Genomic DNA, 59160 nt, shown 5'->3' with positions numbered 1-59160 from the left:
CCCCCCATTTGCAGAGTTGATTCCGGTTCGTTATTCGACACTCTTTTGCAGCAGTGCGATACAGAATATATTCTCCACGTCGTTGTCGTCGCAAAGTTGCGAAAAGTAACAAGTGCGAATCTTGTGTAAATCATCATCAACACAACAGAAGGGTACTTCAGCGGTAATAGTCAGTTTAATTAGCAACACGAGTGTTATTTAGAGTGTTTTGGATCTGAAAGTTTGGAACAGAGGGTGAAGGGGTTGAAAATGGTCAAATTGTACGTGACGTGATTTATGGATAACCTCTGACAGATTTTTTCAACGTCATACACAATGAGAATTCTTGTATGCGGCTTGAAACTTTTAAGGTTGATTTAAATTTACAAGGCAAATGGAATCATATGGCAAGGTTTTAAAATCTCGATCAAGCAATATTAAAAGATGGGAAACTATATCTACTTAAATACTTTTATGAAAAGTCGTTTATTACGTTTTAAACTCGAAATACGACCTTCTTGTTCCCTGAAAGGTACGTCCCTGTGGTCTACAAATGCAAAGTCAGGCTTGAATATTGTTTTTGTTGATATGATTTAACATTGTGGTCAGGGTCTTCCGTGTAAAGGAAATCTCCTTGAACTTTTCCTTGCAACTGAAAGGATACTACGTACCTGAGCACACGACATACAATGGAATTTTTTATTGTAACTCAATCTTATACCAGGTGATTCCTTTCCTGTGACCATTCCCTCCCAACATTTCATTAAAGATTCTCAGACTATCCTCCAGGAATTTTGCCCAGTGTTTTTTAGGACATGCTTAGAAGGGATTTTCTTAAGAAATTGCTTTTAAAGAAAATCCTAACGTCACTACCTTCAGTAATTGCCCACAGGAAACTGCTCTGAAAAATTTCCAAGAAACTTTTCTGTGTTTCCTAGAGATATTTCTACCGATTTCTCTAGATTCCCACAACGAGTTGGTAAAAAAATCTAAATAAATTTATTGTAAATTTAACGTAAACTCATTTAGGATTTTTTTTTTCCAAGGAACCCTACTAGAATCTCTCCTGGAGTTCCTGTGTCAATTTTTTTGCCTGTCATAGCCTTCCAAATTGTTTGCAAACAATCCTCCAGATTTATTTCATAGTAATCTATTAGGAAACTTTTCCAAGAACTCCTTTATGAATTTAACCAGCAGGTTGCTTATACTTAAGTTTGCTTCCATAAATTTTCTCTCCATAAATTCTTCAGAATTTGCTCAGAGAAATCCAACGGCCAAGTGCATTCGTGATTCTGCAGTGAAATATTCTAGGAAATTTTCCCAAACCATGTTCCGGGGGTTTCCCCTACAGGGATTTTACCACCGATTTCTTCATAGATTCCTACAAAGTTTTTCTAACAGAAAGAAAGAAATACACTCATAGTTTATTTCAAAAGTTTGAAAAAAAAATTACACTAGGGATTTTTCCAGTAACCTTAACCAAGAATTCCCTTTTTTTTGAGTAAATACAACCGATTTGTGCAGCTATCCTCCTGAAATTACACGCGAACTTCTTACCAAGGACGCACTCCAGAAAAAACTCCAGAACTATTTCAGGAAAAATTCCTAAAAAATCGATCAGGGATATTCATAAAATTCAAAATAAAGATAAGAGATAAGAGATAATATTAGGATCAAGGGTTGTTAACGTTAATCAACGATTAACGCCGGTTCGTTAATCCGTTGAACGTTAACCTGTAAACGGATAACGAAAGCTTGGCGTTGATCGCGTTTGAAAAACAATTTAACGATAACGTTAACGTACTGCGTTGATTTAACGTCAAACGACTTTCGTTATTTCTAACGTTAACGATTTGAAGAATTCTCTCATTATCTAAAAAATATATTACTGGTTGTCATATTCGAATGGATATAAATAAGTAAATGCAGAAACCCGAAAATGATCAGTTTACAAACATAATAAAATAATGAGTGAACATTTTATCACTAACATTAGTAAACGAACCAATGGCAGGCACAGGTTTTTATGGGGCGGTTCACTCAGAAAACATTTGGTTGTTGGATGGGTAAACCAGGACGTCGTGTGCTGGCTGGAGGCAAAGAAGCCCGCTCTCTGGTAAACGGTTTCAGCTCATTGTTGGGGGTTGCTGGAACAGCAAATGTCATAGGACGGATACAATATTGCTAGGAACATCCTTACAATTTGTAAGAGGTCTCCCAAGCAATCAACAAAACTGACGTTCAAAGAAAGCTGACTGTTTTGAGTGTCTGCACTGTGAACTTAGATTTTTTTCAATCAATTTTCCATGGATACGGGGAATATCAGCATAGAAACGTGTTTGTTTTTTGATGATTCGAAACATTCCTCGGAGAACCTTTTTCGAAACATAAAATCAACGCTTGGGTTAGCGGTGATCGTTGACGTTGATTCAACGCAAACACGTTAACGTTGACGCTAAACAATATGAAAATTAACGCAACGACGTTAACGTTGATCACCAGAGCACAATCAAACGTTAAACGGCGTTTAATCGTTGATTAACGTTAACAACCCTGATTAGGATTTCTTTTTGAAAATAACTACTGTATTTTTAAAATCATTCTTCCAATAATATTTAGAAATATAATTATAAATTTCTTGGGATAATTTTTTTTGAGAACTTTCTTTACAAAATTCTCGAAGAATTTTTGGAGGACTTTTGTTTAAGAAAAAATAGTTTATAATCTTTGGAAGTAATTCCTGTAGGTATAATCTTAAAGAAAATATCATTACGACATTTTTCAAGGGAATCAGTGAATTAATCTCTGGAGTGCAATTTACTGCCTGAATTCATAAAGATGTTGTAACCTAAATATAGAACGAATTAATAGCGAGTTCGATTGAAGAATCTAAATAATCGACTGAAGGACTTGGAATTTTCTCAAACAAACGTTTGAAGAATCTTTATAATCTTTGTAGGGTTATTTTATTGAAAGGTATGTTGAAACAATCCTTGAAGGAATTCCTTTAAGGTTCGTAAGAGGAATCATTAAAAAACCCATGAAAAATATCTTCGTAGCCTAATACCTGGAAAAAAATAACTTCAGCCAAAAACCGCTTTTTTTCTAATCATTCATAGGTCCCTGCTCAAAACAGCCAATGAGGCGAAATGTCTTTGCATCAAGAAGCCTACAAAACGAAAAATTTTGGCATACTCATTGGGCCTTAGTGGTGAAAGGAAAATGACTCTCTGTTTTCATTCGAAGTAAAGGTGGTCCTTGTAACAAATTAAATCACGCTCCGAGGGGGGGAGGGATTCCAAAAGCCAAGCGGCTGACAAGTCTTACAAAAAATTCGGAGGGCTTCATACAAAAAAACGTGACAAAGGGGAGAGGGGGTCAAAAAAGGTTGAAATTTAGCGTGACATGATTTGGGTGCCCATCCCTAAATAGAAAGGGTCTAGCCTTGGGCAAATGCACGCTAACGAAATTTCAAGTTGGCCCTATAAAAAGGTCTGGCTTCCATCTATATTTGTTCCCACATATTTGGGCAGTTTTCAAAAATAAAATCGAAATTAACGAGTAAGTTATAATAAATCATCACTCAATGAGCAAGAAATCACATTGATTGATTTGAATTCTGAGAAAATCGGAATTTTTAAATTTGATGAACAATATTTACAATATATAAAACGACAAATATTTACATCGAATTTCTCAAAAAAAAATTAACAATATGAGGATTGGCCCTTTTAAATTGATAACGCGAGATTTGTCGTAATTAAAAAAAACTGTTCGAAATACTAAACACAAATGTAGGGCCGGGTTTCGATAGAAATCTCTTATGATAACTCTTATTTCTGGTTTGTCTTCTTTACACGTACAACGTAAAAAATAAGCAACATGCTATCAATAGTTCTGCACTTGGATTTGCACTACTGTTGAATCTTGACAACAATCAAGGGTAACAGCACTTGAAATAAACAACGTTGCATCTGTTTTTGATTTGAAATAAAAAAAAATTAAAAACAACATTTCCGCCCTGACCCCCAGATTTAACCACACACCACCTTCGGAGTGCAAGTCTAGTGTCATACCTCGACACCAACTCGCATCCTGTTTGAAAGGGGATTGAATTGAACCTCAAATGCACTTTCTTACAAACGAGCTGTCAATGATTGCTCTCATACAAAAGACATGATGTTCAGAATCAACGACTTTTCCAACTTCAGAGGTCTAGTTCTAGAGACAGTAGAAGCCAAATCCAAAGTTTAAAACTCTTTCAAATCATGAGGTGATTGGTGTTTTGAAGTTGAGTCCAAGTGATGCATCTAATTCAATCGAGACGTGCTGATTTTTTACCGTGTATGTGTTGGTTCTTTGTTTATTTATTTTAAAGCATAATGCTATAAGTTTTTCAGACGCTCAGTCCTTCAGCCCTGAATGATCGAACTATAGTTTCAACCTGTTTAAACAACTGTTTTAGAAATCAGCCTTGTTGGTTCAGCCTTATTGATTGGCCCCAACCAGAAAGGTACTAAGCCCATACGCTGAAGTGGGACAACATATTAAGTGATTGAGAACAAATAAGCTGAATATTCATGCACAAACCATTTCATTCGTTCATTGAATATCACTGAAGAATACTTGCTTTCAACGAATGGTAAGAAGACCCGTTTTGTGATTTCGGAATATAATAAACTTAGTTATCAAGTTTTTGTTCATCTGCTTCCACTATCCAGCTATCCATAGCTAATAGTAACAACTCAAAGATGCTAATATTTTCAAGAACCTTACTTATAAAATAAAAACAGAGTTATAACTACAATGCATCAGATATTTACTTAACCCAACCACCACTAATGCATAGATTGTTCAAAGAAAAAATAAAAACGAATGAAAGAGAAACATTTCAAACACATTGAAAAACAAATGAAACAAAAATCAGAATTACCACAATTAGCATGCTTAAATCATAACATGCAAAATCTCAAAACATGTGCATTCAAAATCAAACAAACCGAAATCTTTCACGTAAATTGAAAATCGTGGTAGTTGCTTAGTGTTTAAGACGTATTTACATTTAAAAAAAAGTATAGCAACTTCTTTGCTGGATAAAGGTCGTAAATAAAGTGCGATAGCGTACGTTCGCTATCGAAACCGTAATTCTTAGCTTTTGCAATTGAACTGCGTTTGCCTTTGAAGTGTTTTATTAAACCTGACAAATCGCCCTGTTATTCGAATTCTTCGCCTAACATCACGATAACTCGCTGAGTGGATGTCGTAAATTGTGTTTTGCTGTGTTCCTTTTAGAATAGATTGACTAATTTTCTTTTGATTCTCATTTCATTTTCGAATCGGCAACGAATTGATTTTGTACCATATTGGCAACTGTACACCGAACACTCACGAAACAAAATTTATTGTATTCATCCCACAACATGTTGATCGCACACAATACCACACCAACACTTAAGCACAACGACATCACGATTAACGAGCAGACCACGAAAGACAAATCCGACACGAAAGAAGATGAGATAAGGATGCTGCGCGAACAAATATGGTGGCGCAACTGATGAAAGAAACCGAAGTTAGAACATGTCGAAGCAGCAAGCTATGGATGTGGAGGATACTTCGCACCATAAACAAAAGAAACTTTCGGAAGGTGAAGAACAGAGTGACGACGAAATTTGTAGAAGAGAAAAACTACTGGAAAATTATGACGAAGCAAACTCCGATGAAAAGATCGAAAGAACCCATGAGTGTTGACGAAGAAGACAAAGTATCGGTTGAGGATTCATCGGAAACGGCGATTAAAGAAACCGCGCCGTTGCTTGAAGCGACGAAAATCAGAAGAAGTGACAGAGGAAGACACCAAGCTTTCTTCAAAAAGAAAACATCAGAACTAGAAGCTGCTGATCAGATTTCAGTGAAGAATTCGGGAGGAAACGGAGAAAGTCAACGATTAGTGTTGAAGCTGAGGAAGTCAATAGCAAGGATCAAAAATCAGAAAAACTATATTCCCAATTTGGAAAAAGAGGACAATGAAGAACCTATGATCCTTGACGAAGACAGTAAAAGCGCACTCCCGGTAGGAGATGAAAGCAAATCAGAACATTGAAGAAGAGTCAGCAGAAAAGCCAACAAGAGAGAAACGATGAAACCGAACAGCAATCGCCAGTAGAGAACGAAGAACTCGCGTCACCCATCGAAGAACATGAGCACGTTGACGGAAGCTACAGATCTACAGCCTCGGGTGGAAACGGCCAAAAGACCCGCCACCAGAAAACGATGAAATCGATCCAGAATCAACGGTGATCGAAGCTGGAGATGACGATGATGACGAAAGTGACAGTGATGAACCTGTATCGGTGATGGAGGTGGCAAAAGCGGTAGAGGATAGTGAAGTCGAAAGAAACGCACCTCGATAGACCAGTGGAGAGGAAACGACGGGTCAGGATACGGTTGAATTCGAAGGTTTGGCTATTTATGGATGTTGGGTCGATGTTGTACGCGCCGCTCTCTCTTTCTGTCGTTTTCTTCTCTGTACTGCACGAACTATTGTCTAGCATGGTTGTTTTCCAAAATCGGAAAAGAAGGTCGAGGTATTTGCTGGGTATTCAACGACTATCATAATCTCTATTTTTCCTAGATATGAATGTTAAAGTATCGTTAGGTAATCTTCACGTTCTACTAGGAACGAAGTTAGTACACTGAATTCAACACCTGCAGGACTACCTATATACACATTTTTAAATACCATAGTTTTTTAGTTTCCTTGTTCTACATATTAAGGCTTCACGTAAGAATCGCAAAAGTCTTCAGCTTGGAATAGGAACTGCCAACCTTCACTTTACATTTTCCAATTTATCGCTTGAACGCTCTAATAACGCTTATGGTTGATTTCTGCGAACGCTTCTCTTAAAAAACAAGAACACTATGCAGAACTTGCCGTCTACCAGTCGCTGCTGCAAACCTCAGTTACCAAAAAGCACTTTTAATTCGTCTTGCGTGCTAATATAGTGCTATTCTACAACTGACATGCCCTATATTGGCTTTATTAGTCAATTGGATATGTCTATCTACCTTAAGAGTTGTCATACAATTTCTGACGCTGCTGTGTGATATTTCGCTGCGATGTGTTTTTGAGGTGCTCTTTGGTTGTAAAAAGACACACGGAATGTTTGTGTTATTTCTCACTGAAGTCAGTATGGTCGTAATTACGTAATGTTTGAACCATTTCAAAGACAAATTCCAGCGACGTTCACGGCGAAGACGACGATTTGGCGGAACAGAGGGCACTTCTAGAGGCTGCCGCTGCCATGTGGAGAACGAGAGGACGCCGAAGAAGAGGAAGTTGATCACCAAGCCGAGGAGGACGTGGAGATTGCCGAAAGAGGTGTGGATAAAATGTCAAACGAATAATATTCAGTAGCCACTGCCTGCCATTAACCTACGAAGACAGATGCTTCTTGGACGATAGATAGAATTAAAAAAATAAGTTTTTAACACATTGATGCACACAATTTTCAAACACCATACTCTTCAGATAAAACCCACTGGTTTTAGATGCCGCCATGTTGATTTTGAATGCGTGAGCCGCCATATTGGAAACTGAATGGCACACTAATCGATCTGTTCGGTATCTACTTTTAGGATGACGTATCCGGCAAACTAGTGGACACCGACGATCCTATGTTGGCCGAGCAGGAACAGGAAGAATAATATCCCACCCAACCATCAACAATCAACCCCTAGGAAAAAAAAAAACAACTGTGTAGCTGTTCAAGAAATCCCACGAGTTTAGTTTGTTCTCTCCGACGACGTTTTAAATTTGCAACTGAAACTAGTATAGCAATATTACTAATTTCGAGTTTAGACCCCTTTTCATACGATTAATTCTGTATTTTGTAAGTACTAATGTAAGTAAACATAAAGCATTGATAAGACCAGTTTTATCTGTAAATTACACACAACATAAACTGATGTAACTCTAAGAGAAGAGTTTTAGGATAAGTTTCGTCAAACTCTCTCTGGCTGGCTTAAGACGCAACCGAACCATACTCCTAGCGAAAACCCGACCAACAAACGATGCGGCTGACTCACACTATTGCTTAGTACTAGTTATCTACTTAAAAATAGGGACCATAGGCTTCCAACGAGGGTTGTTAGTTTTCGTAAATCTTTAAATTCATCTCTAACAAATAGAACTGCCCAAACCAAAGAATAATCATCGAGATTAATCTTCTCCCTCGCACGGAAAAATCCGAAACGTGCGACCAACATAAACAGATAAAATGTCGTCCAAGACTGGGGCAGGCCGCCGCAAAACGATATCTTTGAAACAGGTGTGTGTGGTGTTGTAGAGATGATGAAACGTGATATCAAATCCTATTGATTCTAAAGAACGCGAACGTAGAAACGACAATGTATTCTCAGTGGTCTACAATGCGAGGATTTTTGCTAAGCCCACACGCAACATCTATTTTGAGCAATAAAAAAACATCGTTACAAGACTTAAGTGCAGTGTCTGGCTTTCTACATTGGTTGGTGATGACAAGTCTCCCTTTAACCGATTTTTTTAAATATGTTTTGACATTCTGAACGCATCTTTGGATGCTCCTACTTGATATCTAATAGGTCAAAATTTGCTGCGTTGAATCTACGCCTAAATGGTAATACAGTGAAACCTCCATGAGTCGATATTGAAGGGACCATCGACTCATGGAAATATCGAGTCATGGAACAGCAATCCTTTGGAAAGTGGCTTCTAGGGACCATCATAGTAACCCTGAAATTCTGTTTTTAGTATGGTTCCATGAGTCGATATCGAGTCATGGAACATCGACTCATGGAGGTATCACTGTAGATACAGTAAACTTGCACACTTCAATTATAAACTGTAGATTATGTAGATAAATCCAAAGATTCTTTAAAGGTTTGACGCTTTGTTGTGATTTTGAATTTGCACTAGCAACTTCATTATTATTTATTTAATTCTAAATAAATTAATTTGATAAAGCCTAGCCAACAATATTACGTCATTTCACTCGGTTCATGGTCCGATCCATCATCTAGTGCGACCCACGCTCTCCAGTCTTGACCACATTCACCGCCAGTCCAACTTTTGCTGCCTCGCGTTTCAGGCGGGTGTACAGGTGTGCCACCTTTTCAAATGTTCGGCCAACAATGTCCATATCACCCGCGAAGCAAACAAATTGACTGGATCTCGTAAAAATCGTATCCCGGCTGTTAAGCCCTGCTCTCCGCATAACACCTTCTAGCGCAATATTGAACAACAGGCACGAAAGTCCATCACCTTATTGTAGTCCCCGGCTGGAACCAAACGAACTGGAATGTTCGCCTGAAACCTTCCCACTTCATATCAGCCTCGTGAGCTTCCCGGGAAAGCTGTTCTCGTCCATGATTTTCAATAGCTCTACGCGGTCGATACTATCGTATGCCGCCTTGAAATCGTTGAAAAGGTAATGCGTTGGGACCTGGTATGAAGGGAACACGGGAGACCGTGTTATTTTCCCTATCTTTCGTCTCACTTTAACAATAATCATCGAAACTTTGTGGAAGCAAATCTCGAGTTTTAGGAAACCGATGAAGCTGAAAATTTATCGGGTTGTGCACTACATATATAGAATCATAGTGATACATTTTCGCATCGATATATGGAGTGGTTCTTGGGATTTGCTTCTTAAAATGGATAGGGTGATTATGATCAGTGTTGTGAAAATTCAATTTCTCACAACTCACGCTTGAGATTTTTCATGCGTGAGTTGTCAATCATGCAACTCAGCAGTCAAAAAATCATGGATGAGTTGGCTCACCTTTTTAACTCATTGTCTCGTATTTCCATAGTTTACTCGCACACGGCAATAATTTCTTGTTAGTCTGGTAAAATCATCTCAATCCTTTCTAACGCAAACAACAACATTTGGGTTTCACGAGTTTTTGCCGGGTTTTGCGACTGAATCATTTTTTACGGTTTGAGTTGATTGAGTTGATTTTGCATCAAAATCTCAAGCGTGAGATTTGCGAACCAGATCTCTAATGAGTTTGCTCTCACGGGAGAGCGTATTGATTGAGATTTTGAGTGTGAGTCTATCAACACTGATTATGATGACGTCCCGTGCGGCCTTAACGACATTTTTGAATGATTTGCCGTACAGTAATCATCTGGTCCGTAGTCGATTGGCCGCCAACGAAGCCGGCTTTATAACTTCCCACGAACTCGTTTACTATAGGTGTCAGACGACGGAAGATGATCTGGGATAATACTTTGTAGACCGCATTTAGAATGGTGATCGCTCGAAAGTTCTCACAATCTAACTTGTCGCCCATATGGGACATATTACCCCTTCATTCCACTCCACCGGTAGCTGTTCTGTTATCCAGATTATGACTATCAGCCGGTGCAGACACCATCATTACCAGCCACTTTATTGTTCTTGAGCTGGCGAATGGCATCCTTAACCTCCCTCAAAGTGAAGGCTGATTGGTTTCCTTCGCCCGCAGTACTGACGAATGCATATCCTCCGTTGTCTGTGCTCTCAGCTCCATTCAGGTGTTTGTTGAAGTGCTGCTTCCACCTTTCGATCACCTCGCGCTCGTCCGTCAAGATGCTCCCATCCTTGTCCCTGCACATCTCGGCTCGCGGCACGAAGCCGTTGCGGGATGCGCTGAGCTTCTGATAGAACTTACGTGTTTCTTGAGACCGGCACAGCTGTTCCATCTCCTCGCACTCCGTCTCTTCCATGCGGCGTTAATTTTTCTCCCGAAAGAGGTGGGTCTGCTGTTGCCGCTTCCATCTATAACGTTCCACGTTCTGTCGGGTCCCTTGCTGCAGCATGACCGCCCGCGCTGCATTATTCTCCTCCAGAATCTGCCTACATTCCTCGTCGAACCAATCGTTCCATCGACTCTGTCCCACGTACCCGACGTTGCTCTCGGAGTTTTGGGCGCAGTTTAACCATCACCAGATAGTGATCAGAGTCGATGTTAGCGCCACGATAGGTCCTGACGTCGATAACGTCGAAGAAGTGCCGTCCATCAATCAGAACGTGGTCGATTTGTGATCCTGTCTGCTGTGGTGATCTCCAGGTGTATCGGTATGGAAGGCTGTGCTGAAAGTAGGTGCTACGAATGGCTATATTCTTGGAGGCAGCGAAATCAGTTAGTCGTAAGTCGTTTTCGTTCGTCAGCCGGTGGGCGCTGAACTTTCCAATAGTCGATCCGAACTCCTCCTCCTGGCCAACCTGAGGCTTAGGAAGCTGTCTACTCTCGTTCTAGCTGCGCGTAAAAAGCGTCATCATCAGTGCTTCCGGAGTGAGGGCTGTGTACGTTTATTATGCTGAAGTTGCAGAACCGGCCTACTTGCACTTTCTCTCATTGATCGGCCACCACCCGATCACGCGCTCCACAACTCGATATTCTATAACTCGATGGATTTTTCGGTCCCTTCAAATTTTCATACATCGTGCTCTCCATAAGTCGATATTTCTATAACTCGATATCTCCAGTAGTCGATGTCACGTGAGAGGTAAATTTCTCTCCATAACTCGATATCAATTTTGAAATCCTTCTTATAAGGGGAAACTTGGACTAATTCATGTTTGGAGGGGAATAAACACTTGCAAGTTGTAATGAAAGTTGAAAAACATCATAATAAAAAAATGTTAGTAAAAATAACGTGATTTTTCGAGCATTTCAAAAAAAAAAAATCAAATAATAGTTTGTTAAATATTATCAACAAAATAATATTGCTTTTTACAGAAGTAATAATGTCTATAAATCGATAATTCTGTAACTCGATGGTCCCTTGAATGTCGAGTTATAGAGAGTCGACTGTGTTTGCATTTTGCGAGAGAAATACTCGGATAACGAGATATCCTACGAAGGTTTGGTTTAGAGCTAGTTTTCACCAGTAGAAACAATCAACTTCAAACTCTCCTAGGTTCAACAAAAGACCCAATTCACAGTTTATATAAATTAGGCGTTTACCAAATTACATGCGACCACTGTAACAAAACTTACATAGGACAAACGAAACGCACTCTTAATACACTTTTTAAAGAACACGTAGCAGAAGTTACTAAAGCACACAAATTTGCTTATTCTGCGCGGCGTGTGACTCGAGACGACTCGCTCTCACCGCGAATGACGTGAGACGACTAATGTTAATCAAATGGGATCGAGTCGACAATTGTCACCTCATTCGACTCGTCTCACCTCATGCGCCGCGCAGAATAAGCACAAAAGACACAGAAAACGCAGTTGTAGCATTGACGTGTTCATTAAACCGGAATAACGCCTAAGTCTCGAATTGACTCAACGCGTTCCAATGGTTCGATCCAATCGAATATCCAAATTCGATGCACGATTGTCGACGGGCAAATACAACGGACTTACGCTTTTTGATGTTCAACTCTATGCCGTTTTCCACGCACCACAGCTCGAGTTCCTTTATATCTGCTTGTAGCGCACAGCAGTCCAGATGAGATGCTATAGTTCTGTATATTTTTGAATCGTCAGCGTAGAACAACTTTTCCGATTTCAGTCGGAAGCACAGGTCGTTTATATATGAAAATAAGTGGCCCCAGAACGCTTCCCTGAGGAACACCAGAAGCCATAGAGAAAACGCTAATGTGTGTACCATTGATGTTGACGAATGCTACACTGAGGCAAAAATACTTAGGTTTTCCATAAATCAAGACTTATGAACCAGCCAAATTATGGTTCCATTTCACGCTTACACATTTCAAAAATGGGATCATAAGTTTCATAAGTGAGAGCTTTGAATTCTTTAACATCAATTACTTGAAATAATTATCATAGCAATCGCTAGAAGAACTACTTCGCTTTCGATGTTGGCTACATGTTAATCGAAAACAGATCACATGTTATCAAAACATGTCAATTTTTGAGCACGCCTGAAATAAAGGCGAACAATACTGTCGATTTATAATTCGAATTAAGTTATTATCATCGCGTTTATTACCGAATTTCATTGATTGACTTATGAAATTTAATACTGAAATTCTTCACCAAAATCATAAGTAAAACTTAAAAATTTCAACAATAATCGTTGTGGCGCCAAATCATAATTATTCCTTAAGAAATTATTAAGTTTTTTTGCCTCAGTGTACGCGTTGCGTCAGATACGATCGCAACCACTCCGTTATCCAATCCGGAAAGCCCAAGTGTCTTAGCTTCGCTATAGAGCGCTGCATATGACGAGCCTAACCTCACTTATTTGACAGCTGCTGGTCCTGTTGTTTACGTTTCGGACTTGGTCGTTTTTCCATCATTTTTTCATCTTCGCATTTCTATCACCAGCATGCTGATGGTGACGATTTTCCACGGTAGGATGATAGAATAATACGATCCGTAGGTATCTGCAGTGGATTTGACCTCTCCTCGCAGCAAACTTTCACGAAATTAAGAATGATTCGAAAAACGTATTAAGTCCAAACTGTAAACAACAGGACCAGTACCTGTCAAAATTGATGCGTGACGTCAGATTGCAGTGGAGTATTGCTAGTTCGTGTGGCACTTTGTCGAACGCTTTGGAGAAATCGAAGTACCGTAAAACGGAGTAACTTTGATAATGCGGGTAACTTTGATAGTGCGTAACCCACCGCATACTAAATGAATTATCATAATTTCTGTTAATCTGTTAAGCAAAACGAATGCAAAAGTAAAGACTATTAGTATGACACTACATGTAAGAACGGGTTTCATTTAAATCAAGAACATTTTAGGCTTTTTATACGAATTTAAAAAAATTACACAATTTTAGCATTTTCAAAACGCTTACAAACAATCTGTTCTACGATCACTATTTGATGTAGTTTTGAATAGTTGGCCACTTATCTTTGATAGCCTAGTTATCATAGAACTTGAATACGGTCTCAAATCTCTTAGCGAAAAGCATATTCACAAACTGGGACCATTTTTGTAATCTAAGTCAGAAATTTCCATATAACGTTAAACGCCTAGAGGTATGCAATGCCCTACAAATGTTCGTTGTTCATTCAATTTTGTTCGAATCATACTCCATTATCAAAGTTACCCCAAAACAAAAAACCAACTTTCGATTATATGAAAAATTATATATCCATTCAAAATGAATCTTTTGCCAATTTATCGACTGTAATCGATAGCTAGGATGCCAGTACTTGTTTTAAAAATATAAATTGTAAATCTTTGAAACAGCATGCAAAAATATTCAAGTTTTCTTCGAAAAAACTATCAAAGTTACCCCGTTTTACGGTATATGGCATCTACTTGGCTCCTTTTTTTCGATTTCTGTCGATAGGAAGTTAGTGAATATCATAAGGTTAGTTTTCGTTGATCGCTTTTTGACGAACCGTGCTGGAGTTCCGAAATTATTGGGATAGATGCAGCGTAGAGAACATTGTGAACTAATCCTTCAAAAACTTCAGCTACGGAGCATAAAATTGAAACGCCACGGTAGTTTTCGACAGCATGAGAAGAACCAGCTTTGAAGATAGGAGTGATTGAGGCTTTCTTCCATATCGACGGAAAAGTGCTATTATGAAGCGACTTATCATAGATAATCTTCAGCGGCATTTGCAGCGATTCTGCACATTCTTTGAAGACTAACGACGGCTAATTGTCAGTACCAGCCCCTTTGGTTACGTCCAGATTTTTCAAAGCTGAATTTACATCTTGCCGCGAAATATCGAAAGGCGCGAGATTCAGATCGTAAGTTGGGCAATTTCTGAGGTTGTCCGATGAAAACATTGGTGGATTCGAACTGTACACGTTCTTAAAGCAGTCGGGAAACATATTAGCAACATCTTCAGGGCAGCTAGCGATAGTTTTTTTTTGTAAGTCATTTCAGCAGGAAATCAAGTTGAGTGTTTGTGATTTCGAATAAAATTCCAAAAGGCTGTGGAGTTGTGCTTAAAAAATTAAAAATTCATCTAAAACATTTTTTCCAACATGCTTAAAACTTTTATAAAACAAATAACAGTGAATAGTCACGAGAAATGGGTGCCAGTAGGGGGAGATCCCCCAGTACCGGACACTTAAGCCACTAAATTCATAATTCGAAAAATATTGATTTTATGTGCTCGTGTTACCCATTTATGATAAATATTATCATTTTTATAGTGTACAAAAATAACTTTGAAAATATAAGTATGAATTTTGACATTGCATTTTGATGATGTATTCTAGTACCAAATTTATCGATCTTGAAAGGTGGCACCCAATACCGGACACAATCTGGAAATGCCTCGAATTCTGTAAATTTGAACATCATTGAATGTGTTTACTTTAGGAATAGTATATAATTGCCAATTCAATGCATTTGCAACATTTACAAGTAAAATTTAAGTATATAATAGTTTGCAAGATGTCCATCAAAAACCTCTTTCTTATATGATGAAAAATAGCACATTTTACGATGTTGTACTGAATGTTCATTTTTCTTAATTTTATTGCATGTTTGATACCATGATCGACGGAATCCATGAAAAATGAATGTATTTTGAGACACTCGTGCAATAATTACAAAGATATCATATAACAAATCAGGCTGTCCGAAACTGGGGGACATGAGGTGCTTAAACAAAATTGTAATTTGTCTATATTTAGTCCAATTATGGTACAAAATACATTCATACTATCAAATTAGGATTATGTTCGAATATGCTTGCGTGATCCAAAGTATTTTTTCATATTCAAAATAATTACTAAATAGGCTTAAAATTAAGGCAATACATCAAATTTTTTGAAATTTTCAATCTTTTGTACTTTTTTAAAAAGACATGCATATTTCAGGGATGTGTTATTCTACGCAAACATTAGTCTCCAGAATAGCTTCCTTTACTACTAATACACCATCTTGATTGGACCATGATTTCTCAATGTTTCGACTTTGTCCGGTACTGGGGGATCTCCCCCTACTTGGTTAGAAAATAAACAAAATTGAAAACATTTGCATTCTCAGATAAAATATTTGTAAAACATCCAAGAATCTGATCAATGTTGGGTAACGGAACCTCCATATGATTTTTGAAAAGAATTTTTGTAATAAATTATCTTTGGTGGTTTGTATGATTCTAATGCATCTAAATTTATAATTTTGTTAAATTGTTCTTATTAACAAAATAATAGTAACAAATAACTATAATCTGATAATCGATATGTTCCGATCAATGTACTTTTCAAAGTATGAACACTGATCGAAGAAAATGTCGTCGCGATAATCCTTAATCGCCTTTGGGTATGCAATTAACACACGCTTGAACCTTTCTGTGGATGCTCGAAACGAAACACCACGCAAATGGCACGGAATAAAATGCTGTAAAAAGCGTGCCGCCTAACTATTGTCCGATCAGTTTTTTAAAGGTAATAAAAAATCAATAGAATTTAATATTAGATAGGACGCACTGGCACACAAAATTCATTGTGCTAATCTAATAAGCAACCGCCAGTTGCTGTCAACGTGTTTGTCGATTGTGCCATGAGCCATCCATCGCTAGAACCAGTTTGTTGCATACGGTAGTATATATATGAGTGCTACCACCTCATTCCTTTGCCCAGTCGAGCCTTGGTGGTCCGGGGTGCAGGCTTCAAACCTGTAGTCGATTAGCGTCGAAGTGGTTCGATTCCACCTACTGGGCGATCACTTGGGGGTTTTTGGTCGAATTTTAAGTCCGACCGGTAAAATATTGTCCTAGCCACTAAGAAGACCATATGGGAACAAAGCGGATTGCTTCTTATTACAAGAAGTTTCTCCCCCAACACCTTTTGCTATAATACAAATATGTAACCTTTCTGGTTTATTGTATGAAGGAGAGTTCGGACAAAATCACTGTTTTTATGTTAGTTTCACAGACTTTTAATGTTCTCTATAATTGTGATTGTATGTAATGCTTGTTGCAGAGCCTTTCAGTTTTTTTAACACTACATAACTATGCTTTTATTTCTGCGTTTTTTTAATCTAACTTACTTTTACCCAAAATTTGCTCTAGAAATATTGTAGTCTTTCGCTTCGAACCGAGCGTGTTGTAGTGATTTTTGTTTAATATAAAAAAGTGCATTCTTTCCCCGTGCCCGTTTTTTTTCATTAGCTGTCACTCATCTCGTTCACGTTCGATACCATCAGTGGGATTGAATTCCGTCTTAGCTCTACTCTGTCTGTCTCGCAACAGTTTTTTTTAGCAAATAAGGATGTGGGGAAAGTTTCAGGGTCAATGGAAATTGATAACAATGAACAGTTGTGCAAATATGCTCGCGAATTGGGTCACTTTTTACACCGCCACGGGATTGCTTAGAACTAGTTGATACCTTTGAATATTGAAACGGAGTTATAAAAGTCTTTCTGAGTTTTGAAATGCAGTGACGGATAAAACTTTAAGACCATTTTTTTATTTTTTTTTTATTATCGCTAATTTGTTTTATTTTAGGTATAATGCCATTGTGATTTTGCGGCAAAATTTAATTTATTTATTGAATTTTACGAATAATAATTGTAGTGAAGGGGTGATTCTTAGTTTGTTTGAAAATTACATAAACGTAACGTTGCTACGATAAAAATGTGTTATCATAGGCATCAACGAGCTCACCTTTTTGCATTCTCGACTGAACACTTATACCGGACACGATTGATCTTGATTTTCTTTTCGAACAATTTGAAACATGCCGTAAATATATCTTCAGCAACTTTTGATCAGCTAGTCGTGTTACTAAGTGCAAGTGGGAAAGTCTTGCGGCTCCTAGCACAGTTTTGTAGCATATTTTCCCGGTATGTTCTACAATTTCCTGTATTTTTCCGGGTCATTTGGAATGCCCGACTTTTTTCCCGGGTTTCCCAGATGGGCACCCTGTGTTATTTTCTGCAAATGCATAATTCTTAAAATTGAATGGTAAAATTATATTATAGAAGCAAAATCACAATATAGAAATTCAGCAAATAAAATTCTTTCTAGTGATGTGGTCCTAGAGTTTTGCCCATCACTGTATGTAATCAGTGGCCCATTTCAACTGTAGCTGTTCAAACAAGAAAATGAATTCGATTTGGGGGAAAGTTTATAATAATCACTCTCATTGCAACGTGCATGCACTCCTCCTCACGCACACATTTTACCTCATCTCCCACTCTCTCTCTCCCTCTCCAGTCAAGCCTAATTGTCGTCATTTTCCGCATCGGACGAATCCGTAGTGAATTCGCTCTCGTTGGCCTGCTGTTCGTTCGTTTCCGATTCCGAATCGCTGATGTCCCACTGCGGATGTTCGGTCGGGATAGCGGCCGCCTCCTTGACGTCCAGCTTCAGGTCGACCTGCTGGTCCATTCCGAAGTAGGAATCCGACCGGAGGCAGACGGTGAACACGTACACGCCGGGCCACTTGGGCGCGGTGAATGTGAGGGCCACCTCCTCGCGGTGCACCAGGTTGGTGACGTGGTACGGTGCCGTGAGAAGAGTGCGCGACTTTCGGTCGCAGATGTACGTCCACCAGTATTCGTATTTTTCCTGAGGGGAAGTTCGGTCGTTAGTTTATTAATCGCATGACTTGTGTGATTCGAATAAAATACCTCTGGGAACAAGGGGCAGTGCACCGGGTGGGATACCTTGGATTTGCCTTCCAACTTCTCACGCTTGTTGATCTTCTGTTGGAACCTGAAAGGAGTTTTTCGTGAGTATTTCCAATCGATTCATTGTTCAATAATCAAGCATACTTTTCCCACTCAACATCGTCATCTTCCACAGAGGACTTCTTTCCCTCGTCGGAGCTGAAGTCGTTGTCACTTTCGGCACCACTGTCAGCATCCGATTCCTCCTTGCGAACTTTTTCGTTGATTTTATTCTGAAAAGCAAGATTTTTCTTTATTACAAAAATTACATTCATTTCTTATATCTTTGTGTTCTGTGTTGCAAGACTGGTAATTAGAGACTTGATCACTTTTGTAATGCATGTTTCTAGACCGTCTCTGGAAGTTCTCTCAAGTCTGTTTTTTTTCTTGCATCTGGATTCTGGTGCAGGAATGGTAACGGCTGAGTGTCTTAAAAATAGGAACTTAAGAGAGCTCATGCCTGTAGACTCAATTTTAAAAATGAAAATCCCCTGACTTACCTTGACCTTCCAGTCGTTTTCAGAAAAAAAAAAGCCCAGACCTTTGGTTAATTTGAACCGTAATCAGTACGATTTGTAAAACACTATTTTTGCATGATGAACATTTTATGTTGTAGGTCCTATGAATAAACTAAGCAAAGGTTTTCCTCTACTCAAGTAAACCTGTGTTGTCAAGAGCATTTATTCATGTTGGAGAATTTAATTTTGGAACTTTAAAATTCGTATGAATAAAATAGTAAAACCTGAGTAGATGTTCAGAACGTCCAGAGTCAATTATACTCAGTTGAATGTTACATACTGTACTACCTCAGAAATGATTTCACGAACGACAATTCCGACATCTTCTATTACCTGAGTATATCAAATTTTTATATAAGACGCAAAACTATAAAGATCCACTATGCTTTATTTAGTGAAAAAAGATCCTCCAGAAATTTGACCAGCTATTTTTTTTTCAGGGGTAGCTTCATTTCAAACGCTAGGCTTCAGAATAACAAAGTTTATAGCATTAAGCTAAAGTCCTCGTGGAGTTTATTCTTGATCCAACTAGGGTCTTTATATTGAAAATTGTGACTGTTACATCCATGAAAACTTTATAAGCCTACTGAATTCATAGAAAACATCCCTTGAAAATTCCTTTATTTTATACAGCAAAATTCATCAAAAACGAACAACTTTTTCATTACAATAAACAAAAAAATCAGCATCGAAAGATAACTAGTGATGTAGTGAGTTAGAATTATATGATGGTTTTTGTTTGAAAATAGATAGTAATTCCTTTTTTTATAAAGCTACCCGGAAAATAAGAAAATCCCGGGAAATACGGGAATCCCAGGAAACAGAAAATCATTTCCCGGGGAACGGGAATCCCGGGAAATCCCGGGAATGAAAACTCTAGTTTCGAGAACAACCCCATGGATGATTTTTGTAGCAATTTCAGAGAAAAACCGTGGATGACTTCTTGAAGGGATCCTCTTAAAAATAGATAGAAGTATAATTTAAATAAATATCCATGAACACTCCTGGAGGAATTTCTTCAAAAACTCTGGAATAAATCTATAGTGATTTTCTTGGAAGTTCTCCTGTACAAAGATCTGCTAGAGTAAGTGTGTGAAGAATATTTTTGAGAAATTTACACAAAATTCGGGAGATATGTCTAAAAGAATCCCTAAAGTAATCTCTGTAGAAGCTTTTGTGGAATTTCCTTGAGCTTCTGCAAGACTCTCTGTAAGGACTCCTGGGCACTTGAGTAAGTCTTGGTGCATTTTCTAGATAAATTGCTAAGATAAATATTGACAAATAACCCGACGATGGGTAATTTTGCTACGAAATTGTACTTAGTGTGATTTTTTAGGATTATGATATGATTATGATTCGTACACCTATCAAAATTTAAACATACAACATTTCAAACTGAATTTTAATGCTCTATTTGATTGTTCAAGTACTATATTACGTTGTTTGGACGTAGTAGAGTACATTTGGACAATTTATAAGCGGATATATATGAAACTTAGGTAAAATTTTTAGAAATACAATTTTTCATTGGTTTTTGCTATAAAATTCAATAATTCTAACAATAGCATTAATTTTTGTTGTAGAAATCAATCTAAAAAATATATTCATGAGCACTAAAAGAGTTTTGGTTAAAATATATTAAGTTTAATTTTTAATTTTTAATTTAAGTTTGGGGCCCAGATAGCCGTAGCGGTAAACGCGCAGCTATTCAGCAAGACCAAGCTGAGGGTCGTGGGTTCGAATCCCACCGGTAGAGGATCTTTTCGGGTTGGAAATTTTCTCGACTTCCCAGGGCATAAGCTCTCAGTTAATAACTGTGGAAGTGCTCATAAGAACACTAAGCTGAGAAGTAGGCTTTGTCCTAGTGGGGACGTAACGCCAGAAAGAAGAAGAAGATATTAAGTTTACAGAATTCATAAAAAAAATTATCCTCCTTGAGTATAGAAAATGATTATGTCATAATTTCAAAACTCTTCTGAAATGTTATTTTCAAACAATGTAAACCGAATTTTTGTTCTAAACAACAGTGAAAGGTTAGTTTCAAACTTGTCTGCAGAAAGAATTTTAACTAAGAACTTCGTTTCACAACAAAGTACCCTACACTATGCTGTACATACCTTCACATGATTGATGTTATCCCAATATTCAATTATTTTTTAATTCTTATTCTGATTATACTCAAAATATGACCCTATTCTGCGGTTCATTTATTTTATAAAAAAATACAAAATATTCCAAGTGGGCGGAGAGCATTGATATACTTTTTACTAGAATATAACGTGTTGTTTTCATCATTTCAAATAACGCATGTGTTGCGGTTACGGCAATAATATTTATTCTATCAATCTCTATGATAATGTTTGGTAGTAAAATATGAATTATTTTATAATAATTGCGCAATTTTTAGATAGGAACATTAACAATGGATTATGTACATCTATTTAAGAGCCAAACTGTAAGTAATTGACTAAAATTTTTGGTGTTAGATTTTTTCTAAATGTTATATTAACCAAGATTGTGAAGTATGAGATACCGATAACCACTCGTAAGTACTCTAAAACTGATTATAATTTTTTGAAACTCGTTCAGTATTCGTAGTAATAATTGTTAATGATGTGAACCTGGAAAAATTACGTTATTTTTCCGCTTATATTTTTTCCAAATGTACTCTAATACATCTGAACAACGTAATGAAGATATTGAGCAATCATCTAGCACATAAAAAATTAGTTTTGGATGTTGTATGTTTGATTTTTGTAAGGTGTACGAATATGGGATTGGCTCAATTTTAGACACAAATTCAATACTTTTCCATTATTCTAAATATTTGAGCGAATAAATATGATTATGATTGCCGAGTAATAGATGACACCTACGACCTTCGTAATTGATAAAGTATATCGAAGTCCGTAAATCATTTATTAGTTTTAAACCTACTTGATATGGAAACAGTGCCCCGTACGAAAATGAGGTTGAGTCACTGTATGTAGTGCACAACCTAATACATTTTCAGCTTCATCAGTTCACTAAAACTCGAGATTTGCTTCCGCAAAGTTTTGATGATAATTGTTAGAGTGAGACAAAAGATAGGAAAAATAACACGGTCTCCGGTGTCCCCTTAACGAGAAAGAGTGTTTTATCATCAACCTTGATAACATCTTAAGTGGAAAAATACGATCATCGTTTTACAAGTTTTCAAAGTCAGTTTTTTGCTCAAAACCGAAACAATGTTCAGGAGAATCTATCATAGCAATGCATTTGCTATCTGTGATGCTGTGAATTTCACGAGGATTTTTAAAATTTGAATCGAAGATGAATTTTGATGGATGATTTTTTTAAGTGTCGCGGAGTATATGAAAATGCTTTGCGGAGCACCAAGCACGATCTTAAAACCGCTGCCTTAGATCCTGCCGGATTTTTCAAAGGTATTTGTTGAAAACATCAGACGGCATCCATTTCTGGAGAAATGTGTGATCGAAGAAATTACTATTATTCTGTAGTATTGTTTGGTGTGAAACAACAAATTTAATTTTATAGAATCCAAGGAGAGAAACTACTCGAGAAATGTTTGGAAGAAATGCAGGAGTATCTCTGGATGCAATGCTGTAGAAATTCCTAGAAAAAATTCTAGAGTAATTTAATGAGAAATCTCTGGTTGAGTAATTTTTGGAAGAGTTCCTAATAGGTTTCCTTGGATTACCCTTGGAGATTTTTTTGTAGCTATTCCTGGGAGAAAACTGTGGAATAAACCTATGAGGAAGAATTGTAGGATTATCTGCCAGAGTAACTACTGAAGAAATCGTTAGAACAAGTAATGGAAAAATCTGTTGAGTAAATCATGGAATAGCTTCTGGGAACATTTTCAAAATAATCGTGGCAGAAATTTCTGGAGGTAATTGAGTTACGTTCTAGTTGAGGATTTACTGGAGTGAAATCTAGAGAAATTCCTCTGATCATCTCTCGAATGATCTTCGGAGGAATTTCCGAACGATTTCCTGGGATAATTAAAGTGAATCTCTAAACGAATTTCTGGATGAATATCTGAAGGAGTCCTTGAAAGTGTTTCAGAAGAAATCTCTGTAGAAATCACTAGATGAATTCCTGAAGCTTTTGCTCGGGAATTAGAGAAGAATTTCCTGAAAAATCTGTAGAATGATTGCACGAGTCTCTGATGGTTTCTCTGAAGCTCTTAGAGTTTTACACCAGGATTTACTGCAAGGAGAATAGGAAAAAAGAGACTTTTTTTTAATCGAGAGTTTTAAGATACTTGCTTCAAAATAGTGACTAAGTCTCTGAAAGCAGACTTGCTTTTAGACCTGGAGGTGTGAATTCTTGATGGTTTACAGATTCTACACTGAAAGAAACATTGAAGTAATAAAAACAACGATCATGTTTTTAAATTTATGATTTATGTTCCCCATTATGATTGTCTAATTATTGACGCTTTTTATGTGCGGTAAACGTTTGCGCTTGCCAATCGCAAGGTTCTTAGCAATTTTAATTCTCCAATTTGAGTGCAAGATCTTCAGCTTAAATACACCAAATTCGAAAATACTGACCACGCTTTGCAGCACCTTTTGCTTTCTCAATTGAATCAATTGAAAAACCGCCGTTCTTCCGAATTTGCCACATTTAGCGACAGTTTTAAAACCATATTTTATGGAAGGATTTTTCGAATTCAGAGATTCACCCCGATTTGTTCGTGGCAAGTATTGTTTCAGACAGTACCTATTAAAACACGCACGGCACAAGAGTGCACTGTATGTACACTGCTCTCAAACACAATAAGTTATATAATTGAACCGCTGATCAATTTCAAACCAAGTATCTTACCTTCTCGACCTTTGTGGCCTGGGTTTGAGCGAGCGCAGCGGCAGCGGCCGCTGCCTGTCGGTGCCTATTTTTATTGGCCGCACCTTTGCTCTTGCCCTTGTGACCCTTGCCGCCTGCCTTCGGTTGCCAAACGGGCTTCTTCGCCGCCTTGGCATCTTCCTTTTCATCCTTTGATGCCACCGTTGCGTCTCCTCCATTGTCGTCGCCTTCAGCTCCATCGTCATTGCTTTCTCTGAAAAGATTTGCGTTTCAAATTACAGACCATTTTGCGCATCCAAGTAGATTCCCCAAACTTACGTAATGCTCTGCTTCTCCTTGGCGGTGGTGTCCCCGAACAGCTCACTCATGCTCCTTCGGACCAATTCGACCGTCACGGTCACAATGGCTCCAGCCGTGACCACGTTCGAGTTCTCGTCGTCCACCACTTCGCACTTGACGGCAAAGTCGATCAACGGCATCCTGCCCAGCACCTTCATCACGTTCTCGTATTCAAAGTCGCTCAAACTGCGCAGGACCAGGCGGCTTTCCTCGGCCGGCAACTGGGCGAACTGCTGCAGATTGCGGATTGGGGGTTTCTTGGAGATGAAATACCGCAAGTGCTCTTCGCTGACATGTGGCAGCTGGAGCAGAGGGTTCTTGAACTCCCACAGCCCCTGGATGATCATTGGCGACAGTTTCATACAGTTTTCAATCGTTTCGATGGTTGGGAGTTTGGCGACTAAGGCAAAAGAGAAGTTAGTGGAACGTTTGAAAATTCAATACAAAACGTTAAAGATGAACGGGTATCAATGTTTGTTTGAGTGATTATTGATTAAATTCAATTTTACCATTAATAATGATTATAATTAATTGACGAACTTGCCAAGCGTGCCAAGCGCAAAGAGCCGCTGAAGATAAATAATAATGAATATTGTAATGATTGATGATGTTATGTCTACCTGTCTCAAGTGGTATTCTGTATCTTATAAAAGTTACTAATGGTTTTTAGGGCGATATAATAAGTTATGTAAGATTTACTTGTGCATAAATAGGAAATGTTGCTATTTTTTTTTGAAATATTTATAGTTAGATGTTTGACTTGTGATTAAGATTATGATTACTGAATAATATTAGCGATCTTTATGATTATGATTAATGATTATTACAATGATTATGATTAGTAATTAACGTTTAACTCTTAATTTTGACTGGGATTTTTGATAAATCATAACCATTATTTATGATTAATTTTATGATTAATCATTAACGCTATTTTTGTAACTGATTGAAACCTACTCCGTCTGGCATAGGCCAACATGATCAGCTGGTTGACGCAGCTGACCATCTCCTGGATGAGGTAGGGACACTTCTTAACGATAAACTGGCGGTCCTTGTCCAGCGTTTCCGGATTCAGTGCCATCCGGCTGAGATGGGCATGTAGAATAGCGCGCGCCTTGATCGAATACATCCGACACAAGGGCAGTTCCTTAATCTTCTCGTTCAGATTCGGTAGTTGTTTGATGAGCTGGAACAATAATTTACCTTTTAGATTTTTAATCCTGGAATTGACATTTAAAAGAATCACTTACCATCGGCACCTCTTCGTTATCTGACTGGCGTTCCACCACTTGGGTGTTGTGACGCTTGTCGAACTCCAAACTGGCCGCCAAGATCATAACCACGCGCTTTAGGGCCATGTGGGGCGTTTTGTGGAAAAAGTAGAAATACATCTGGGTCGTATCGAGCAGGACCTTGTCGCCACTGTAGCGAATCGACCGATACCACCAGGTGCCCACCACGGTAGGAAGCGCCACCATGAAGACCAACGCGTACAATCCCAGCACCCAGACGGAGTTTTCCTTCTCGACGATCCACGAAGGCAGAGCAATGCCGAACGATGTCGCTCCGGGGCCATCCGGATTGCCGTACTTTTCCCAATTCTTCCGCGCTTCGTCATCAGTCAGCGCTTGGTAAGCCTTGGTGAGCTTCATGAAAGCCTTCTCGTCACCAGTTTCCTTATCCGGATGCAGGATAACCGATAGGGTACGGTACGCCTTCTTGATGTCCTTCTGGGACGATCCCAGCGGTACACCAAGAATCTCGTAGGGATCAAAGTTGGACATCTCGTAGTCGAATTGGGACACCTTGTAGGTCAAAAATGCAAGCAGCAACCATCCACCGATGATGAGCACCTTGACGAAGAACGCCTTCACGCCTTTGTACGGGTCGGAATGTGATATCAGAATGCGTTTCTTGTTGCACGGTTCGCACTGACATTCTGCTTTGAAGCGCTCTGGGTCTGAAAAATAAAGGATGGATTGGATTTTTAAACTATACCTATTATTGATTTTTATCTTATTCCCTCAAATTTGGTTCACGTTTTACTCAAAATTCGTATGGAACAGATGTTCGAAATCGAAATATTGCGAGAAAAGCGTAAAATAGAAGTTTTCAGTAATTATACAAAAATATTCGAAAACTCTCGATTTATTATTATTAGTTGTATACTCCATCGAAATATTATGTTTTAATGAATAAACCCAAGTAACATTTTCAAATGGATAAGAGTTTTTTCAGCTAAAACATGCTCATTTCAGCTGACTATGCTGTTACTTGGGAAAGGCTTAGATCCTTTTACATGTATGGAATAGCACGTTATTTGTTTTTGAATTTTAATTTCAACTTCTTTCACTTTTCAATTTTTCGGCTTACGTTCAATTAATACGGTCTTACCGACCGTAAGAGATACTTAAAAGTCTGGAAGTTTGATGAATACCTGTCGTTATTCCTAGAAGACACCCAGGAGGAATTTCTAAAAGAAGGTCTAATTTCTATGAACAAACCAAGGTTATAGTTATATCCTGAGATATTTTCTAGATAAAGGCATGGATGAAATCAAAGTGGAAAGGTTGAAGTAATAACTGAAGCTATATCTGTAGGAATCCATGGAATAATTATTGAAGAAAGTACTGGGAAAATCTCTTAAGAATTTTTGTAAACATTTTTGTTAAAATAAATACACGAATAAGTTGAGGAATTCTTGAAATGATTCCTTGGCGCATCTATGAATATAACCATGTTTCCGGAGGAAACCTAAAGAAAAAAAAAAACTCATGCCATTTCTGTAGGAACTTCTCAAGAAATATCGAGAAGAATTTCTGCTACAGTTTGTGAAAGATTTTTTGGCAGAATCATTGACTCCTTCCTATCCACCACTTACTTCAATGTTTTGGAAACGAAAAGAATGCTGTAGAAACGGCAGAATTGTTGTCGTTTAAAATTATCTTGAGTTTAAAAAATATTTCGGAAAATTGTACGTGTAAGTGAATTATTTCTAATTATCCTGAAAATTCTCGTAAAAATGTTGTTCAACACCTGTAAAATTGCGCGTTAACATTTTGAACAAGGATGTTTTTTTTTAAATCACTCGGTTTAGTTATGTTTAATTATTTTTGGTGCGCACATCCGACAAAGTTTAAAGTTTGTTTTCGAATAAAAAGTTCTAATTTAGGATATTCAAGGGTCGATTTCTTCATCACCGCTTAGGCCTTAAACCTACACGGAGACGGAATCAACTCAATTTTGGGTTGTTTCAACGCAATTCCGTAGTTGAGCCCAATAACTCAATTTTGGCTAAATTTCCAAGGTCCCCACTAGGTAGTTTTGCTTTAATTCCATTATAAAAATATACTCAATTTTGGGTTGATTTAACGCAAAATTGAGTTCTTTCGACCCAAACATAAAAAAGTTGCATTTACCCCAAATTTGCCTTATTGGGCCAAAGTACCCCCATTGGGTAGATGCAGCTCTGTCTATTTTTGACAACATTCGTGTGGGAGAAAGAGAAAACCGAGAGATTTTGGGTTGAAACTATAATCGATATACTTAATTTTGGGTAAAGTAAACTCAAAAATTAGGTAAAAATATTTCTCCGTGTAGTTTTACTATATGGGTCAGCGTAGTTTACGGCTTAAGCCATGGTGAAGAAATCGGTCCTAAGAGAAATTTTATGTGCTGTCACGGTGCACCTGCCAAGGCTTCGCGGACCACCAAGTCCTTCGGGGAAGACGACGTGAAAACCGCTGCTCTAAACTTAATTGACTTTCACAAAACTTTTAGAAATGGTAAAAAAGTGTTGGTTGTTAATCAATAGTTTATTTGATTATTTATCAATAATTACGCTATTGTATTAACAAGCTGGATATATGACTGTTCTTTTAAACTTAAAATCTCAATTCCAATACCTACGCTACAAAATAGAACTGTATTAGTTTATGTTGGATTCGTCAAAAAGTGAAGGTGCTCTACAGACACCATGTGCGTTAACGGATTTTTTTGAGGAATCTCTTCATACTTAGAAGTGGAATTCAAGAAAATACTGAAAGATTTGTTGGAGGGATTCCAGAAGCAATTACTGGAAAAATCCCTCAAGAGTTTTTGGAGATATCACCGGAAGAATACCCAACAAAACTCCTAGTGAAATTTTGCATGATATTATCACCAAATCATTGAAAGAAATCTTTACTTGATTTTCTGGAAAATCTGTGGAGAATTGTTATTTTGAGTAAATCTTAGAACAATTTCCGGATGCTTCTTTCGCGGAATCCCTGATAGATTTCCTGAAGGAACAATTCGTGGATAAAGAGTAATCCATAAAAAAAATCTTTTTAGTAGTTCGTAGAAAAATATTTTTCTAGAGGAGCGCCTGGAGTATTTTCTAAAGAAATCTCTGTTGAAATTTATGTAGGAATTCTTAGTGGATCTTGTAGGCGAATTTTTTGAGGAATCATGAAAACAATCTGAGAGTCTTGACGCAGCATTTCTGGAGAATGATGTTGGAATCCCCAGGAATACATATATAAATTAAGCTCATAAGAAGTAAGCTAGTAAGCCCTAGAAGTCTATTCGAAGACATCTTTAAATTAACGCCTATGGTTTTCGTGGTTCACCATCCCTTTTACGAATCCAGCATAAATAAATTCAGTTGGGTATTAACCTTTCAGTCGTCGCGCGGTTTGTTCCCGTCAGAACCATCACGCTGATGCTGTGTACAATAGGCGAGGGTTTTCCAACACTGTTGTACAAAATACAGCAGCGCGACGACTGAAGTGTTAAGATCATAAGTTCATTAAAATATTCATACATGCTACTTATTGATCCAATAGTGTAATTATTGATAAACAAACCAATAACTATTTGATTGTCAAGCTCAACTTTTTTTTTACGATTTTGATAAATTTAGACAATTTTCAATAGCTTTTGTTGAAGCAATTTTCTTTGGAGCATTTTTTCTTATCGAAAACTGTGAAAGAAGTCGTGGGCGGGAAGGGTTTTATCGGGTCTACCCCGTTTGGCATAACGCCATTTGGCTTAACAGTTGTTTGGCATAATAGTCATTTGGCGTAATGGTCGTTGAAAACAAAAGCTACTGCAGTGGCACAGTAAAGTCTGGGACCATGAGATTGCTCATAAAACCACATTGTTTTTAGATGTCATTACATATCTCAGTTTTTGGGACACAATTTTGTGATAAATACCCAAGTAACCACTAAGCCGTGAAATTTGGCACTAACTCGGTTCTATAGTCGAATAAAAGGCATGAGCCTCTGTACGTGCCATAAATTCTTTTGTTCTTTTGACTTTTACTATGCGCCGTGTGTTGGTGCTGTCTCGCTCTCTCTCACGGGCAACTTGAAAACAGGGCGCACAGTAAAAGTCAAACGTTTTATAGCATGCATAGGCTCATAGCCAACAAGGCCAACAGGAACTATATCATAAGTAAGGGCTGTTAAAAAGCCTCTTTTGGTGAATTATTCGGCTGATAAACAGCCTATTCGTACCGAGTGACTGAAACAAGAGATGTCAAATGAAAAAAGAGTTATATACCCATATAAGGCCAATGTCAGTGCATGAGGATCACAGTGCCTATTAACATTCGAAAATATTTTATGATGCTAGTAGGCACTGAAAAGCCGTTAAATGGCCCATATACCACTTATAACAGTGCTTGATGGTTACCTGGGTATGCCAGCATGACTTCGTATATAATATTAAATACATCCAGGAATTACTCCAGACCTTCTTTCAGACATTGATTAATGTATTTAATTCATTGATTTTTCCAGAAATTTATTAGGGATTTTCCACGAATAAATTCAGAATTTTTTTCAGGAGTTTCTCTAAGAGATTTGCGAAATTTAAGAGGTACCTATTTCAAAAAGATATCATCAAGTCATCTCTAATGAACCTCTTTGAAAAATACTTGATGAACTCCGGTAGGGGGAGAACTCAAGCAAATATCTGTAAATAAACTTCTGGGTTCTAATGAAGTCTGGGAAGATCCTCCAGAAATGGAATAAAGATTGAAAAAAAGCAAAACAAAACCTTGCAAAAAAAAATCTTGGACAGAATATCGGGAAATTTGTATAGGAACAATCACTAATAATCGAAACCACCTCTTTGCGGAAACCCTAGACGAAATTCTTGAAGAGTTCATGAAAAATTTACTGCACTAAGTTTGCTACAGTGATCCCTGAATAAAATGCAGCAAAATCTCTCCAAGAAATATCTAGGAAAACTTTGAGAAATCCCTTGGTGAATCCATTGAAAAATTTTGGAAGAATATATGAGCATGAGCATGATTGACAGCCCGCAGTTGCCACTCCGTTATTGCAAGAACAGCTGTACTTACACAGGGAACCAACGGACGCTACTCGGGATCAGTAGCATCCTCAATATATAAGTACTGCTGCTCCCATTATTATAACAAACAATAACGGCGCCGGCTGGGTAAACGATAAAGATATAACACCCGCACAACACAACACTCTTGATCCGGATTCCGTCGCTCGCCCACAAAGGAGCATGCAACAGATTCAACGGATCAAACTGTACTCCTTTGAGAAATCTCTGGATGAATCCATTGAAAAGTTACGAAAGATTATATGCAGGATTTACTGAAGAAATAAATCCTTGAGTTATTTTTTTTAAATCGTAGAATATCCTTTTTTGGGGTTTCTTCAAAGAATTTCTGTTGCAAGCTTTGGCAAATTTCCTGGGAAAACAATCAAAGAATCAACGTTCCTGGGGAAGAAATTATGTGATGAATTGTTCATGTGAACTGAGGTTCTTCAAGCAACATTACAGTTTTGAATTTTGATCCATGGTAGCGTTGTGTCTCATACACAGCATTGCAGTTTATTTTGACAATTAGCACAACCTGACTTTTCAAAGTGATGTGTAAAAACTGTGATATACGCCATTCAATAAATTATTCAAAGGGTTCTGGTTACATAAACATTACAGTATGGCCCATAAAAAATGCGAAAATCGTCATATCATGTTTTATGGTAGTTTTTACATAGAAAATGTGAATGAAACATAAATATTGTTCATTTACTGTATTGTTTAATCTATTTAGACTCAGTTTTTGCTTTGGACATGATTTTTATCTGTTACTTTCACCTTACCATAGAGGAATTGGAAGCATACCTTCAAATTTTATCATGCGGACGTCGAGTTCAATATCTGTGTGATGAAAGCTTCTAAAACATCAACGATGGTGTGAGATTCTTCACAGGCCTTGTCTCCAGCATACGCCCATATCAAATGATAGAATTGGTTCATACCTGGGTAATTGGAGACTTAAACATAGAGAAACTTTAAAGTAGATGGAGTACCGTGTACCTTTTAATTCCGCTCCTGAATGCTTATCTTTGACAGATACGCGTATTTCGACTACCACTTGCAGTCTTCTTCAGTGTCAGTTACTCGTATCCACTGAAGAAATCGTCGCATCTCTCTACCTTAAATACTAACACCAGATAAGTACCTACACAATCAAACTACCTAGGAAAAGATTTTTCGACAGGAGTATACCTGTCATGTCTTGGTCAAAATTAGAAAAGGGGGATAATAATAATTATACAAATCCCTAACTATCTACCTATGTATTCAAGCTCGTTTATATTTCTTAGGTACAAACTTAAACAGCCTTGATTGTCCGTTTCCTTGATCCCTATTAAGAAGTAGTGAAGGCTTTTGTTTGTAAATTTCTAAACTTTCAGCGACGTCTAGTTTCCAAGATGAAGATACGCTTCGTACGATGTCTATGTTATCGCTTGTCATTTGATGTCCGTCCTGGAAAACATGTTCAGTCACTTTTGATTTAAAATCATACGCTAATCCCTTTTCTAATTCCTTGTCCGCTTTTTTTACCTCAGCAATATGTTCTTTGAATCTTATTTCTAGAGTTCGTTTTGTTTGTCCTATATAGATTTTATTACAATGGGGGCATGAAATTTTATATACTCCTGCTCTATTCAGTTTATTAATTTTATCCTTTGTTGATCCTAATCTAGATTTAAGCTGACTACTCCTACTGCTGAAAACCAAATCTATCTACTTCCAGGACGGACATCAAATGACAAGCGATAACATAGACATCGTACGAAGCGTATCTTCATCTTGGAAACTAGACGTCGCTGAAAGTTTAGAAATTTACAAACAAAAGCCTTCACTACTTCTTAATAGGGATCAAGGAAACGGACAATCAAGGCTGTTTAAGTTTGTACCTAAGAAATATAAACGAGCTTGAATACATAGGTAGATAGTTAGGGATTTGTATAATTATTATTATCCCCCTTTTCTAATTTTGACCAAGACATGACAGGTATACTCCTGTCGAAAAATCTTTTCCTAGGTAGTTTGATTGTGTAGGTACTTATCTGGTGTTAGTATTTAAGGTAGAGAGATGCGACGATTTCTTCAGTGGATACGAGTAACTGACACTGAAGAAGACTGCAAGTGGTAGTCGAAATACGCGTATCTGTCAAAGATAAGCATTCAGGAGCGGAATTAAAAGGTACATGGTACTCCATCTACTTTAAAGTTTCTCTATTTGAGATTCTGCTCAGAGGATTCGAACATTCATTAAAGAGACTTAAACATATTTTTGAAAAAAACGGCTCATTTTGGAGAGCTTTGATTGAACCTTCATATAAGTGTGATAAGCGGCTCCGTTTTGCTCAAAACCTATGAGCTAGTATTGATATAAGTTGTCTCTGACCGAAGGAACAAATTTCATCCTCAAAAAACTGTTATTGGCCTTGGTATTTATTTTTTATTCCACTTTAACAAAAAAATGAAGCAATATCAAACCATTTTGGAGAGCTTTGATTGAACCTTCATATAAGTGTGATAAGCGGCTCCGTTTTGCTCAAAACCTATGAGCTAGTATTGATATAAGTTGTCTCTGACCGAAGGAACAAATTTCATCCTCAAAAAACTGTTATTGGCCTCCGTATTTATTTTTTATTCCACTTTAACAAAAAAATGAAGCAATATCATTTATCATATCATATCATATTGCATAAGACGCAAATGTCCTATAACTATGACCCTGGCAAAATATTTTATTGTGATCATGAAAAACACGCTCTCTAAGAACTCCTCCATCCTCTGATACCAAACAAACTAAAATTTTCAACAATAATGTTTTATTTTGAAGGTGTAAAGTTTTTCACCATAGTATACGACAATCAGACGCTGTTTTTAGCTTTGGGTGGACAAAACCTTTGAACTTATTTGCTTTATTGCATTAATTAGGGCAGTAAGGAAAATATTACAAAAATTGTCCTAGATAGCGAAGTTGTGTCAGAATATACTACAATAATCAGAAATTACATTTCCTGTCAAAAACAATCAAAATAACGCCTGTGTATGCTATATTCACGTTCAAAAAATTTTCGCATTTTTTTATGGGCCATACTGTAGTTTCAGCATGTGCTGTAGCTAATAGATAACGTATTCAGGTTTTAATCTGTGACTGAAACTTCGCAGGCTTAACCATAAGTTTCAGAATGTTCTGAACAGAAGCTATTCTTGTTTTCACAAACAAAAACTGTTGCAAAAATGTTGATACATAGCAATGTTCAAAAAATGCAGTAAGATTGAAATTCTTATGTTTTTAACTTAAAATAATTGCGAAATTGTTCTACTTAGTCCTTCTTGCAAAGTGTAAAAACCTTGAAAATATTTGAAATTCGTCGAGTTTGAAAAGTAAAATTTGATTTCAAAGTCAATTTAACAGTCAAACTCAAATTAAACATAGCACAGTATTCAGCATACAGCATGGCGTGCGTTTTTTGATGGAAATATTTACATCTACAATTCCAATAACTATTAGAACAGCAAGAATCCACAAAACAGTATATTGTTGAAAGAAGTTCCCTTTCTTCCAGTCATTAAATTGACCGCATAAGTATAAATAACGGCCTATGATTCAAAGAAGGGAAAATGTATGATGGAAGTATTAAGAGCAATAATGACATTAATTACTGAATAAGTATGTCTCGAAAGAACAGTTTAATTATAAAAGAAGAATAATATGCTGATCATTAGCATCATTAGAAGCAAAAACTCCAATAATTTTGTCGTCAGTATAACAATGAAGAACAGCCTTCAATTCAAAGAAGGGATAATCTCTGATGAACAATTTGCCAATAATTATGTACAACCAAACTCAAAAGATGAATAGCAGTGACAGCGTTGTTCTTATTCTTGGCATTACGCCCCAACACAAGTTCTTAGCTTAGTGTCCTAGGAGCACTTCCACAGTTATTAACCAAAAGTTTGCTTTGCCAAAGATTATACTTCATGGCCAGGGATCCTGGATCAACTTTGAACCGAACCTTCAGCATGGCTTTAATCTATGGTCACAGAAGTTACCACAAAGCTAATAAAGGCAATTCACAGCATTTTCATGCTAATCATTCAATCAAGTTTTGTCCCGGAAATTGACCTCAAAGGATTCAATACGGTGAAATTTTTGGGGGCCCAGATAGCCGTAGCGCAGCTATTCAGCATGACCATGCTGAGGGTCGTGGGTTCGAATCCCGCTGGTCGAGGGACTTTTCGTAAAGGACATTTTCTCGATTCCCAGGGCATAGAGTATTATCGTACCTGCCACACGATATACGCATGCGAAAATGGCAAATTTGGCAAAGAAAACTCTCAGTTAATAACTGTAGAAGTGCTCATTAGAACACTAATCTGAGAAGCAGGCTTTGTCCCAGTTGGGACGTAACGTCAGAAAGAAGAAGAAGAAGATTACGGTGAAATTCACGAATTACGGTAAAATGTTTTAAATGTGAAGGTAATCGCATTTCAAGGACACACGAAGATTTATTATGACCAGGCTCGGGAACTGTGATCACAATTTGCCACAGTTCATCGATTCTGCCAGTCAACCAAAACACAATGCAGCAGCAGCATCAATACCATCAAGTGTTGCGCTGCCAACGGTTCACACACTGCTTGACTGTTTTTGTCTCTCCACTATGACCGTTTTCGGGCAGCCATCTCGAGATGAATGATTGAAAAAAATGTTGAATAATTCAATCGCTAATATTTTGCGTATGTTCTCAATTAATTGAAATCTTTTAGCGCTAACAGCAAGAACACAATCATTCCGTTGCGATACATATAAACAAGTTCAATTTCATGCTGCCTTTATCGAGCAAAAATGCAAAACCCCGAAAATCGGAAAAATCGTGTTACCACTGTGCTCGAGTCATTTCGCATTCGGGTTGGAAAAAACGTTAGGAAGAAGAAGATTACAGTTTTGAAGAGCCGTGACATTTTTTTGTTTTGAACGGTCATGGCTTGCTTTGGATTTTGATGGTCGTGTAGAAAAATGTGAATGTCGAGGTGGTAAATGTTTGCGACAGTACATTTCCCATCACTGATTATGACACACTTTTGATCTTTGAAGCTCTCCACAATTACCAAAAAAATTCAGCTAACTTTTAACACAAACAATTTCAATTTTCATTTTGGAAATTATACCTATCGTCCATTATGCCAAACGTCTATTATGCCTGAATCTATGACAGAAGGTCGAAAGACAAAAGGTCGAAAGGACAGAAGGTCGAAAGACAAAAGGTCGAAAGGACAAAAGGTCGAAGAACAAATACGAAGGGACAAAAGGTCGAAAATCTTTTTTTCAAAGAAGGAAAAACTTCCCACCAAGCAAATCACTTTCGACCTTTTGTCCTTTCGACCTTTTGTCTTTCGACCTTTTGTCCTTTCGACGTTTTGTCTTTCGACCTTTTGTCCATAAGCCATTATGCCTATCGTATTTATGCCTATCGTATTTATGCCTATCGTATTTATGCCTATCGTACTTATGCCTAACGTCGTGCATCCTGGATAAATTGTACCAGTAAACGCTTTGTCGAATTTGAATAAAACAATATTTGGCTAGGAATGAATCAACAGGCAAGCATCCAGCTCTCAATGGATACTTCCACAGGTATTAACTGAGAGTTTTCTTTACCAACGTTGCCATTTTCACATTCGTATATTGTGTGGCAAGTAAGATACTCTGTGCCCAGTGAAGTCAAGTAAATTTCCATTACGAAGAAATCCTGGACCGTTCGGGAATCGAACCTAGACAACTTCAGCATGGCATTGCTTTGTAGCCGCTGCACTATAACCACTCGGCTTCCTTAAGGAAGGCCTGTTTACATTTAACTTAATTCAAACAAATTACTTTGTCGCACATGGTGAAGTCACACGTCACGGCACAGAAGCACAAGGCTTTTATCGTTCGGATTTGTTCAGCCTAAACCCACTAATGTGGGAAACCAACCACTGTAGGAACATTTACTATTACCTCGCAGGTAGAAACCACCCACTCTGGAAGAATTCAAGAAGACGATTTATGGGATGCACACAATTTCCGAGCGCCTTCAAGTGAAACAAAAATAATGCGAGGGAATTGCATTCATCATCGTGCTTTCATATGCTTATTTCGCAAGCACGATTTAGGCATCTGCTGACAGACACCTGGCCCGAACACAAAATTCTCTGCGTTAGACGCAGTAGCGACGAAGCGAAGAGAGCATGAATGAAAAGTGAAAAGGTAAGGTACCTAACTGTAAAGATTTCTCACCTTCCTTTCCGTTTGCATTCGTTTGCTTCACGAAAGGAGGATAGAAGGCAGTATAAGTGAAATGCGTGCTGCGATTCTAGACATTGATGATTATGTATAATGGACAAATAAATCACATCGTGCACTGCAATTTTTTTCAAATTCAATACACGACGAAATAAAAAATATTACAATTGGGACATTTTTTCCCCAACTATGCTTTCCCTACAAGCAGAGATTCTCATATCCTAATCCTCGCAGCACTTGATGCTCCACGAATTCTTGGCACATGCTCTACGAAATATCTAAAAAATAATCAACTTTTTGCATAAAAGTACACTATTACACCTCGGGTTCTTCATCCTGGTCTTTCTTTTTTAAGTTTGAACAATTTACTCAAAACATGTCTTTCGCTTCATTTCCATGTGAGCATTAGTGTTCATGTTTTTTTTATGACATATCGGCTATCCTTGTCATTTTAAGATAGTACAAAAGTATTTGAGTCTAGTACAACACGACACTGAAGACGGCCGTACAGTTGAGGTCGAAATACGCGTATCTATCAAAGGATAAACACTTTAGTGGAATTTGATGGTATAGTACTAAATTTGGTTTTTCATCTACTGGTACTGTCCTGTTAAATATGTTCTGCCTACATACGAATCGACTTATTTTTAAATTGAATAATTAATCGTCAAAATTATATACCATAGTTTTATTAGAAAATTGCTTCATTAAAAAGTTGATACATCTTCTGGTTACGCCACTGAAAACGCGTACTCCACGAATCAATTTATTTTTTTTTTGAAAAGCGCGCCGTGACTCGAAAAGTTTGAAAACCCCTGTCCTACAGCTTCTGGTCAACGTTCTTCGTCAGCTTATCGGTCACACACAGCCACGACAAGGTGGACAAGGAATGGAGCAAATCATCTCCACAATCAACAGATTAGATCCTGCATGTGACAAAACCCCCGGGAATCGCACCTCCCAACAATATTCACACTCACCTTCCTTTTTCTTGCGAGGCCAAAAGTAGAAAGTGGCCGGTATCAGAATCAGCGCCAGAAACGACAGAATAAAGTAAAAGAAAGTCCCTCCGCTTTCATCGTACTGGAACTTTTGGCCACCCATCTTTCCACCCTATTATCGAGAGCGATGTGTGGTTTTGCAGCCCTGGGAATCCGGCTAGATTTATGACACGATTTCCTTCGACGGTTCACTCTGCATAAAAACGGCACTTTCCCTCCGCATTGGTGCGGTCCTCAAGCACGGGACAATTTACCGCACGGATTGTCGCACCACCGGGAGCACAAAATCACGGAATTCTTCTACGGCACCAGGTGAAATTTCTCCAAGCAGCTGGTGTTCCTCCTTTTTTTGCGCGACACAAACGATTCCGGAGAAAGATACCACGAATTACGGGATGGATAGATGATGACGGACTGACGGCGAAAGGAAAGCAAAACGAACACATCGAGAAAAATTTGACACGTTGAACGAACGCCCCAGCGGGAAAGAGGAATGCGAGCGGTGTCGGGCCGGGTTTGTCGGCTCCGTCGTTTGTTTGTCGACTTTGGTGAGTCGGTGTTGGGGTGGGCTTAGGGGTGTCTAAATAGACCATTTCCGTCAAACCTTACCCCCAGTTTTTATATTTTTCTTCCAAAGACGATTGTTTTTAATGATTATTGACGCTTTTAGATTTTATTTATATGCAGTCCTGATTTTCTTACAATTTTTTCAAAACTTAAAAATTCACCACATTTTGAGCATAAAATCGTCGTGCGGCACAGTTTGTTCAACCCTATGGGCATACTGAGTGTAGATTTTTCAACAATGTTCTATGACACCCCTGCATAAAATGTTTGTAGACATACTGAAATGTCAAATTCCAGCACACAACAAAAGTGTCTCTCGACATCTAAAAAAATTATGAGCAACAATTTTTGTTTTATAACCTCAAACCATTACCGGAATCATAAGAACATCCCAAAACGGAATACGGACCAGACGGAATCAGAACATCCCAGTACGGAATCCTACACATGGCCTTCATCTCCTTTGCTGAAGCTGCTGTGGTGCTCCGCGAAAATCCTCGACAAGGGTCCTGTTTTCCTTTGCTTTTGCGACCGGCGGAAACTAGCCACGAAAATTTTACTGCGCTGCAGCATATTGTAGGTAATCCTCGGTAATCGGTACCCATGGAAGCTGGACCTAATTCGGATCCTATGATATGGCAATCGAGGAGCTCCTGCAACCTTGGCACAGGAACTCTTCCGGTTTTCCAGTAGAGAGCAGCAAACGATTTGCCCCCAAGCAGTGGAATTTTTGTCGTCAGTTTTCCTCTGATTACAAAACCAGGAGAGCAGGAGCCTTTTTGAAAACTATTCAACCATAGCTTCATGCGAAGGATATGAAGGATTTTTATGGTGGTTGGGGATGGTTCTCTTCCCCCTTCAAATTAGTTGGGGGGAAATATGTATTCGCCGGTAAATATAGATATTAATTTGACCAGTACCAAGGTGGTTTCCTGGGATGGATGTGAGAATTCCTGCCACCGTTTAGAAGTGGCATCAAAGGAGGAGATAGATCGTTTCACGCTTGACATAACCTCGAAATTTCGAATAAAAACAAAGTCAACGATTCCTGCAGTGAATGTCAACTCCATATAAAAATGGAAACAATTCTTGCAGGAAATGTCAAAGAGCAGGACAGTCAATTGGCCATGATGAGAGAGCAACAGAGATAGCCAATGTTTTGTCATCATGCACCATGCCAAAACACAACAAAGACATCCGAATCCAAAGAGCAACAAAGTGGAGACCGCGGAGGAACAGCTGATCGAAATTCACCACCACGTGGAGATAAATTCATAAGGAAAATAGGGGTTCCCAAAAACTTCGTAGAGATATAAATTGTAGGGGACCGTGGAGTGAACTACTGTGCCGCCAGTTTTTCATTGTTTTTCAATAGTTAGAGGCTTCAAAACATATGGATTCCTTGGGAAAGTTTGTCCAGTAAATTAATAGAAAGCTTATGAGCCAATAATATTTTTTCACGGAAATGGTCTATTAAACAGCCTGTGGACATGACCTATATCAACTGCAGCGATTTGCAGTAGACAGGCTGTTCCGGGCCCGATTCATCTGACCAGCCAATCGAGCTCTCTATCACCATAGAAGATGGTGTCTCCATCCATGTCGATAGCCTGGAATTAAACGTCGCCAATTCGCTGCCAAATTTCAAAGAGACGTCTTTGGGACCATTCACATATTTCATAACGCTGGGGTGGGTGTCTTCAAGATGTTACAGTTCATACAAAATTTGGAAAATATTCTTACAAAATGCGTTATGAGGGAGTGGGTGGGCTTTGAAAATGGTCAATTTTGGCGCTATGAAATTTGTGAATAAACCCTTCGTTGTCAGAAAGAAGGGTAAATTATGTATTTTGGACAGGCTAAGGAGATGTCTGATAACGGCGATCGATTAATTGCATTAGGGCTTGTTCACAAATTTCATAACGCTAAAGGGGGTGGGTGAGTGTCCTCAAAATGTTACAACTCATACAAAATTCGTAAAATATTAATACAAAAAGTGTTACGAGAGTGTGGGTGGGTATCAAAAATAGCAATTTTCAGCTTTATGAAATTTGTGAACAAACCCTTAGATACTAATATTTTGTTACGTAATGTTACTTATATTGTGCATTGAGTTTCTGGCTTACGAACTGTAGCATTAGCTTCCGAAATAACGTTTTTGGCGGTCTGTCTGTTATACATTTCGGACACCAAATATACATTTAGGACACCCTAATGTGAAATAATTTGGACAGGGGCATTTTCTCAATATCCATACATTGGTTTCCTAAAAAGACTATCACATCATTGAATTTTAAGAGTTTACATGTGACTTATGCATTTTCCCGCTTAGGGTTCATTCACAAATTTCATAACGCCAAAAATGACCATTTTCGACACCTACCCAACCCCTCGTAACGCTTTTTGTATGAATATTTTACAAATTTTGTATGAGCCGTAACACCACGAGGACACCCACCCACTTCCTTTAGCGTTATGAAATTTGTGAATGGGCCCTTATTGCCCGCATAGAAAAATACCATTATCTAAACTAGACAAACTTTTTCATGAAGGTATTGTAAATGGTTACCTATTTTAATTATGGTTATTGTCCATTTGGTTGACGAATAGATTTTCCGCTCTTTATTCGAAGACGTCAAATATTATCTCACACAAAAAATTGATCCTAACATTAAATAACGTCCTATGCTGATAATGTTATGCCAATAAAGATGATATTTTCAATAGCTGATTCTGAGCCCAGGGTATAATATATTAAAACATAAGGTCAGTAAAAAGTTAATAAAGGTATGAATTAAAAAAAATACCTTTTTAGTTGTAGAATTTACCATTACGATGCAAACAAAAGTGTGCACATTTTGCTTGAAGATAATTTCGAATGTGAGGATTGAAACAAAAATGTTGTCGTTTGGGGTAGGGTAACCGAAGATGAAATGATGTAAACAAAAACAAAAGATCATCATAATTGAAAACCAGAACGGATTCCAAAATTGTAGAAATAAGCTCCGATATTGATAATATTGAATAATCAAGGTAAGTTCCACAAAATTCTGAAACAGTGCTTGTTAGGCTAAATATTGATAGACGATTTTCTTATTTTAATCCGATCGCACTAGCAGTGAGACTAAAACTGAGACCCAAAATGACCGATATCATAGCTGCAGTAAAACAACGACGGGCATCCGAAAATACAATGTATCATGCATTGTACGGATATTACTTCCTTGGTTTCTCTCGGGCAAGGTTATCGGTCATCTACGGAAAGCACAAAACTACCATTTCGAATTGGATTCAAACGTATGAGCAAAATGGGATTTTGAGCCGGAAGCAGCAGGAGAACATAACCCGGAAGTTTAGTTATGAACATCGTCAGTGGCTGGTTGAATTATACAGACAACGTCCATTGCTGTATTTGGATGAAGCCAGGACGGCTTTTATGGACAATTTCAAGCTGAGTATTTCTGCATCTTCCATCTGCCGGATTCTTCATAGCCAAGGTCTTACATGGAAAAAACTTGAAAGGAGAGCAATTCAAATACGACATGATGATATATATAGATTTTCACTTGAACTGAATAAGCTCAACTGGGATCTTTTCAATCTGGTATTTTTAGATGAAGTATCGTTTGATAACCGGGGTATGTTGCGTACTAGAGGATATGCAGCTAAAGGAAAAACACTTGTTTGTAAGGGAGAATTCGTCAGAAAGGCTAGGGTATCTTGTCTTTGTATGATTGGACAAAAAGGAATGCTCGAATGTTCATTTACAGAAGGCACCTTTACTAGATTAACATACTTTGAGCATTGCAAACAGTTTGCTTTAAAGAGTAGACTTGTTGAAACATACCCCGGTTATCATTCTATATGGATTCTAGACGGGGCCAGAATTCACTGCGACGATAAGATTGTGTCCTATTTCCGATCGTTAGGCATTTTTATGATCTTTTTACCTGCATATTCCCCTTTTTATAATCCGATTGAAATAGTTTTTGGACTCTCTAAAGGTAGGATGCAACACTATTACAGAGAAAACAGTAATCAAGATATGAAAATGTTTATTGCAGAGGTTATGAGCTCATATGTTAACTTTAACATGACAAATCTCTTTCGTAAATGTGGTTATAAAAATGGTGGGAAATTTGATCCCACATGTGCTGCCCCAGAAAAATTGATTGATCTTACAGTACGTGATATAAGTAATGAATGAAACTATGTTAACTGTTCAACTATTTATTATTGATAAACTTAAATAAAAAACAAAACAAAAACAATTATAATCAATAAAAGTTGAAAAATCATTTCCACAACTCATCTACACATGATCAACATCCTCCATCTCTGTAATTTCCAAGCTCAATGTTTTACCATGCTCATCTTCTTGGACGGTAACAGAAGTTTCCATTGCACTGATAAGGGAAGCGCTCAATTTATCTCGGATTTCCAATGCTTCCAGGCGTTGCTTCAGCATTTTCATTGTTGCACCAAGATTTTCGTAGCCGTTTTCCAAAACGTTGTATACCTGACGAAGTGACTCGATTTCTTCATGGAAACTATGGTTTACACTGTGGGCCACATTCAGCTCTCGTCGCACTGCTTCCATGCGCGGTCCATCTTTTGCGCGGAACAAGTGTGCCAAATGCTGGGGAGGGTAATCTTTCATTGTCACTCGCAAATGCGCGGGTGCATTCAAAATAGCGTTAGCCCAGAAAGACCACGCCATGCCGTGTCCATCCATGGTGTCACCATGGGCCGTTCTAAGTTCATCTGCAAGGTCAAACACAGCATGGGTCATAGCAGCACCAGATCGATCTTTCTCGGCTGGATCAATCAGCACATCCTTAACCGAATTCCAAACTGCTCGGCTGCTGATGGAGAGAGAATAAATATGCAACAGGAGCGATATTTCTTTACCCTCTCCAGCTCTGCAGAACACTGCTCTTTTTGTCGCTTATTTTGTCCAGGGTATAGTTGCGACGACCGGACAGGAACAGCACAAACTTATGGAAATCATCCTCCACTGGTTGATTATTCAGACTCCAGGACGGACTTGTCGTTCCGTCGGGATTTGTTGTAAACACAACTTCACGAGCCAAATAATCCTTGGACAGATGCCAAATCTTGTGGATGAACTCACATTTGCTTCCAGCTGATATTTCCCATCGGGCCACATAAGTTCCTGACGATTGTCCTTTAAATTGACGCTTGTGCACTAAGAACGTACAGAAAAACAAATCGTCACGCTTCTCGTCGGTACAGTTGGAAGAGTTGCTTGCGTCCAAAGGATCGTTTTCCGATAGCTCGAGCTCCTCCACTTCATAGTCCTCCACTTCTCCTACTGCCCCGGGATGGATCTGATCGGGGTCGCTGAGCAAATCGTTGTTGTCCATGTTCTTTCCTGTAATATTCGTTCAATTTTACATTTATTTCACAATATTTTGAATAACAAACTTACCAATTCGAAGAATTTGAAGAGGATTTTTTTTTCTTCATACAGTCGTCGCGCTGGTGTTGGAGATAAACAAAAACATCTGTCAGATGAGATGCTCAGCCGATTTACACTGGTGGACAAGAAATAAAATCTAACAAATCTTAAGCTGCAAAAACAATTGCACTATAATCATGTTTTATAATGATCTGTTAGTGATTTTAATTAGATTTGATACTATAGATAGCAATGCATTTATGTTATTCAATGAACGAGCTAATAATGTAAATTGGTGCCATAAAGTAAATTTATACCAAAAGTTTCGAAAAAATGTTGCTCGCTGTATGGGTAAATTCATCGATGGGAGGATATTTTGATGTGACAAAATTTTTAGGTGTGAGTCTATTGGAGGGCAAAATCCTCAATACGATTACGGTAAAACCACACTCAGACTTCAAGTACCACTGTAACATTATCGGTTACTGTTTATAAATAATCTGGTAGGGTATCTGAACAGGTTGAAATGTAGCCACCATATAACACCATTTTCAAATTACATTATCCGAGGTTTACGGCTGAGCAGCTATTGCATTGTCGCAATAATTTTCACCCACTTATTGAATTTATCAATCTACTCCACAAAAAAGTATTTTTCATCAATTTAACGTTCCAAAATTATAATCAACAGGCCGTTCACTCAACAGGCTTTGAAATCGCATATGTTGGTAAGATCAATGTAAAAGTGCTTACAAACATAAATTAATTTTCTTCCCTCACAATTTGTTTCACAGCCAGAACAAATACCAACACCCGGCCGCTTTTTCAGTAAAAAATGTTTTTTTTAGCGTTGCTAGTAATGACCACCAGTACCGGCCGCAGGAACAGGAGCGGAGAGTGATTGTACGGGGGATGCTAATATTACGTTCAGGGATTGAATCCTGAGAAAATTAAGAGAATCTCTCACGTATCGCTCTCTGTAACTATCATAATATGCTGCACATTTTGAGAGACTGTTTATCGTATACTGCTACAACTTTGATAAGATTAGGGGGATAGTAGTGCACGATAAAACCCCTCTAAACATGCTCCAATCCTGGGGGACACTATAGTGCTATTGCTATTGGAAGTTCGTGGATAGACCATTTCCGTTAGATCTAATCCCCAGTTTTTGGATTTTTCTTCGAAAGACAATCATTTTCAATGAATATTAACACTTTCAAAATTTGTTTACATACACTCCTGATTTTCTTATAAATTTTTGAAAACATGGATATTCACCACATTTTTAGATAAAAATCGTCGTGCGGCACAGCTGTTTCAACCCTTTGAGCATACATAGTGGAGATTTTTCCACAACGTTGAATAACACTCCTGCATTGAATGATTGTAGATATGATGAAATGTCAAAACCCACGATTCGCTCGGCCATTTGAACAATGAGTAGCACTTATTTTCGTTTATTGTTGATGAAATTGCTATTTATTGCTTCAAACCGTCACCGTAATGACAAGGACTAAGGACTACCCGAAAAATGACCATCATGACCTGAATTCCAGTACGAAATCCTACAATAAACATCGCCTTCATCTCGTTGCCGGAAGCTGCTGTTGTGCTCCGCAATAGTCCTCGAAATGGATTCCGAGAAGTGTTGAACCCAAGAAACATTTACCTATTTTATAATCATTTATTAAGCAATTTTTCACAACTACATACTGAATAGTTGCTTTATTATATTACTTTGCAGCTGCTACGCACACATTGTTCAAGCAAATCTTGCGAAATTATTAAGGTGAAACATCTCGGAACTCAAAGATGGCCGGCACAATGACCGACTTCTCCCCCTATTCACGTTTTCAAAGGCACAAAACTGGAGAAATAGTTGGCAAACGATCCTGATCTTCTTATTTTAAGCTTTCTGCTAGTGCACAAAGCCAAAATAAAAAGTACACTGTTGTGGAATGCTTTCTTCGCGAGATTTGTGCCTTTGAAGTTTTAGTGCAATCTTAGAAGTTGATTCCAAACTGTTTCACCTTAAGCTTCTTATCATTTAGTGACTGTAATCATATATTGTAATGATGTTTATTCAGGTTTTACTTAGATTAATAAGGATTGATGAGTTAACAACGCTAGTTTAACAACTTACATTGTTGCAGTTAAATCAGCATCATGTTTAACAACATTTTAAATATTTCCAAGTGAAGCCTTTGTTCAGGCCATGTTCACACAAATTTGGAGAAGTTATAAAGCGTGTCACTGTATATTGACTTTACTTTACAACTTAAAAATCGTTTCATAAGAATTCATCTCAGCTTTTATTCAACTGCCACAAAATTTACCATGGATTAATAACCACTTTCAATAATTACCTGAATACTGGATTCAAACTCGAAACCTTCCCATCGTCAGCGGTATACCTTGCCATCTGCGCCATCCTTGAATTAATATATCAGCCTTCCAGTGCCCAATATAAACCTCGTGTAGCTGATTATTGATCATGCTTGAGCATCTATTCAACAATAACTAATCAACAAGTGCTATGCTGATCAACAACTGAATAAGCGCATTACTTCTGCTGCTGTTCAGTACTGATGAGAGCTGAACTCAGTCGGTTATTAATAGCGCACAGTGAGAAAATTTATGTCAATGATGGTCAAAAATAAAGTTTATTCACAAAGTAAAAACAGTCTGAATTGATTAATTGAATTTCATAATAAGTTTTAACTTGTTAAAACTTGAATTGAATTGTTCATCTAACTATACTAAAACTTATTTATTAAAAGTTTAATATTTCTACTAGGTTAATATTTTAATTATTTGTCGTACTTTTTCCATCTATTAAACATTATACAAATATAAAATATATTTCAATCAGTTTTATGTTCAATGTGCTCTTTTTGTTTTTCAAAATAATCCTATGTCAGAAGACTGATTCAAAATATTTTATAAACATAATTGAATAATTATATTGAGAAAGCATACATTATTATTGTATCCAATATGTTTTTATATATTAGTAAGTAAGTGACGAATTCGCCAAAGGCGAAAAGCCACTCAAATAAAGATAAATAATAATAATAATAATAGTAAGTTGAACATTGTAATACATTAGGAATACAACGCAATTTTTAGATATTTTGTTTACTTTTCGAAAATTTGGCTATGGTGTGACCTCTTTTGTAAGGCTTATTTGTTGCTGAACAATGCGTTTATTAATCGTTATTTTGGCCTTCTTTGGATTAACTGCTCGGATGATATATCTATGTTGCATAAGGATTTTATAAAATACCTATTCAGCTTTTAATCATGTTCATGTTAAGCATGGAAACAGCTGAAGTACGAAGCAACCAAAACGTTAGTTCGTCTCCTGTACATCTGTTAACACAATTATATTTGTTTGGTGGAATATTGGCTCTTTAATAGAAGGAAAAATGACTTGTTCAACTCATTAGTAAAACAATCTTGACAAGTCGGCAGAGATTCTTTGGAGAAGTTTAATAAGTGTTGATACTACTATTATTCATTCCAATGAAACATGTTGAACATTGACTCCATATATCTGAATACCATCTTCGCAGCTCTTTGTAGGGCATTTTTCCAGCTGTCACCATTATTCAACAATAATTAACTATGTATGTTTATTTGTGACACTGGACTGTTAGTTGGGTAACCACTTTCATGTAACTATTGTTAAATTATTATTTATACTTCGATTATCATTAAAAATGTTATGATTAGTAACTATTTCCGATATATAACGTCGCAGATGATGATCATTACATGTGGAAAATTTAAATTATGATATTTTAAATCCAATGTGATTCGAACTTTACCCTCGTTGATCCATAGTCGCCTACATGTCTTAGATTTGATTTGAAAAACATTTGAAACATTTGAAAATACAGTCGCCTCTCCACATCTCGATATCGAAGGGACCATCGAGATAAGGAGAGATCGAGACATAGAACGTATTTTGAATGAATACTAGATTGAAAACCGAACCGTTGTTAGGAAAAAAGGAATAATGATAAACAAGCACACGTCATTTCATGCTCCTCGATGTTTTTAATCACGAAAATCTGGTCTAGTATCCTTTGATAAAGTGCTTATCGACATACGGAGAGAAAATCAGGAGCGAAAAATCAACGGAACCACATCGAGATATGGAGATATCGAGATAAGGAGAATATCGAGATATGGAGAGAAAATTTATATGCAGAATGAAGGTACCGAGAAAATCATCGACATAAGGAGAGATATCGAGATGTGGAGAGTCGACTGTAACATTAAAAAAGACATAATATGTTTTGCTTGAATAAAATCATACTCATATACCGTAAAACGGGGTATCTTTGATAATGCGGGTAACTTTGATAGTGCGTAACCCACCACATACTAAACGAAATATCATTATTTCTGTTAATCGGTTAAGCAAAACGAATGCAAAACTGAAGAATATTAGTATGACACTTCATGTAAGAGCTATTTTCATTTGAATCGAGAACATTTGAAGCTTTTTATACGGATTTTAAAAATTGACACAATTTTAGCATTTTCGAAACGCTTACAAACAATCTGTTCTGCGGTCACTATTTGATGTAGTTTTGAATAGTTGGCCACTTATCTTTGACAGCCTAGTTATCATAGAACTTGAATACGGTCTCAAATCTCTTAGCGAAAAGCATTTTCACAAACTGGGACCATTTTTGTAATCTAAGTCAGAAATTTCCATATAATGTTAAACGCCTAGGATTATGCAATGCCCTACAAATGTTCGTAATTCATTCAATTTTGTTCGATTCATACTCTATTATCAAAGTTACCCCAAAACAGAAAACCGACTTTCGATTATGTGAAAATTTATGTATCCATTCAGAATAAATCTTTTGGCAATCTATCAACTGCAATCGATAGCTAGGATGCCAGTACTTGTTTTAAAAATATAAATTATGATTCTTTGAAACAGCATGCATAAATATTCAAATTTTCTTCCAAAAAGCTATCAAAGTTACCCCGTTTTACGGTACTGTTATTCGCAATGTTTCTAAGTTTTACTAATCATGCTGGTCAACATATTGACTACAGTCGCCTCTCCACATCTCGATATCGAAGGGACCATCGAGATAGGGAGAGATCGAGACATAGAACAAATTTTTAACGAATACTAGATTGAAAATCACCCCGTTGCCAGGAAAATCAAAAACAAACAGATGTCATTTCGTCTTCGCAAATTGTTTTGAATCTCTAAAATCTAGTCTAGTAACATTTGATAAAGGGCATATCGACATACGGAGAGAAAATTGGGAACGAAAATCACATCGAGATATGGAGATATCGAGATAAGGAGGATATCGAGATATGGAGAGTGAAAATGTATGCAGAGTGAAGGGACCGAAAAAATCATCGACATAGGGAGAGATATCGAGATGTAGAACATCGAGATGTGGAGAGTCGACTGTATTAGACACTGAAACTTTTGTACGATTTGTTGTTAATCAACTGTTCAATATTCTACTAAAATGATGGCTACAACCTATAGAAGCTTTTAATCAGTCAATTGTTAAACTTCTTAAGTGTTGTAGAACAAAAGCTACTATATTTGCATTTTCGGAGGTTTATTCAGCTCTTATTCAAAACACAAACTTCAAGTGGAATAACAGCTTTTTTATAAGCGGAAACTAATTTTATTCAATTATTGATTCAACTAAAAATTTCTTCAGCAATGGTTGCTGCTATGCAGCTTGTATTAAACACGTAAGTATCTTAAAAGCTACCAATTGTTCCTTGGGAAGGATCCTGCCCAATCCACGGTTTTGTGACCAGTGGAAAATATCGGTGACAAAAGTAAAATAAATTTACTGTGCGGTATCATGGTGTTGTTATTAATCGGTAATCGATATCCAGGATGAATCCGAATAAAATCATATGCCAATTGAGGAGCTCTTGCAAGCAACCTCGAAACGGGAACAGCTTAAAAAACGATGTACTGACACGAAGCGATTTTTTGTCGCCATTTTTTCACTGGCCACAAACCAGGAGAGCATAACCCTTCTTGAGAACCGTTCTTATACCGAAAAACCAACGCAGCTTCATGCGAAGAAAATGAAGGATATCGGTCGTCAAGAATTTCGTCGTGATGGTTCTCTTCCATTATAAAATTATTTAGTACAATTTAGGAGGGGCCCAGATAGCCGTAGCGGTAAACGCGCAGCTATTCAGCATGACCATGCTGAGGGTTGTGGGTTCGAATCCCACTGGTCGAGGATCTTTTCGTAAAGGAAATTTTCTCGATTCCCAGGGCATACAAGTATCTTCGTACCTGCCACACGATATACACATGCAAAAATAGTCAATCGGCAAAGAAAGCTCTCATTTAATAACTGTGGAAGTGTCCATAAGAGCACTAATCTGAGAAGCAGGTTATGTCCCAGTTGGGACGTAACGCCAGAAAGAAGAAGGATGGCAAATGTTTTGGAAAGCCGATATAAACAAAAACGGTTAAATATGTATGCCGCAATGAAATGTATGGCTCCGTTGAACAACCTGTTCATATAGGAATTCCGACGGCCAGCACCACCAAGATGGTTTCCGAGATGGATGTGGGGATTCCAGCCACCGTGGAAGTGGCATAATAGGAGGAGATAGATGTTGCACGACATAACCTGCAGTGAATGTCAACTCCGTATAAAAAATGCAAACAATTCCGGCGAGGAACGTCAAAGAGCAGGATAGTTTGTTGACCATGATGAAAGAGCAACAGAGATACTGTGCCGCCAGTTTTTCATTGTTTTTCAATAGTTAGAGGCTTCAAAACATATGGCTTCCTTGGGAAAGTTTGTTCAATAAATTAATAGAAAGCTTATGAGCAAATAATATTTTTCACGGAAATGGTCTATTGTTTATCGTGCCAGTAAAGCAAAACACCTACCTTCAACGCTAAACAAGCGAGAAACATGGATTTTATCATCGCTCTCTCTCTCTTTGGGGCTCTTGTTCGCTGCTTCCATTTATCAGACTTGTTACAACTTGCGATACATTGACGACCGTGGACCGCAACAGATGGGATGTTTTTCTTTGCTTGCTTTGATCGTGCTTCATACTCAAATGAGAGCGAACTCTGCAATGCCTGATTACGTTAGATACAATCCGAAGCAGTATCGGAAGCAGATTCGATAGTGAATATTTCATCCACCGATGCGATCCCAGAAAAGACCTCAAGAATTATAAAACGGATATGTTTCAGCACAAGTTTGGCATCCCTGGTAAATTTTTTAAATAAATATTTTATGTTAAGACATTCATTGCGTTTTTATTTTCTCAAATCAAGCGTGTGCTAGAATAAGGGCTTAAGTCGCATGATCGATTTTTCTTCATCGATACTCTGTTCTGTAAATAAAGACGGTAAGATGCAAGTTTGTCAGAATTTTTTTATCGCAGGACGCAAGATTGCATCGCTGCCTAGCGTACTGGAGTGAAAAAAGCTTACAAACCCTCATCTTGTCATCTTTATTCACAGAAGAGATGATCGATGAAGAGAAATCGATCATGGGACTTACGCCCTTATTCTAGCACACGCTTGAAATATAACAAGAAAAACCAAATGTATTTGTACCATATCAACAACGCTGTTTCTTGTTATTGTAGAATTATACTGATTATATAGTTATAGTTTCTACTTTCCGATTGTGTGATTTTCAACAACCATACTGGATATATTTCTTTTGTTATATTCAAAATATGTATGAGAAATATTGTGTTTTGGACGGTAAACATTCTTAACGACCCGTTGTTCATATGGTTGGATCTTGAAAAACATTACCCATAACAGTCGAAACATTACCCATTATTAGTTGGCTTATGGTCGAATGCACCATTTGTATTTAGAGTGAACCATAAACCATTCTGACTATGGTTTAGTTCAGAGTCTATGAATGGAGAGTTGCGGTTTGACAGTTCGATAGGTAGATTTGGTTTCACTCTTCGCGCAACTCTCCATTCATAGACTCTGGTTTAGTTGTGGCTTGGGAGTATGCGGGTGGATGTGTATATTAGTAATACTCGATAATTTCATTTAATGCAAGCAAATATTACGCGATTCACGAAATACGCCTACAAGTATGCATGCATGCTACATTCCAGTGTGTTTCATCAGATAGTCAAATCATTTCAACTGAATAAAATCCATAATCTATTTGGCATTTATTACGTAACGCTAAAATTGGAAATTTTTGAACCCCTCACCCCTCTCCGTAACGCTTTTTGTATGAAAAATTTCAATTTTTTGTATCAGCCGTAACGTTGGAGCCTACACCCCCACTCCCCCTATAGGGTTACGTAATTTGTGGATGCCGCCTTTTGGACATCACCTGATATATGCCTTATATATAACACTGAGGTTATCCCAATCTGATATTTCGGAAACGACACAGAAAACAAAATACAACCCAAGAGTTTAAACCAAAATCTTTAAAAAATGAAAACTTTTTGTTGGCTTAAACCAACAATATATATATATATATATATATATATATATATATAATATATATATATATAATGAGTAAACATGTGTTTCTGGCCTAAACTTAGCGCTTGGTACTGAAGTTGGGACAGGGATTGAGGACCCTATTTATTCTAAGTTCAAATAATGACCGCTTGTTTTCAAAATATCATCTGTTATTTAAAATCGATTGCTAATTTTTCATGCAAACTACGAAACTTATGTTAAAACAATCTACGATGATAAAACAGTTTATATCTCATACAAATACATATGAATCGATTTTGAAACGCTTTCGTGTAAAATTACATTTAATTTGGTGAAATAAAAAACTAACAATTTTAAATTTAAACCTAAATAGTAAAAAGTCGAGTCTAGTACACAACACTGAAGACGGCCTTACAGTTGAGGTCGAAATACGCGTATCTGCCAAAGGATTCAAACTTTAGTGGAATTAAATGGTATAGTACTAATTCCGGTTTTTACTTAAATAGTAATGCTTAAAAATTTGTAGTTTTCGCGCTCATGGCTTAGTTTATAGTTTGATTTGAACTTTGATAGATTTTTCGAAGAAAACTTGAATATTTATGCATGCTGTTTCAAAGAATTATAGATTATATTTTTAAAACAAGTACTGGCATCCTAGCTGTCAATTGCAGTTGATAGATTGCCAAAGATTTATTTTGAATGGATATATAATTTTTCATATAATCGAAAGTCGGTTTTCTGTTTTGGGGTAACTTTGATAACGGAGTATAAATCGAAGAAAATTGAATGAATTCCGTAACATTTATAGGGCTTTGCATACCTCTAGGCGTTTAACGTTATATGGGAATTTCTGACTTGGATTACAAAATGGTCCCAGTTTGTAAAAATGCTTTTCGCTAAGAGATTTGAGACCATATTCAAGTTCTATGATAACTAGGCTGTCAAAGATAAGTGACCAAATATTCAAAACTACATCAAATAGTGGCCGTAGAATAGATTGTTGGTAAGCGTTTCGAAAATGCTAAAATCGTATCAATTTTTAATACAGGTATGTTCCGTTTTTATCACGTTCCGATTTTGTCACGCTCCGATTTTGTCACGTTCCGATTTCGTCAACAAATTATTCCGTTTTTATCAACACACAAAAATTGTTTTTTTTTTTAATTTTCAAAATGTTTCGAATATAAACTAAATACATATTTTGGATCAATTGAAATGCTTTTTAATAGCCACAGAATTGAATTTTCGACATTTTGTTAATATTGAGCATCTACGATAAATGGTAGATGTCAAGTCATGTATAATTCAATATGGTTTGACTACTTCTTATGCAATTATTTAATTGGACTTTTCAAACTTAGCATGGTCTGTTGGACAAGATTGGCCCATCCTTCAACAATCGAGAGTTGTTCTAGCCACGTCCTAGCAACAACTGGAATTTTGTGATTAGTTGAAAACGTACTTAAGAGAGTTGCAGAAACCTCTCCTTTTTCTTATATAATATGGCATAAAAGAATTTTCTATGTAAATTTGATGAACATATATACGCCCCTCCCCCTATGGTATGATTTTTTGTATGAAAATAAAAAAATAATTTGTATGGCACTTAAGATATCTCAAATCCCCCAGCCTACCCCCCCATAACCACTTACATGATTAATAGACGATCCAATATATGTTCAGTTATTTTTGATAAGGGATGCACTTGGGAATGAACTTAAGAATGTTTGAGCAACGACAAGAGACATGATCGAGTTTATTTTATTCTTGATAAGACTGTCGACCTTGTCATATTTCTGACATTAACTTCTATCTCTCAAATTCAATAGCATTGCACAAATTATAGCAAACAGCAATTGATTAGATCCTGGGCCAATAGGTAGGGAAAGAGGTTCAGCAAAACTAAGCAATCTATAGAAGATTTTGTAGCCATCCCAAATTTGCTGGAATCTTGATCTTTGAGCAGATATGAACCACTTCCCCACATGGAGATTAAAAGGTTAATTAAGTCTTATACCAACAGCCATACCGCTTTCCGTTGCTGTGCCGCTATCATTGCGTTTGGGCCTTAATGCTAAAAGACAATGGTGGTGCTATTTTAGATTGGCGATTGGTGCATCCTTGTCAAAGTTGGTAGTAATAACTTTAAAAGAAAGATCACCACAATCATTTTACTGTTAAATTTGGCAATTCAAAGCACAGGAAACCGTAAGTGTTCATTTCATTTTGCAAAACATTCGCAACACAACTCCACATTTAATCATCAATCGGAACCAAAAATGCAAAAAATGTACCTTGGCAAAAAAAGCTCTCAGTTGATAATTGCGGAAGTGTTTTTTTTAAGAACACTAAGTTGAGAAAAATTCTCTTTCTCAGTTGGGATGTAATGCCATAAAGAAGAAGCAGAAGGATGTGGATGATCTGTAGAAACAGAAGTAGTTTCTTGTTTAATCTTTCTTTATAGAAAAAAATCACTGATCAGCTTGCCCCACTTCCACGTAGCTATTTTTACATGGCATTCCTTGTGATGCGAAGGACATTTATGTGATTATCGTTTTAATATTCTATATTAAATGTATTGAAATTCTATCTAAGAAAATTAAAACTATTAATGATTTATTACAAAATCATATTGATTGATAAGAGTCTGCAATCAATTTTCATTTCGAACTTATAAGAATGAACAATCTGAATGCTCTTCACAGCTCCTAAAAATCAATACTGTGCATTTATATGATGAAAATGTGTATTATCCTGACAAAACTGCTATTTTCATTTCAAGTTTGTAAAATGTTTTGTCTAAGAAAATTAATTCCGTTTTTGTCACGGTTCCGTTTTTTGTCAACTGAAAATCGCCGATCGTGTTGATAAAAACGGAACATACCTGTATTCGTATATAAAGCCCCAAAAGTTTTCGATTCAAATGAAACAGCTCTTACAATACGTGTCATACTAATATTCTTTAGTTTTGCCTTCGTTTTGCTTAACCGATTAACAGAAATTATGATATTTCGTTTAGTAGGGTGCAGAGTCACTTGGGCCACTTCTATGATTCACTTTGGCATGGGTTTTTTTTCTCGGCCGAATCGTCTGAAACTTTGCAATAAGAAGCACTTCAATACGACGCATATTGTGGCCAACTATGAGCTCAGTAGCTTTCAAAAAACCCCACTGCCGAAGTGAATCAAAAGTGCCAAGAATAGGATCCGGCTCCCTATGTGGTAGGTAACGCACTATCAAAGTGTAACCGGTTAATGCATGGTATGGTGTATCCTTGAAATGCCTGGGCATAGAGTATCATCGTGCTGCCACACGATATACGAATGCAAAAATGGCAACTTTGGCAAAGAAAGCTCTCAGTTAATAACGATGGACGTTCTCATAAGAACACTAAGCTAATAAGCGAGCTCTATCCCTGTCTGATTGGGATGCACTAATTACCGTACTAGAAGAGCGCCACCTACGCATTTCAACCTTGCGGTAGATCCCGAATAAGCGTTCATTGAACTCTTTGAGAAATGCAGCAGATGTCCCAATAGCACACTATTTTGCATAGACCAATGCAATGGTTGGTTTTATTACGCTACACCTAGTTATCTATCTATTCATTTCTTGATGTCTCAATCAAATGCAATACACCCATTCAAGTACCAGTTTGGCAGACGTAAGCAGACCTACACCGATGATGACAGTATATCGAATCATGCCGACAGCCGAAAATGCGTCCAAGTGACTTGAATGGCCAGATACTCGAGAAAGGAACCTCAAAATTGCCGGTCAAACGCGCTAGTAGAGCGCATGTCAGTCAACGTTCTCATCGAGAAGCATCCACGCGCTCAAAACACGACACCCTGCCACTTTATGTGGATTGGAATAGGGTAGGTAGGGTAAAATGGGCCAAAATGCTATCGTTTGATCGTTTTCTTTTCATCGTTGCTCTTTTTGCATTATTGTAGTAAACTGATTCACTTTCGCTTTATGCAAATTTCTTTAATTTGGCCAAGTTATTAGCAAAAGAGAGGATCGATGAAGAGAAACCGATCATGTGAGTTAAGGGGGCAGGATCCGTCATCGATTTCGGAATTTTCAAAAGCAGTTTTTTCGTTCAAAATCAAGAAAATATAGAGGAAAATGTATTCACTGTATTCTATTCTCCAACCGAAACACAGTGAACACATTTTCATAGAATAATTTTTAGTTTTCAACAGAAAAACTGCTTTTCAAGTTTCGATGATGACGATGACGGAGCGTTGATCGTTAAGCCCTTATGAAGGAACAGTGTTGGTTTGTGTAGTTTTGTTTTTTAAATAAAATTCACATGTTAAGACCCCTCTAATAGTTAACAGAAACTATACAATATTTGCTAGCCACCACCGGGAAGTTTAAGGAAAAACTATGAGTATATCCCCAAGGCTTGTAGTGGCAACTCTTGAATAAACATATGTTAACATCGTCTGTCAAAGAATACAAATTGAATTATTTGAGGAATGATACAATGCCATTTTTACCCCATCGTATTGAGCCATGTTCTCCTAGGTACCAATAGCGAGGAGCCATGCCAAGTGATGATTGATGACGCCAATTAAAGCTGATCATCACATTTGCGAGCTCCTCCCAATCACGAGCTATTTCATGCTTCCCCCGAACCTTAACTTTAGTCACCGTGCGTTGGCTTGGCAGTGAATTCGTAGCACCACTTGGTCTTGAGGTCGTTTGAATATTTGGGTTAAATGACTTAATATTTGGCACGTTGTTGTTCATCCAAGCATAATTTATCGCGAAATGCGAAGGTGGCGGACAGTGCACAGCACCTGGGGATTGAACCGAGAGGGGCAAATGCACATCTTCTTGACTTTTCTGCGCACTGTCGAGGGAGATTTGGATGGGAAGGAATTTCCGATGGGCATCGACGGAGGAAAAGGCCTATTATGAACCGAAAAATAGCATTACGTGCAATACTTGCTAAAAGTCAATGAGAGGCGTGGTCGAAAGTAAATCGTTCCAGTATGTATATGTAATGATGTATAATCCAAGAAACATTTTTTTTTCCAATTTTATTTCTTTTAATTCTTGAAGCACACCTTCCGGTGTGTTTATTCGGATTTTTTTTAAAGGAATATTTGGTATTCCTCTAGCAATTCCTTGAAATATTTCTAAAATTTGGCAAAAAAAAAAGAAAATAGGGTCCTAAAATATTAATGAAATCTTGCTCTTTTTTTTTTTTTTTTTTTTTTTTTTTTTTTTTTTTTTTTTTTTTTTTTTATTAGTATTATTCCAAACATTACATTCATGTCTTATATCTAGGTGTTCTGTGTTGTTTGACAACACTATCATCCTAATTTGGTAAAACAAATTTAAGATTTAATTAACATTTTGTTAACAACATATTACATTTCATTTGCCGTAGCAGTTCAGTTTTTTTACAGGTGAGTTGATTTCACCTGCTTATAAGAGAAAAAAAAAGTTTTTAATATACTTAACCTAACTTTACCTAAACATATAACGCATTAATCGTGGCAATAGAAGATTGTAACGATTTTTGCCTGAAATTATTAATGATTGTATTTGACATTTGTTCCAATGTTTCAACATTGGATATTCTATGTAACTCATTGGTACTATACCAGGGAGGAAGCCTCAGAATCATTTTCAAAATTTTATTTTGAATTCTCTGCAGAGCTTTCTTCCTGGTATTACAAAGCTAGTCCATATTGGTACAGCATACAACATGGCTGGCCTGAAAATTTGTTTGAATATCAACAGCTTGTTCTTAAGACAAAGTTTTGATTTTCTATTAATAAGGGGATAGAGACATTTTACATATTTATTACATTTGGCTTGAATACCCTCAATGTGATTTTTGAAAGTTAAATTCTTATCTAGCATGAGCCCTAGATACTTAACTTCATCTGACCAATTATTGGAACCCCTCTCATCGTGACAACATGTCTACTTGAAGGTTTCAAATAAAGAGCTTTTGGTTTATGTGGGAATATTATTAGTTGAAGCATTAGGAGAAATCTTCCATTTTGCAAGTATGAAGAAAAAATATCCAACTTTTTTGCAATCGACTACAGATGACACGCAGGCTTCGGTCCTTTGGCGGAGAGGCCTGTGTCATCCGCAAACAAAGATTTTCTGACATCCTGAGGTAGCTCAGGTAAGTCAGATGTGAAAATATTGTATAATATTGGTCCCAAAATGCTGCCTTGAGGAACACCAGCTCTTACAGGAAGTCTTTCAGATCTGGAGTTCTGATAATTAACCTGAAGTGTACGATTTGACAGATAACTTTGAATTATTCTAACAATGTATGTTGGAAAATTAAAGTTTTTTTAATTTTACAATCAAACCTTCATGCCAAACACTGTCGAATGCTTTTTCTATGTCTAGAAGAGCAAGACCAGTAGAATAGCCTTCAGATTTGTTTGGAACGGAATCAAATTTGTTAACGTAAAAGTTGATGAGTGGGTCGAATGTCCATGGCGGAATCCGAACTGTTCATTGGCAAAATTGAATTTTCGTTGATGTGGGCCATCATTCTGTTCAAAAATAACCTTTTCAAAAAGTTTTACTGATGGAGGAAAGCAAACTGATTGGACGATAGCTAGAAGCTTCTGCAGGATTTTGTCTGGTTTTTAAAATTGGAACAACCTTAGCATTTTTCCATTTGTCAGGAAAATATGCTAATTGAAAACATTTGTTAAATATATCAACTAGAAATGATAAGCTACTTTCTGGAAGTTTCTTGATGAGGATGTAGAAATTCCATCATCGCCAGGAGCTTTCATGTTTTTGATTTTTTAATAATAGT

The 59160-nt window shown here is 37.3% G+C and overlaps 1 protein-coding gene across 1 annotated transcript; it reads right to left on the bottom strand.

Annotated features, from left to right (window-relative positions):
* Positions 1-16894: 16894 nt before the first annotated feature.
* Positions 16895-38313, bottom strand: LOC110681383 (translocation protein SEC63 homolog). The gene is made up of 8 exons (XM_021857125.1): positions 37852-38313; positions 25500-26209; positions 25207-25435; positions 24229-24649; positions 23932-24163; positions 18686-18813; positions 18542-18626; positions 16895-18479 (listed from the first exon to the last, which is right to left on the bottom strand). Exons 1-8 carry the CDS (start codon positions 37973-37975, stop codon positions 18132-18134), a joined length of 2277 nt encoding a protein of 758 aa, XP_021712817.1. The 5' UTR covers positions 37976-38313; the 3' UTR covers positions 16895-18131.
* Between the last annotated feature and the right edge of the window lie 20847 nt (positions 38314-59160).

Source organism: Aedes aegypti, unplaced genomic scaffold (assembly GCF_002204515.2).
Source record: "Aedes aegypti strain LVP_AGWG unplaced genomic scaffold, AaegL5.0 Primary Assembly AGWG_AaegL5_hic_scaff_780_PBJ_arrow, whole genome shotgun sequence".
Classification (NCBI taxonomy): Eukaryota; Metazoa; Arthropoda; class Insecta; order Diptera; family Culicidae; genus Aedes; species Aedes aegypti.
Note: the sequence above shows the minus strand (reverse complement) of the source record. Positions and strands in the feature narration are given on the sequence as shown.

Bases quoted from the DNA above. Each gene is read 5' to 3' on its own strand.
- LOC110681383 (XM_021857125.1), bottom strand. From the start codon at position 37,975: ATGGGTGGCCAAAAGTTCCAGTACGATGAAAGCGGAGGGACTTTCTTT. The intron at 24,164-24,228 runs GTAAGTTTGGGG...AAATCTTTTCAG, and splicing joins AAGGAGAAGCAGAGCATTAC to AGAAAGCAATGACGATGGAG. The intron at 18,627-18,685 runs GTATGCTTGATT...AACTCCTTTCAG, and splicing joins GACGATGTTGAGTGGGAAAA to GTTCCAACAGAAGATCAACA.